This window comes from Amblyomma maculatum, chromosome 3 (assembly GCF_055883805.1).
Source record: "Amblyomma maculatum isolate TAMU_Amacu chromosome 3, ASM5588380v1, whole genome shotgun sequence".
NCBI classification, from domain to species: Eukaryota; Metazoa; Arthropoda; class Arachnida; order Ixodida; family Ixodidae; genus Amblyomma; species Amblyomma maculatum.
The window spans coordinates 116,326,371-116,397,976 of NC_139346.1; the positions used below are offsets into that span (position 1 = coordinate 116,326,371).

The 71,606-nt window shown below is 44.8% G+C and overlaps 1 protein-coding gene across 1 annotated transcript; it reads left to right on the forward strand.

Annotated features, from left to right (window-relative positions):
* Positions 1-18,521: 18,521 nt before the first annotated feature.
* On the forward strand, positions 18,522-60,746 carry P5CDh1 (delta-1-Pyrroline-5-carboxylate dehydrogenase 1). Its single transcript, XM_084597911.1, has 14 exons — positions 18,522-18,717; positions 22,167-22,359; positions 23,569-23,616; positions 24,010-24,165; positions 28,250-28,330; positions 31,043-31,117; positions 35,943-36,017; positions 37,033-37,220; positions 38,379-38,452; positions 40,432-40,580; positions 46,653-46,831; positions 51,339-51,527; positions 55,318-55,436; positions 58,232-60,746. The coding sequence occupies exons 1-14, from the start codon at positions 18,635-18,637 to the stop codon at positions 58,351-58,353; spliced, it is 1,731 nt and encodes a 576-aa protein (XP_084454037.1). The 5' UTR covers positions 18,522-18,634; the 3' UTR covers positions 58,354-60,746.
* Positions 60,747-71,606: the final 10,860 nt, after the last annotated feature.

Here is a 71,606-nt window from a genome sequence, read left to right on the forward strand (position 1 = left end):
CGCTCGCCTGGAGTGCACGCGTGCCGCTTTTCCGAACAATTTTTAGCTTATATGTATGCCCAAGTGCATTGGGAAAATTCACCTGTTACGTTACTGGATGCCATAACAATAGCACAAGGGAAAAGCGGCTCTGCTTTTAAATGTAGCTAGTTCAGCTCATTCGGTCGAAAAGCCGTCGGCGCCGTCATGTCGGAATAGTAGTAGTAGTCGATAACGGGTGTCGAAAATATTCAGGGGCTGCGGAAAAAACTTGTATCGGGCTGATTTTTGGTTGTAGTGATTGATCACATATTGGTGTGTGATAGACGATGACGAGTTAATAAAATTATTGCAATTAATTAGTGAATTGGAGATAGAAAAAATTGAAAAAAGGAGGGTTTAAAGTTGTCAAAATACTCAGAATGAAAAACCAATGCTTGCTGTTTCTATCTAAAATATTAAGAAAATTCAATTGATCAATTATACAATTGAAATATATGAAAAAATGCTAAATACTAAAAACTGCTTGATAGGTGTAAAAGTGCTCGGTAAGAATGACGCTATTTAAGAAAATATGTAGTGTGCAGTTGATCAATTAATTAACTTTATTATCATGGTGGTACGTCAAGATCTTATTGTTTTTATCAACGTAACGTGCTACACGGGACACTTGCAGCAACTTACCCAGGACACTTATCTGACACTTAGACACTTAGAACTTATCAGGGGGGAGACGAGCCGTACGTGAAAGTGCTGGAAGATATATATAGTGGCTGCACAGCAACCATAGTTCTGCATAAAGAAAGTAACAAAATTCCCATAAAGAAAGGTGTTAGGCAAGGAGACACAATCTCCCCAGTACTATTCACAGCTTGCTTAGAGGAAGTATTCAGAGACTTGGAATGGGAGCAGTTAGGGATAAGGGTAGATGGAGAATACCTTAGTAATCTGCGATTTGCTGATGATATTGCCTTGCTAAGCAACTCGGGGGATTAACTGCAAATAATGATTGATGACCTAGACAGGAAAAGTAGAAAGGTAGGCTTGAAAATCAATATGCAGAAGACTAAGGTAATGTTCAACAGCCTCGGGAAGGAACAGCAGTTTACATTAGGTGGCGAAGTACTGGAAGTACTTCGCCACCTAATGTAAACGTATGTAATGTATGTAGGCGAATATGTCTACTTAGGACAAGTAGTAACCGCAGATCCGGACCATGAAAAGGAAATAACAAGAAGAATAAGATTGGGATGGAGCACATTTGGCAAGCACTCGCAGATTATGACTAGCAGCTTACCGGTATCGCTAAAGAGGAAAGTAGTAACAGTTGCATCTTACCTGTACTCACCTATGGCGCTGAAACGTGGAGGCTAACCAAGAGAGCTCTACTTAAGTTGAGGACAACCCAGAGGGCTATGGAACGAAAAATGGTAGGGGTAACATTAAGAGATAGGAAGCGTGCAGAATGGGTCAGAGAAATAACTCAAGTTACCGACATTCTAGTGGAAATTAAGAAGAAGAAATGGACATGGGCAGGACATGTAGTGCGAAGAGAGGATAACCGATGGTCGCTTAGGGTAACAAACTGGATTCCAAGGGAAGGAAAGCGTAGCAGGGGGCGGCAGAAATTTAGGTGGGCGGATGAGATAAGGAAGTTCGCAGAGGTCAAGTGGATGCAGCTGGCACAGAACCTAGTTAAGTGGAGAAATATGGGAGAGGCTTTCGCCCTGCAGTGGGTATAGCCAGGGTGATGATGATGATGACGATGACCCAGGACACTCAGGCCAAAACTCAGGTAAACTTTCACAATTGCACTGTGTCAGCGGTATCTCTGAAATCTCACTATTTTCGCGCGGACACAGACACATCACATAGTCTACTAGAAGTCAGTAGATATCACTGTTACAAAGATCTGTTATCAAATATCGCCTTTGTGCAAAATCCAGACGACAATTAAGACACGAAGGACTGGCGCCACAATTCAAAACTGTCGCCAACCTCCATTGCATCCCTATGGCGTTCATCACTAAGCTAAAATAACGCAACACGCATCGCAAAGCACGCGCGTCCTAAAACAAAACCTCCAAACAATCGTTTTCCATCAAACTATTCATAAATGGCTCAAAGATAGGATGGCACTTCGTAATAACTCGGTAACAACAGAACCAAAATTAAGGCATCACTTCAGCTCCGCCGCTACGGATATGACTCGATAGCGTTTCAAACACACAGATGTTTTTCGCTTTCATTTTTTATGTTGTGTTAAATATTTATTGTTTCTGCTTTTTTTTTCCCTTATGTTTTTATTTCTCTTTATACATTAATGCTTGGTATTAGCAAAAATTGATTTTCCATTCTAAGCAGTTTGGTACGTTTGAAAGCATTTTTCATTTTGTTCAGCTATATCAAATAATAAATTCATAACACACACTCTCAAATTTCTTCATTAGCATCTTGACGCATTGACATTTCATTCTCAGCATTTTAAAACCTTTGAACCTCTTACCTTTTTCATTTTTTTCAATTTGTTTAATTCATTATTTGATCAATTACACGCACTAACTTTCCATATCAGCATAATCAAGCAATGGATTCTGATTCCTAGCATTCTGACACCTATAGGCCTCCTTTTCTCATTTTAATTTTTTCGATTATTTCAATTAATTGATTCATCAATTACACAGTCTAATTTTTCTTAATAGCATCCTCAAGCATTGACTTTTCTTTCCGAGCAGTTTGACATCTTTGAAGCCCCTTTGTTGCAATTTTTTAATTTTCCGACCATTTTAATTAATTGATCAATTACGCATCTAAATTTCCTTTATTAACATCATAAAGCATTGACTTTTCATTCTCAGAATTTTAACACCTTCGATAACGTTTCTCCAATTTCTCTTTTTTTTTTTTCAATTCCTTCAAGGAAATAATTGATATATTGCACGCTCTATATTTTCTTGTTTACAATAATCAAGAACCGTCTTTTAATTCTAAGAACATCCCCTCGCTTGTCTCTCAATAAAGTTTTTCCGTCAGCCAGTCACCATTCCGAGCATTTTGACATTTCTGAACCCCCTTTCTCCAATTTTTATTTTTAAATTCCTTAAATTTTTTATGAATTACACACTCTGGATTTTCTTAATGAGCATCACCAAGATGGCTCATTATGGCTTTTCATTGTGATAATTTAACACTTTTGAATGCCCTGATTTCAAATACTTTTGTTCATTTCTAATTTCTTTATTCGTCAAATAATCAGTTAATTACAATTATTTCTTTAACCTGTCATCGCCTATCACACACCAATCGGTTATCAATAACTAGAACCACAAATTGCCATGATAAGATATTTTTTGCTCAGCCCCCCATTGTTTCCCACATGTGGTGCCGACTATGCTGACGCCTTTTCGACCATACAAAGCATTTATGCCATTGCTAAAAGAACAAAAGGATAGTTAGAATGTTTGCCTTGCATAAAACAGCCCCCCCCCCCCCCCCCCCCCCCAGCGTAATTTTCTAAAATAATAACTTGACAAATTTTTCTCGGCATCGAAAGTCAGAGATCTGTGATAAGTTCGTGTGAAGCGGTGATTCCAGGAGTGCAATGGCATGTGCACGCGCCGACCAGCGAACTACAACTAACATGCCGGCGGACAAACTTCCGGAAAACCGGCGCATGCCCAGATAGGTCGGTGGGATCGGTCTCCGGGAGGAAGCTGAGAGTGAACGAGAGGGAGATAGAGGTGCCGTAGTGGAGGGCTACGATCCACCGCGCTTATAATGGCTGTCGCCTCATCGCACTTTAGGAGTCCAAAGTGCCCTCTAGAATTTTTACATCCAGTTATTGAATTTCGGCCTTCGGTACTTATTGATTGACTGATTGATTAAAACTTTAATTTCCACTGATTTAGCAGGCCCCCCTACTCACCGCTCCTGGCACGCAGGCCTGAGGAACGGGGGCTGGAACCTGCGCGACTAAGGACTGGTGAATATACATTGGTTATTCGCGGCCTCAGCCGCCAGGCGGACGGTTTTTTGCTGGTCAGCGGGGACGTCGCTTCGGAGCAGGGCTACCCAGGCTTCTCTACTTTTAATGTTGTCCCTAGCACCCGGAGACTTAGGCATTCCTAAAGTATATGGTCGAAGGTCCCCCTCTCTTCGTAGGCTTTACATTTATCGTTTTTTCTCTCATCTATCTGGGTGTGAAACAACCAGACAGGGTTTGACAAATTTGCGGCTTGTAATCGCCGCCAGCCTATGGCCTCTTTATTATTTAAGCTAGGATCCGGTGGCGGCATCAGACGTCTTCCTAATCTATAATTTTCGATTATTTCTTTATAGGTTTGCAAACGTTCGTCCATCGCCTGGCAGTCGGGCGGCTCCGCGTTAGCCCTCTCCTTTTTTTTTGTTTTTTTGTTGTTGTTTTTTTTCAGTTCGAGAGACCGAATAAAATGGTAAAAATGGCTCCGCGTTAGTCCGGAAGTAGAGATCTCGGGATAAATTATGGGCCGCCTCGTTGCCGGGGACGGACGTGTGTGCTGGGACCCAAATTAGGGTGAATTTGCGATCCATTTTAGCTACAGCTGTTAGAATTCGGGCGGCTTCTTGCGACACCCTGCCTTTTCCGATATTCCAGAGAGCAGTTTTACTGTCGCTAAAGATCAATCTAGCCTTCGTTCCGACGCAAGCGAGCGCTATTGCGACCTCTTCAGCCGTGTCTATGTTTCTGCTTCGGATGGTGGCGGAGACGACTGGTGCGCCGCTACCATCGACTACCGCGGCGACTGCCGCCCCTGATCGGCCCTTGCAGCGTCTACGTAGGCAACTTCTTTTACTCTCTGAATTCTTTTGCTCTTTTAAACAGTGCTTCTGCTCTCTTATCTCGTCTTTCCTTGTGGTATTCTGAGTGCATGTTGCGGGGGAGAGGACGGACAATGATATTCTCGCGACATTGTGGCGGTAGGGCAACCTTGTCGGCTGTGCCCCTATCTGTTTTTCGACCCACCCATTCTAAGATAGTTCGACCCGTGCTCGACATACTTAATCTCTCATGTTAGGCGATTCTCACCGCTTCAGCAAGTTCCGTCCAGCTATTATGCACTCCCATTTCTATCAGGCGTTCCGTAGAGGAGGAGATGGGTATCTTATCTTTTTCATTACACCTCAACATCAGGACCAATGAAAACGATAACATAGACGCATTCATCAGGCGTTGCGCCAAGAGGGCATTCGGTACTTAGGTGTGTGCGTGACGGCATCCCACGTCAATCGCTACGCCTCCCCGCTGCACGTGCGCCGCGTGGAGCCGGCTGCTCTCTCATCTTGCAGTACCACAGATGCGCGAGAAAATTTACACCGAGCCCCAAGAAACGTTCTAAACATGCTTAACCGAACCGAGCTTTCTTTGTGCGTAACTAGGTTCAGGCGAGTTTAAACAAAGATAATTTTTTTTTTATTTCAAACACTTGTCATAAAGCATAACTTTTGTTGACTTGCAGAAAATGCATGGAGAGGTTTTGAGTATCCGCAGCGTCTTCTCGTTTCCAAGAGCACCTGAGTGCGTTTCTTTATTTGCTTCATGAATGCATAAATCTCCTCAGTTAAACATAGTGCCACGTCTCCATTTTCACTTGTTTTATGGCGGCTAAAGGGTCTGTATAGATGTTCATTTATTCACTCCGTAGTGTCCTGGGTTGCATAGAGCGCCATGACAAGCGCATCCTAGTGCATGAGTGGGGCGTGTATAGCTACCCTTCTGCCACCCTTTTCTATGGTCGACGCGCCCTTATATGCTTGCTACACATGTTCCTTTTGACATACGTCGACAGGAGTTCGAGTATTCAGTTTCTCTTTGTTTCGAGGTTCATTCATCTTGTTCGTCGTAATAGTCGTGAATTTCCATGGAGGAGGGCCTGTCTTTATCGAGGTTTCCAGTTGTCCACAATAACCTCTCTGTAGACGGATGCTATGGGCATTACATACTTTCGCTTCACATTTCTTGTCGCCTGTCTATCAATGTATTCAACTGTACAAATATCTGGAGAATAGGATTGAGGCTAAGTTTCGTTAATCCCGTGAGAGTGCGCATCGCGTTCCATTTTATTGTTTCAACTTTCCCCACTGCGCCTCATCATGCGTTGGAACAAAGCTCTCGGGCTGAAGCACCGATCATACAAGATCTGGCCATCTCCGTCCGGGCTCCCCCTCCCCTATTAAAAGGCGTTTTATCAAGTTTAAACAAGTCCCTGCTGCTTTCTTTTTTCATCACAGAGCATTGAGTTGCTTTATCGGGAATATGAATGTCTGTCCCAAGGACTCTATCATCTACCTCTCCTGACGCCTGATTTCAAATCTTTTGCCCGGCTCTTATAGTTGTTAGTCGCTTTCTTCCATTCCTGTTTGCCGAATAAGTGTAGTCGAACTATAGTAAGCATACTCGTCCAGTGTGTTTAATACCTCTTCCAGGGGATCGTTCTGTGCTTCAAGCTGCTTAGGGCCAGGCGAATTAATCAAGTCATACGCGTAAATAATTAACTGCAGCTGCGTTATTCACGCTAATTTTTACGCCAATGGTAAAAGTGGGATGATGAAAAGTAAAGACACTAAAACTAGACCTTGCGACACAGCTCTTTTGGAATTATAATTCAAAATTTGTTGTCAATTTAGTCGGATAAAAAACGTTCTCTCCTTAAGCTGATCATGAGCCGGTTTCCAAACCTGCAGGGATATGCCCATACGTTCCATGTTCACAAGAACCTCTGCATGTAACAAATCGTCGTACGCCTTCGCCACATCGGTAGCCACTGCAGTGCGTACTAGGTGGCTATGAAGCCACGCGTGTGTCCCCTCTTGAGCATGTTTAGGAAATCCAATTTAATGTCAAGGCCTGAAGAGAACCAAGTTTATTGTGCATGGTATTTTTGTTCATTTTCCAACTATCCCGGTAGGCATGCGGCAATGAACTTTTTCACAAACCTTGCAGATTCAGAGCGTAATGAATGTCGGATTGTGAGAGGTTCCTCGGCCTTTGGTATTTTAACTGCCACCAAGTGTTTCCTGAGTTAATTTCCCTTCCTTGCCATACTTCATTTACATCCAACAGGCTGTCAATAACGTCTCCTTTAAGTTCATGGGTTGTTCGTAAATAAAATAAAAATAAAAAAAAGAGAGCATCCAGACCTGCAAATGAAATAAAAACAGGAACCTTAACCAGAAAAGAAGGGAACAGCAGCAAAACAACAGTCATACAAACTGACAAATAACAATACGGAGAGAGAGGCAGATGTACGTGGACCACCTTGCAACATGGACCTCGTTTTCTTTTTAATACCTTTTTTCGCATTTAAAAAAAAAATTATCTTGAGCTTCTGCTCCCTTTTATTTATGTTTCATTGGTTTTAAGCCTGGCAAAGCTTTTGCTGGTCCGGGCTCCCTCTCTTTTTTTTTTCTTTTTTTTTCAGTTCGAGAGGACAAATAAAATGGAAAAAAAATGGTTGTTCATGCTGAACATCGTCGGGTTCAGGCGTAGATGTGGCCCTTTGCTCCTTCAGTTGCTGCAAATGAATAAAATTTGGTAATTAGTGACGAGATCCCCGTAGATTGTGCATGAATCGGCAAGCAAAGGACTGTGGCCTGATCTGTCAACTTCTTTTTGTGTGAGCTGTAGGATGAGTCAGACTCTAACCATGATATGTCACTCCTCTTCCATACACTGGAGAGTCCTCCAGAGAGCCCTGTTGGTCGTTCCTGAACCCAAACAACCGCACTAGTCGTACCACTTCTAATGAGTCAGATGGTTTTCGTATCAGCGTCCCTGTGCCGTCATTCGGACGGGCTCAATTTTTGATTGCACGCCTTCAACATCCTGAGCAGTTTTTGTCTCCGCCTGTTTTTAGCGTTTCTTGAGTTGTAGAACGTGATGTTGCACAGTTGTTTGATATTCTTTCAAGGTCATTGCTATGGTTTAGAATCGTGTTTAAGGTGGGATCACGAATATTCGGGCTAACTGGATGAGTTATAGTACCCCGCCTTACGCCGTCCTAATATGTTTCAGAAAATTTCCTCCAGTTTTCTTCATCTACTCAGAATTAAAATTTATGCTAATGAAGATATGGTCACTACATATATATATATATATATATATATATATATATATATATATATATATATATATATATATATATATATATATACTCCATGCACTTTATTCTGACTGCCATTAGAGACCTTTAGCTTAACGCTACCGCTGGCCACCACCGCCTACCGCTATCACGCGAGCGTCAGTACGCATGCGCAAATCACCCTGATGACGATAGATGGCGGCACATTTCCGTCAAATTCCGGCGGATTCAACACGCTGGGGTCAATCAGTGCGTGCGCGGCTGACGGGGCGTGGTAGCGGTAAACTGTGGCGCTGAGCGCTGTGACCTGTAAAGCCTCATATTTTTTACTGCCTCGTTGACTTTTAATTGCGATGATTTGAAGCGCGTGTCCCCCTCCGGACTTCGCAGGTGTTCCACAAAGCTCCCGCTACGCCCGCGCGGGTCTCAACTAAAGAGGGGCTTATGCGAATTCATTGGCGCCACTTAAATGGAGGATGAGAAAATGCGCCTGACGGGTAATAAAAGGTGTCGACGGACGATGCGAACAATTGGGTCACGCGAGCGCACTTCGCTATAATTTTAGCTACCATGAATTGAGGTTACTGCAGCCTTTAGAACATCGCGGAAATTCTGCAGATCAATTTCCTTGCCATTTGAGCCGCCAGCATTTGTGGCCTTGTAACGGAACGCCAGTCGAGTTGATCCTTCGAGAGAAAGAGCGAGTTTGAAGAAGGGAATGCTTTCTCATTAAGACCCAGTAAGGCTACTCCCGACAATAAAGTTTTCTCTCTCTCTCTCTTCCTGGATATTTTTGCACTTCCCTATAAAAGGAGACTGCACTTTTGTCGAGTTAATGTAGATGTATAGCTTATCTCTGACCGCGCACGATGCATAACAAGCGGAGGTCATCGGCTGTCGTAATTAAGAGCGCTCATCCCAACGGAATGCATGTAGGCCAGCGCTCTCAGGTACGAACATAAACTGACGGGACGATGGGCTGCCACGAACACTGCAAGTGACGACAATATCTGTCAAGGACAGCAGTCGAGGAATGTGATCTGTTATCCTTGAAACCCTACTTAGAGCTTCGGCGCCGTCGTTTCAGTTGTGAATCGCAGTTGTGAATTTTCCTGTATCACGGTCCAAGGAGAGAAACCATCACGCAGAGATTGTCAGAACCTGCACACAGAGAGGATGTGCCAAGTGTTTTATCTTTAATTTGTTTCTTTTTTATGTCAAGTCCTGGATTCAAGATGGTGCTGAACCCTACAGGAATATGGCGACTTGCAGTTAAAATTTGATAGTTTGATCGAAGTGTATAGATGGTCTTTGAATATCATCGCCCCGACTACTTTGCTTGTAAAACATTTAAAAACGTGACAGAGTCCAGCAGTGCAAGGGGGCTTAGTACCTTCTGCAAGTATCTAGGCTTTAACCTTAGGTCGACAAGTTAGGTTATGTAGTAGTGTTTCTCTGTATGAGATCTTTTTTCTTTAAGCTACAGTTTTATGTAATTTTATATCTGTGACTTTGCTTCTGTAACCTATCTTTTTCCTCTATGTATATCCATGTAAATACAATCCCTCTCTTGATATTCTGCATCTGCTCATCGCGATTCATTACTGTTAAATCATCAACATTTGAAGGGGTCTTAGCCCTCCGAACTTCAACGCACCATTGAGAAATTTCTCGACTCCACAGTAATTTAACAGTGCAACCGCCATTTTCATGAAGATAGTCTCAACTACATCATCCTTTTGGAATCATAATTACATCCCAAAACAGTGTTCAGAGTGTTCAAATCACCATCAATTAGTATAGCGGTTCCAGAGTGCAAATAATAACTAATTCAATATTGATTACCGCCTTTCTGGATAGAGCGTACACAATCAGGGGTGATTGTTTGGGCGCGTGTGTACCGTAACTATTTGCCCTGCTGACTTTAACGCCACTATAGCTGAAGTCAAGGGGCATTTGCGAAGTGATGGCCCTGATATAAATACAGCTTGTCCTGGCGTTTCCGTCTCCCAGCTTGCTCTTCTATAACGGAAGAAAGGAAGCTGGAACCCGATATGTCCATATGACTGTACGCAAGTTCCTGTATCAGGAATGCAGCTCGCGTTATAATTATGCCTTGATTTCACCGGCCTTTATTAGAGAGCCAACATTATTAGAGAGATGCACTGTTTAATCATTCAGGTGCCGATTTACGCAGCCATTTCTATTCAGGACATATATACTGCTCTGAGGAAGTCGTGCCAGTTGCGTAAGGAGTCTAATACCACCTGTACCGACATTGTGCCAAAGGCAGGTTTATATTTCCTAACATCCCCGCCACTTACTGGCTGCAAGCGTACTTTTCTGTTTATCTCAACCTTTCTTGCGCCGTTCGGCTAGACGCGCTTTCTTATGTCGCAGTTGGTTTGGCAAACTTCGTGACCTCAATCTCTCAACATGCCTCTACAGCCTTGATAAACTGTATTATTGCGTTTCCGGGCAAATTTGGTTAAACATAGGTTAGGTTAATTAATCCAGTTGAGAAGTTTTGTTTAAAAATTTTTATTTTTGCTGCCTGAACCGTCAAGACTGGGTTCTTTAAGGGAATGTTAAATGTGGTAAAGAAAAAGAAAGAAATTTCGCCTTTTCATTGCCCTGGCGAGATGCGGTGTTAATATTCCGTACAATAAATCCAAAGCATCTAAGTAAAATATCGAGGCTTATTACGATACACTGCGCTGAGCCAGAGTGCAGAAAATAACTCACTGACACAATCAAAAGCGAGTTTAACAACAACAAAGAGAATGGGCAACTTAAGCTAAAACTTCACATCTAATATTGTTTTTGGTGTCAGGGATCATTATAAAAATTGAAACAATTCCCGGTATGCATATTTAACCGATTTTTATGCAGTAGGTTATGAGTGCACGAAGAAGAAGTAAAGAAATCACGAATCAAGAAATTAGGTCTTGGTGTCTTCTTATGGAACACTATACACAAACCACCAAATTGCAATGGCCGCATGGCAGACGTACCACTCATCGTGGGCTTATAAAATAAGCAAGCAATTCGATCCACGAGCATGATGGAACAATTAAGGTAGCTTTACCAGCCTATCTCAAGATGGCAGCTGAGGAGAAAATTCACCTGGTGCGCGAGCCCGCACTTTTGCACAGCAGATTATGACAAGGAGTTCATAGGCTGTTCCCTGCCCCTCATTTGTTTATTCAACGCTGGCACGTTGTTACAACGGACGAACATGGAAAGAAATGATCCGGTACAGACAACTCCATCGTAAGCCGAAGTAGAGCCCAACGTACCACAAATATTTTTTTTTAAATAACCAGGCGACGTTGTTTCTTTCTCGGAAGGTTACGCTTTAGAACACTGTAATTACGTCTCACCTTTTGCATGCATTACGCAGTTTTGGGTATGTGTTCCACTACGACTAAGTCGGGGTCTGCCCCGACCGCTTAGTTACTGTCGGCGAAGACGGCATATAAGAATAGCCTCAGTCGCATGCTCATCTTGAAGTCCCTGTGGCCTTCCGCGACACAACGATGAAACACAGGCCAAAAACAGCAGGGAGGCGGAACATGTAGCACCACTCTCGAGTTGCACACAATCGCCCCTTCCACCCCCAGTCACGGCTTCAAGTGCTTTCGATGAGATAAAGGAGGGGTGCCTCTCTGTAGCAAGCAGCGAAAAGGGAGCATCGCCGATAGCCGATAGGCTCACACTCGACACTTGTTTACCCCGAGATTAGAGTTGAAGACGCCCCCTGACCGCGAATACACGGCGCGTCGTCGTCCGAGCAGCTCGCGACAGATACACACACACGAGGCTCTTGATGTGCCCACACCACTGGTGATGGTGGTAGAAACATTTGCTGCCAATATTACAGAGGGTGGGGGCGTAGTCCCCTACATGGCATTTGAGAGCCCCTCCATGTACGGAGGGCCCTCTTACAAAGGAAAGGAAAGCCCTTGGAGGGCTATCCGAGCGAGAGCGCTAGCAATAATCTTGCACTAGTTCTGATCGGAGGTACTGGTGAATAGGTGCTCCCAGTAATCTAGGGCCACCTCTGGTGAAGGAGGATGATGGAATGAGGGGCGGGTGAGCAGTGTGCGCAGAAAGTCACCAGGTTTGCCAACAAGCTTGCAGGAAGAAGAAAACTGGTCAGGAAAGCGGGCGTGGAGAAGGATTGGGTATGGGGCTGTGTGCGTTGTGTTATTGTGAGATTCGGTGCAGGAGGTGCGTAAGTCCTCCTGTTTTCGCGGTGGTAGGTAAGGATGCCACGAAAGAACAGCTGTGTACACGCGCCGTTCTTGCGTCAGGACAGCGTGAATAAGGAAGAAAGCACGCACGCAGCGTTGAAGGGGGAATACCGTCCCGATTGCTATCGAAGCGTGTCGAGCACGTAGGCGCGTATTTACGATTGGACTGAAGTGCGCACTTGACGCGGAGACTGGGCGCTGTTTTTGATGCTGATCTGGCTTGTTTGCATAGCGATTGTGCTTGCGAAAGAACGCGGAATTGTCGCGCGAAGAATTGTGCCCAATCGCCTTATGCGATGGGATCTTCTTAATGTTCTTTTTTTTTTTTTTCGGTCAACGTCCGTGCTGCACACTATAACTCCTATCATTTTAAGTCATTTCTTGCGAATGGAATGCAGATAAAAGTTCATTCTCGCTGCTCACTTCTCACTCTTTTTTTGTGTGTTTTTGTAGCGAGAAGTTCCATCATCTACACATGTGTTTTCTAAGGCTGTAAAAATCCTTTAGTGCTATGCAGTTAGAAAACTGTGAATTAAGTGCTCTAGCACTCCGTTCAGACACAATATCCAGAAAGTAATCTTAAATGTAGTATCACAGCTGCGTGCATTTTGTGCCACAAATATTCACGAGACGGGGATGTATATACGTGGAAAAAGAACTAAACATTTTATTGCTTCACAAAAACTAACGTTGTAACTAACCATCAGTTGAAGTTCAGCGTTCGTCCTGCGTCTCTCCTACCTCCGTTATGTGTATTTTGCACTGCAAAACAAAGAAAGCGTATTACTACCATTTTGGAATGTCTACAAGTATAAGGGCACTTCTTCCGCTTGTACTGACTGGGTCAGGAAGCTGTTCAGCAGCAAATATGTTCGTAAATATACAAATATGGTTGTAAGCCTTTATTGACGATGACCAGCCCCGTCATTTAGGGTACCTGCAACGTTTTTTGGGTTTCAGTGCGGGTCTGCGTTGGATTGATGAGAGCTCGGAAGAGCCTCCATGTATTACGGTTAGACGTATGTCGGGCCGCTGTATTGCAACGAACCCTCAGTTCGAGACCATGAGCTGGGCCGCGTACTCGGCGGCTCGGTGGGTGATATCGGCAATACGTTCTTTAAGTTTGCGGTTGTGTTTTTGGCGACGCCAGTGGCGTGTAAGGCTGCGGCGAGCTTCCCAGCGGTGAAGGAGGTGGTTATCCACGTCCGTTATCGCCTCTGTGAGCTGAATGTGCGTTTTATATGTGCGAAGGTGCGACATCAGTGACCGGGAGCAGTTGGTGTACCCTTCTTCTGCTATGGGCGTGTTGGTAGTGGCGGGAAAAAATTGAGAAGGCAGTGGTTGCTGCCGAGAGTTTCCTCGGTGTTAACCCAGTCTGCGTGATGTTGTATGTTGCGAGTGAAGGTAACAAGACGAGACGCAGTCAAATGGCGCAAACTACAAACTGGCAGCTTTCCAGGATCTGCAGGATCTTCCCGCAACAGATAGCTCCCATGCGCAAACACTTCTCAACTGCGGCCACTCTCATACAGCGTGGACTAGTACACACTACAACACATGCAGAAAACTATTACACCCCAGACACGTGGGAGCCTCTCCTGCGTACCTCCCGAGCCAGAAGACCAACGCCGGCTTATCCAGCGCGCGGTGGAGGCCGCGATATCCCAAGGGATCCCCACCGACCTCCTATAAGCGAGCGCAACTGGTCTTGTACTGGACCCCTGGTTTCGGGTTAACTTAGAGTCATTTATTTAACCAACACCAGCTAAACTCGTGGCAGCCGAGCAGGGAGAGGTCCGCAGAGGTGCCACTCTTTCGAGAGCGAGAGTTAAAAAAAAAATTAGAGTGCAGAATCTGCATTGGAGTAATGCGAAAGCACGGATGCTGCTGTTGGTTGCTTCTGATTGCTTCTGGTTGCTTCTGGTTGCTTCTAGTTGCTTAATTCACTTCGTTTACCCATTTCAGTCTGGTACTTTCAAACTGCGCGCCAATCCCTTTCTATGCCCTTTTTCGGCTCTAATTCCCGTTTCGTGACGTCACATTCTCTTCGTCACATACGCTTCTGTGAGCGAGTGAGTGAGTGAGTGAGTGAGTGAGTGAGTGAGTGAGTGAGTGAGTGAGTGAGTGAGTGAGTGAGTGAGTGAGTGAGTGAGTGAGTGAGTGAGTGAGTGAGTGAGTGAGTGAGTGAGTGAGTGAGTGAGTGAGTGAGAAGACTATATACACCGACCACCGACATAGACCTCGGGGCAGGGGCTAAGCCAGGGGGAGGGTCTCCTTGACGGCTCTCCTGCGCCATGGCAGCAGAGAAGTTCTTGGAGTAAGCCTCCTCCGCCAGGCGTAGGACGATCTTTTGTTCATCCGCATTTGGGCTGCGGATGTAGGACTCCCAGGTAATTTGATCAAGGGGATCAGTTTCTTTAGCTGCCGGAGAATCGGGGCATTGCCAGATTAGATGATTTTGACTCAGAGGTACGTTGCAGAGATTGCAAGCCTCTGGGTCCCCTGTCTACTCATTATGCAGAGTAACATGCAGTAACACGATTACCTGAATTTTTCGCCAAACCCTGCACGTTGAGGCTATTAGGGACCTACCTGGTGGTGAATTGATCCTTCTGTTTAGTCTGGGAGTCTCAGAGAGCTCCTTGTAGGTGATGAGGGGTCTTTGCATGTCTCCGGGTAGCAGGGTCTCTATGGCCGCTCGGGTATATACATCCCGAGCGAGGCGATGGACAGCCTCATTGCCTGGTAGACCCTCGTGAGCTGGAACCCAGATGACTGAAACCTCCTGGTTTAGCGGGTGCTTTCTCGGTAGACTGGCCGCCTGCTTGGAAATTAGGCCTTTGCCGAAGTTCCTAACAGACGCCTTATTATCTGAAAGGATAGTTTTGGCTTTATTTCCTGTACATGCTAGCGCTATCGCAGCCTCTTCAGCTATTAACTTCTTTTTTACCCATTTAGTCCTTACTAAAGCATTTGCTGGGCGAGTTGGTGTTTTCGATGATCCATAACTACAGCGCAAACGACAGGACATAGATGAAGGAGGGACACCATACAGTGCTGTGTGGTGACCCTCCTTCATCTCTATCCTGTCGTTTGCGCTGTAGTTATGGATAGTCCTTGGTAAGACGCCCGATTGCTGTGCCGGAGCACCCGGGTTCGAACCCGAGCTCGGCGGCTGCGTTTCGATGGAGGCGAAACGAAGAGGCGTCGTGTGCTGTGCGATGTCAGCGCACGTTAAAGATCCCCAGGTGGTCGAAATTACTCCGTAGCCCTCCACTACGGCTCCTCTTTCTTTCCACTTTCCCTCCCACCTTCCTCCCTTCCCTACGGCGCGGTTGCGGTGTCCACAGAAAACAAGTGAGATAGTTACCACGCCTTTCCCTTCCTATAAATAAATCCTTCCTTTCCTTACGGTGCGGTTCAGGTGTCCACAGAACAAGTGTGACAGATACTGCGCCTATCCTTTCATGTGAACCAGTCATTATAATTAATTACCTAATTAACTTATTGGCCTAATTATTTTTGGACACAACATTACGTCACCCTCTATCGATTGACACCACTCATTACCTCTACCACTTCTCAATTACTACTGCTGCGGACACGTTCTGCGGACAGGGCAGACACGGTATGCCGGACACGGTCTGCGGACAGAAATGTGTGAACATAGCGAAGTAGTGCTTTCGCATTAATAAATTAATAAAACATCTCCAGATCCCCAGCCCAGCGCTTTACCAACTGCGCCACGCCCCGGATGGTGAAACGCTTTTCATAATTCCCCTCGTGAGGATAGCGGGATTCCGCGAGTGATAAACACTGCGCCTTTCCTTTCCTGTAAACAAATTATAGATCGCGGGTGAACATTGATGCGTTCGATGAAATGCTGGTTGTGTTCGACAAGGGACGAGCGCTGTACCGTCACGACAGGTCATGACGTCACCAGGCGATTCATGCATATTCGAAGCTGACCCCACTGGGAGCCCGATCCAGGCGTCCGTGCGGCGCCTTTCATTTGCCGCTTCCTCGAACGACACACCGCACAGCAAACAGAATCAGTCTAACGCTGCCTAGACTGATTCGGGCAAAATCATATCATCGTCAGCAGCGGTGTCGTTCACTCGAAGCAGCTTCCCATCGTAGGAAGCAACACCGTCGTTCGCATTGCATTTTCCCCCTATTCCTGCTTGCATTACGCAGTGCCTCAGCTGAATTAAAAGAAGGGTAATTAGCCATGACCTTTAGTTTTTTTTTTTTTTTAATCTTGCGAATTGGATATCAACATTACAAAAAGTACGTTCTTTACGCTAATCCGAGCATCCCAGTCAAATAGAGTAATCGATCTTTCGGTGCGTGCTTTCAGCCTTCGAACTTGCTCATGCGTACCGCGGGGACCTTCGGTATACGACAGCAGTGTAGCTGCCTTGTCACTTGCTCACAGCTGGCGTGCGAGTTTTGCTCGTCGAACACGCACGCACGAAAACGGTGCAATTCAAGTGCACTGCTGCGAAATTGCTTTTTTTTTTTTTCTTTTCTGCAGCTCGTGGCTTTCTCCGCATATAACTGCATGAAGAGTAACCTTCCTGCAGTCACATGAATCGGATGTTTATGCGTGTGCTGCTTATAATAGTTTCAGCAATCTCAAATCATATACTTTTGTGAGATAAACAATTAGCAAATCACATAATGAATTGTAATTAATTATTTAGCAGAGCGAAAATAAAGCAACCTCAAGTTTCTCAGAACTCGAAATCAATGAAGTCGGTTTGATATCTCTGGAGGCGAAACGAAGTGGCGTCCGTGTGCTGTGTGATGTCAGCGCACGTTAAAGATCCCCAGGTGGTCGAAATTACTCCGTAGACCTCCGCTACGGCTCCCCCTTCTCTGTCCACTTTCACTCCCACCCTCTTTCCTTCCCTTACGGCACGGTTCAGGTGTCCACAGAGCAAGTGTGACAGATACTGCGCCTTTCCCTTCCTCTGAACCAACTAATAACTAATAATGGTTTGATATCTCACGATATGTCCCCCCCCCCCCCCCCCTTTTTTTTTTGTTTGCTGGCCGCTTCTGCACGGTTTTTAGGCCCGTACTTGCACCGTGGCCCGTACAGAATGCAGCCAGTAGAATGAACAGCCAGCTAGCAAACCACGACTGAAAGAGTACCGATATCATTTGATTACTTGGACTCTGTTTCCATTAATTGGTGTCGCGCATCAGAATGACAGGTGACGAGTCGGTTGCAGTCAGTCGCAACGGTGGCTCCTAAGCTGTGCTGGTTTGCTAATTATATATCGCGGGCGTGTTCCACCCCCATGAAGATGCAGTGAGGCGAAATTAAATTTTCTGAAATTCCGGTGTAACGTACGTACCTTTAGCATGGCGGAGATGTATCCCGAACTGCCATCCTCTGTATAGCAGCCTGTCCGGGTTTGGTGGTTTCAAATTTTATTTAATTATTTTATTTTTTGCCATTTTACTCAATCCGCGAATTGAGTAAAATCCAGTCCAGTATCGAGTATCCAGTCCGCGAATTCAACTGTTTCGAACGTTGCACGTTGCTCATTTTTAACTCAGAACGAAATTAGAGGGATAGCATGTGGCGGGCGGATATCAATTTAGCTGGCGTGTTGACGCAGTTGTGTTGGTCACAGCTTTTCTTAAACTGCAGTTGTTTGCTTGTGCAACTGTAGTAGCAGCTTCATACAGTAGTAGTACGAGAGAGCTATGGTACCTGATTAGAGCTTATGTAGGGTGCGTTGTACACTTTTTGAACAAGTGCAGTGGATCTAACGCGGTATCACACAAGTCAGCTACATTTATTGCAAAATTGGGGTCACTCTGTGTACACAACCGAAAGCGGATTTTAAAACACGCGGGCCAACGTCCGATAACCGCACGACCACGCGCACGACTGCAAATGCAGCCGGCCAGCAACACACAATAGTCCGTCAAAGAGGCGAAGCGAGACTACGGAAATGACCTTGGCATGGAAAAGTTCACACATTTTATTTCCTGCCGTCCTACACTGCTAACGCTTGGAGCATTCTAGTTAAATAAAATATTGAAAATGTTTAGTTAATAGATTGGCAAAATGTGTACATACAAACCGCGATGCCGTTAGCTTGTGCACTATTTTTTTCCGCGCTTGACAATTGTAAGCCGCGACTAGGCTTGCTCTAAAAGCAGACGAATTTGTGCCTCCTCTCGGCGTGAATCCGTCGGCAAGCGTGGCTTGGGACATTTCTGTGCTTTCTACGCTGGCTCGCCTCGGCTCGCTCCTTTATTATGGCATCCACCGTTCTCCAGCGATGCCGGGTTCACCGGCTAACGAAAGTGCACAAGCGGCTTCAACTAGCCTGCGCAACGAGGTGAGGTGGTATGGAACAGACCACTGTGCGTTAAAGCAGTATTTAAGCCTACGCGCACGATTTTGCAAGTCGAAGCGTGTTGCGGAATCCTGTGTATTACGCTTTTCGCAGCTGGCTGCAGGACCACTCCGTAATTTCTGTATTATCGCTCTAAATTCGGTCTGTGTGCTGAGCGGGTTGTATGGTTAGCTCCGGCAAGCACCACGTTTGCCGATTCATCGGTAGCACGTTCCATGTCATGGTATCTTCAGAGAAAATAGCACCGTATTTTGAGTGCTTGCAGATTACGTAAGACAAGCTGTATCTAATCGCCAGCATATTTGCCCGGCACAAACAGTTGTCAGAATGTATTGTCGCGCTTCTCGCACTCTTCGGACCCCGTCCAGGAATTTCATCCGATGTATAGATCTGTTGGTTCGGTTAGCTGCTACAAATGCGTGCAACCTAGCCGTGTCGCCGATTGCCGCTTTTTTTTTTCGAAGGGCGCCTCAGTGAACGTCGTCTCGCAAGTGCGTGCATGCAGCGAACATCTGCGCGCGTGCGCGAGTACTATCTGCTTATGTTTTCGTCTTTTGCCTGTGAGACGACAGTCTCCCTTTTCCTGCGGTGTCATCCTGTAACTCACACAATGCAAAAAAAAAAAAAAAGCATTTAGCGGCATACCTTCTCGTTCTTTCACCCCCATTTAACCAGCACCGGTTCCAGTTTCAGTAGCTGTAAAATATATTGACTGATTTATTTTCAACAACACTTGGTTGCCGAGGAGGCGACAAAAAACAAACGAAAGTTGCCTGACGAAGCGTCAGCCCCCTTTACACTCTCACTCCAACCAGTGGTCGATTTCACCAAAAAACATATCGCCAAAGTTACATTTCATGTAATGCACAGTATTTAGACTTCAATATCGATATCACCTTTGATTCATTAACTCGGATTGAATAGTGAAGTTGGAAGTGAAGTAGAGCTGAAAGATGACTGAGAAACGATTCACTTGAGAATTCTGTGTTAGACGGTCACTTTGCCATGCTGTCCCTTCTAGCTGGCTGCACTGAGTAACAACTTTTGAAGATATGTGGACCTAAGAACAATTGACGAAGTGCAGAAAATAGATAAAGTGGAAGCTGTGGCTTATTCTGTCATCTTGAGACAACTAATCTGCAGACTGTAACATGCACCTTGAATGAAGCTCATTCCAGCTTTTGTGCTTCTGTGCTACAGTTCAATCCCTAAAATCTTGGATAAGGCACAGGATGCTGCTGCTGGTCCCTTAATTTGTAGGTATTTCAGGCATCAGTAAAGTTCATCACACTGGTAGCCTTGATATCATAGGCAGCATTATGATGCCCTCTTGAGTGTAGATGCCATCAGACATTCAATAGTTAATGGATGTGCCTTGCAAATGTGTGTGGCTTTGAATACTGGGTTCGTATTCCGAGTCTCCGTCCTTATCCGAAGCGTTGCTATCTCCCTGGCCTCGAGTCATCTGATTGTTGAAAACAGCGGAAGACGATGTTGCTAGCACTTTTTAATTCAGTATAGTAGCAACATCCTGTTCCAACATTTCCCCAATTAGATGACTCGAGTTCAGGCAGATAGTGAAGTGACACTTTCAATAACGACGCAAACGCGCAATACGAACCATGGTGAGGGATCCTACTGAAGTTGTATAACTTCAAACTTTTTTTTCTAGCTCATATTTTCTGAGTCACAAAAAGCCTGGAGAAACTTTGAGAATAACACAGTGGGCCACACCTCAAATAAATATGCAGGTAGCGAGCATGAAATCATTTGAATCCCAGGTCGTATACATGGGTAATCTTGCAAGTGAAATGGCAAACTCTCTGCCATGTGGAAGTATTGGCTGTGCTTTAAGTATCCTAGTGAATGGGATCTCTTACACCTGGAAACAGAGTGCAGCTCTCTCAAGTCACGGCAGTCTGAGGAGCACATTTGTTTGCATTTATCTTACCTCAAAAATTCCCGCCAGACAACAAGGATCACTTCTCTAATAAGGACAAAGTACAGCCGTGCACACACCACTCAAGCTGTGCACAATTTACAAGCGCAGTTCCCTGCAATGCCAATCCTCATCATGTAAATTTTGTTATGAACTACCCTTTTCTTTGTACATCTTCTAGGACTGCCCCAAATCTGAAAAAGTTTATCAATTGCCCAAATCAAGAAGAGGAAACCCCTCGTTTCCTTTGGGCCTGTGTGGCTTGACTGTAGGGGAAAGGCAGCTATGGTTTTGATTCAATGCATAAAAAAAAGCAATAAAACTTCACTACAGCTGAAAGCAACAGTACAAGAATCGTGTATGTAGGATCTCTTGTATCACCGTCAATGGAATTCTTTTTTTCCTGAATAATGTTTGGCATCAGGATAACATCTTTGCTGTTTTTTTTTTTTGTTTTTTTTTTTTGCATTAGTAGCGTATTCAATGCCACTGGTTAGCATGTCTCTGAGAGGAGTTTGCGTCAAGTAGTGAAATTACAATCCAGACACTTGGTAAGGCTTCAAAGCTCTGCACCAGATGCAGGCGAGTAAAGAAAAAGCATTGTAGTTAGATGTTAGAAACTGGAAAGTGGTATTGTTGGGGATTTTCTGGATGTCAGGTTGCAACATTCTTGGGAAATGTGTTGGTGCATCTTGTAAAACTGAAATCCTGTAGTCTTGTCTTTTGTTGTTTTGCTATGATGATATGGGCTTGTGAGCTGGTAGAAGGAAGGCAATGAATGTCATCAGTACCGGCAATATATTGCTTTAAGCTTGGCAGGAAGTTCCATAGGCAGAAGATTGTGTGAAGAGAAAAGCATTGAAGTGTTTGTAATATTCGTTACCAGCCTAAGTCCACTGCAATACAGAGCCATCTTCTGGCAATATTCAATCACCCCTGTTTTATACTTGTTGGAGCTAGGTTATCTCTCTAAATTTTCTAAATTCATCACTCCACCTGATTGATTTTTGTTATCCAATACCTCTACAGTGCCCTCTCTTTAAAGTGGCCTGTTTCTCAGAACCAGACTTTCATGTGCTCAGCTTCTAAAGGATACTTGAACAGAAAGGTAAATCTTGACAAAAGTCTTAGAATTTACCTTGCGACAAAATGTACACTTTACTTTAGGCTTACTGGAATAGGGAACACCAATTCCATGCATCCCTATACCTCTCCTTCCCCTTTTCATTTTTGTTTTGTTTTCATTTCACTGTGAGTGGGAGGTCTCAGATTTGCTTAGTTATGTAAGAGTACAAAAAGCACGCATTTATTTCTCTCATTTTCTTAGACAATTTTTATTTTTTCTCCAACATGCATGTTCTGAGTACTTGGATGCTATATACAGATTCTAAGTGTCACTGATTCTCACGGTTAATGCAGCAGAGTTATTTTCTTCGTGTTTCTGTCACGACTGTGTTGCCTGTCAGTAAACACTTGCTGTAAATGCACGCAGGACACTGACGTTTGCTCAGCACGTGGACGAGTTCAAGGTTGCCAATGAGCCTATGCTGTCTTACCTGCCGGGCAGTAAGGAGCGGCAAGCCCTTCAAGATGCCCTCAATGAACTCAAGGACACTTGCACAGAGGTGCCCATCGTTGTCAATGGCAAGGAGATCAGAACCTCAGAACCACGGTACCACACAGCAGTAAGTCAACCACAAGGTCCACCAGTACTGCCTTGCCTTGCGCATTCCTTGTGCATTGTCTTTTAGAGGCAGTTGCTGTGAGGTCATAGCTGGTCTGTCGGCAAACATTTGTGTGATCTGGGCTTCCAGATCCCCTCTCATTTTTGCTGAATTTTTGAAGATGTTTACTTTCCTAATGCTTAGCTGTGCCCAGTGTACTTCATTTTCAGCCTCTTTGGTGCTGAGAGTCATGGTTTATTTGATAAATGCAAAACATAAGGGAGTGGAAACGTTGGTGCCTGTTTCAGAAACTGCACCTTATTGCAGCCAGCTGAAATGAAAGACTGGGTTTAACCAAGTTAGCTGAAACAAAGATAGGAGGGATAGTAAGAGCCGGCACTACGAGCTACATGAACTTTTCATGCCAATGGCTATCATGCTTCTGGTGCTTCTGCATTTATCTGTTCGGTGTAATATAGTGTACAGAGGGGATGTAGCCTTGTGTACGAATTTTCACTCATGGCTGCAGCATGGCTCCAGGTTTTCCGAATTTTCTTCTTCACTCAGGGCAATGGTGCACTTTCTGCTTCTCTCACTTGGAAGTGAGTTCTATAATAAAAACTATTCACTTTCAAAATTAGTATTTGTTTACTTACTCACTCTCCTGCATAGTCAAGGGTAGGGGCTTTTTAACTTATCTGCATTTTAATGGCGAGAGATACGGAACTAAAAATAGTAGGTGTAACATTAAGAGATAGGAAGCGTGCAGAGTGGGTAAAAAAAAATAGCTCGCGTTAGTGACATTCTAGTGGAAATCAAGAAGCAGAAATGGGAATGGGCACGACATGTAGTGTGAAGAGAGGATAACCAATAGTCGCTTAGGGTAGCAAACTGGATTCCAAGGAAAGGAAAGTGTAGCAGGGGGCAGCAGAAAGTTAGGGGGGCGGATGAGGTTAAGAGGTTCACACGGGTAAAGTGGTTGAAACTAGCACAGGACCGGCTTAATTGGGGGAGTATGGGAGGGACCTTCGCCCTGCAGTGGGTATAGTCCAGCTGATGTTGATGATGACAAATGGTGATAGTTCTTGCAACGGTTTGGCAGTGTTTGTAGTCTCGGGCTTAACATTGTTCTTCTGACTGTACGGCTCTAATGTTGAAAGAAAAAAAGTCAAGAAATGCTTATTAACTTTCCTTTGCATTATTTCCCATGTCAATCTTTTTTCCTTGCAGCCTTTTGATCACTCAAGGAAGGTCGCAAAATACTACTGGGCACCAAAGGTGAGCCTTTTGGTTTTTGAATACTGGTAAGATGTGTTATCATAATTTGTTGTCATGTGTGTTTGTTCATAAGCAGAGACAGAATTTAACTGTGAACAGACTCGGTATATACTGTGGTGTTTGCTTATGCCTTTTTGCCTGCAATCATCTATGTAGCTCCTTTCTGTCTGATTAGGAATGCCTCAGAGCACTGCGTATCAAGGCAGATTCTTACAGCATATAATGCAGAGCTTTTACCTTGTCAAGGTGCTTGATTGTAAGGTGTAGGCATTTTCTTCGACGTCTGCTGCGAATCCTAATGGTTGGTAAATACACAGTGTGCATGGATTGTGTTGGTTCTTTTTCTTTTTTCCCCCTTTTTTGTGTGATGCACAACGGTGCACTTGTTAACAGGAGGTGATCCAGGATGCGATAGACGTCAGCCTCAAGGCCCGGGAGGAGTGGGAGGCCAAGCCCCTGAATGACAAAATCAAGCTATTCCTCCGGGCAGCTGACCTTGTCAGCAGCAAATACCGCTACAAGCTCAATGCTGCCACCATGCTGGGGCAGGTAGGTGAAGCATGAATGAAGCATGAGGATGCGACTGTCTTAAATCCGCAGTATTCTTTTTTTACCTTATTATTCAAATTGAGCTAACAATTTAGATGCAATTTTTATGTTACATTTCGTGGCTTCAAATAATATTTGTGTTGAACTAAATATGGATTGTATCTGCATTGGCATCAGTAAAAATGTGGGTGCTACTTACCTCATTACTGCATCAAGTTTATATAACGTAAACATGAGAATGCATGAAAGTGGAAACAGGCAAATCTTGTCATGACACCAAATTATTAGTAAATTAGCTATCCTATCATCCATGAGTCATCGTAGCTAAATTTTCTGCTGTTTTGCTTTGAAAAAAATTCATGGGCTCCTTGTATGATTTGAGCCTTAGTGAGGAGAGAACGAACATGAGGCATGCAGATTTTGACCTCTAGCGACCGGTCTGTGCATTTCTTAAATGTAGGTGTTTGCTGACACTGCTGGCAGGAGAAAAAGCTTACCTGTCCGATGAAGGACCCTTGCTGCACCTCTCGCACCCATTTAATATTGGATGGGTCAGTGAACGGAGCATTTATTTTACGTGGGGATATCTGGAGTTTTATTGCAGTTTAGGCTGCATAGCTGTGGTAACAACGGGTACAGAGATGTGTCTGCTCTTCCCCACAGTCAGCATCATCATTGAAGCTACAGGGGACGATGTTCATATTTCATTTTCACTCCATTTGCGTAGTCTTTGTAGACCACTGCCTCGTGTGGCAACGATGAACAAAGAAAGAGCCAAAGTAGCCCATCTGAATGATTCTGCTTAAATCCAAAGGTGCTGCTTTTCACAGCCATGCAAAAGCGGTTGCTATAGCAGTGCACGCTCATGTCTATACCATGTCGAAAAAAAAAAAAAAAGAGCCTTCGGGCGAAAAATAACCTGTGCAATATTGCTGGTGCCAATTTGAGTCCGAAAAATTTAACATTTGAATTCTACAAAGTCCGAAACGTCGTTCGTGAAAATATGCAAAAATCCTATGAAGTGTCTGATGGTTCCTGAATGATGTCCTAGATATTGCATAAGTCCAAATTATTTGAGTCTGAAAAATCACTCGCCTACTGTACAATTGCAAAGTGCACTCTGAACTTACAAGACAACTGGCAAGGTTAATTGAACAGGGGGCATGATATCTGTGTACGCTGCCTAGTAATCACTGAGGTTAGAAAGGGGGAAAGTTTTACCCTTTTTTTTTAAGCGTTCTGCAATGCGCATTCCCACATAATTTCTATGGCCTGATGATTGAACATGATAATTATAGTGCTAGTTCACAGAGCTGTAATGTCCTAGTTCGTAAGTTGCATTACTAGCCAAGTGCAACACAAAATGTTTAGAATAATTACCTTCAATGACTGCTTTTTCGGACTCGCTAGGGCCTGCGAAAACTTTCAAAAAATCAAACTCTGTAGAAAAATATTTAACTGCCAATTGCTGATGGGATAAAGGAAATATTTTTGTGCCCATTCTGATGCTTTACAGTATCACCGTCCAATGTTTGCACAGACGACAGGCAGCTACTAGCGTTCAATGGTTTTACGGCCGTCGCCGCATTGTGAGCGAACGTGGGGGTTTCAACGAAGTGCAGACGTCAAAGCAAACATGCGGCCGGGAATTTCATTTCATTTATTAATACTGTCAGCCACATTACGGGGCTGTGACAAGAAGGGAAAATAAAAAACGAATCTGAACAGAAAAATGAGCAATACAGAACATGATAAAAACCATTAGTCGATCAAAAATCATCTCTCATAACACGCACAAACAAAATAAAAATGCATCACACAGAAATCGGAACAACAGCCATCTTGCACAACAGCAATATGATCTCACTGCCTTAGCTAGCAACGCTGCATTTTGAGGATGCTTCACTGCATAGGCATCACAGTCTGCAAAGAAACGTCCTCAAAATCTTGCAGGGCAAATAAAGTTAGAAAGCATCGAGCAAACAGTCGTGATGTGTTTGAAATTTCAGGTCCTCATTACATTAATTCTGTTGAGTATGTCATGGTGGCAAGAGAAAGACTGTGAAAGATAAAGTGTCGAAATTTTCGATCAGCGACTGTATAACTTTTTATCTATTAAAAATATGGATAAGCATTTTAACTCTCTTATAACAGAAATTACGGAACTCTTTTTTTTTTTCACAGGCCTTCAGCTGACCATTCATAGAGCTGGATAGTCATTGGAGGGGGTTGTTTATTCTGCTGTTTGAATATGCATGCCTCTTTCTTGTTGTTTTCAAGTCTCAAAAATTTGTCAGCAACTCTGGAATACTCCATATAAGCCTTGCACCCATTCAGCTCATAACTATGGTGTATTGCCACACACTCAATGATGATTTGCTTCTTTGACCACCACGCTAAAGGTGTTAACAACTTTTTCTTGCTCTTGAATGTGAGAGCTTTGAGGAGCAGTGAGACGCAAATGGGGACTGTTTAACTGTGACTGCATTTGTGGCTTTGGCATGCGATATTGAGCTGATAATTGTGTTGGCCACTGTTTGCAGTCAAATCTCGATATAACAAATCCCGTGGGACCGCAAAAAATTATTCATTATTTTGAAATAATATTGTAATAAAAAATCTGCGATTATAAGCCAGTGGTCGAACCTAGGTATGAAAATGACGTACCTTGGCAGTAGGCACATCTATAGACAAGCAGAACCTCAAATGAAAATGTTGCACTAAGTTCATAAATTATTTTCTTCTGCCATGTGCAGCAAACACGACCACGCACTTACATTACATCACTACAGTACATAGACTTTCCACTTTGCGCAACACTTGATCGGGTGTGGAATTGCACTGAGGGATGAGAGTATGTCCATGTGCAAAAAGCATCAGAGTTCGATATGACCTCATCTTCAGTGCTCCCTGAAGTTTGAAAATCTTGTCTTGGTCTTTCAAAATGATCGCGGCGGTCGACGGGACAATGCTAGCTGTCTGCAGATGCTGATTCGCTTTTTCCCTGTGTCGATTTTTTGCAGTGAAAGCTACGTTCCTATCTTCTTGGCACTTCACTGGCGGCGATCATTGCCATATCTCGCAGAAACTTTGCAAAAGATAATCTGTGACAAAAAAAAAAATACTGTCCCGCACACGCAAATGGCACGAACAACCGATCGGCGAATGGCACACAACACAAGAAGAAAAAGAAGGCAGGCGGCTAGGGCAGCTGGCTACTGCGTAATCAACCACAGCTTCGTGGTAGCGCTAGGAGCTGGCACTAGGTTTGCTGATGATGATAGCTACAGCCCACAGGCCATAAACACAGAAACGGCGGTTTCTGTTCACGTGAGAGTTGCGAGCTGCGGCACTGTCAACTTTAGCAGACTTCGTAATACCGATCATCCTACATTATAGAAGAAAAAATAAAATATGTATGTTATTCTGAAATATACGCTATATTGAAATTTGTAATTCTGAAATAGTTATACATTGAAAACATAGGAAATCTACTAGGGATTTATAAAAGATTCGTTAATTTGAAAAATTCGTTAATGTGGTGTTTGTAGTAACGTGATTTCACTGTACACTGGTTATCAGATGCTGTAGTGCCCCTGTTGACAGTCATCACAAAACACTCAGGACCGAAGCCCGTCGCACAGGGGTATCACAGAGGAAAAGAGCGACCAAATTTCAATCTAGAGTGTACACCTGCAGCTGTGCCACTCATAGGCAGTTGTTTGCATGAATTCATTCCCTCGGCATGACAGAATAACGCTGAAGCCTTTCTGCTGATGAAATGCACTGTTGATGCATTTAGGGTCCTTTTGATCTTCTTGTTTAACATGCTGCTGACATTGGTTATGGGCTCGAATAAGTACTTGATATTATACGTTGGGTTGAATATGAAGTGTTCAATATATCCACGAATGCATGCGCATGTTTCTAAATTTAGTGGCACTTTGTGTGTAGGAAGAGAGTGCCTCTTTTAATAGGATGCACTCAAACACGATGGCTTCATTTTTGTGGGGCCTGTTTTTGTGCAGTTGCTTTGTATGTAATTCCATTCCTTTCTTTGTGTGTGTTTCTGTGTGCTTTCTAGGGCAAGACTGTCTTCCAGGCAGAGATTGACTCAGCAGCAGAGCTGGCAGATTTTCTGAGGTTCAACGCCTATTTTGCCAAAGTGAGTTTGCTTACCTAGGAGGGATGTGTGGCATGTACTGCAACATGATGTAATGTGAGATACAGTCAAATCTCGGTAGAATGAATCATTCGGGACCACCGAAAATTGTTCGTAACTTTAAATGCTGTTGTAATTAAAAACTTGCCTTTATAAGGCAGTGGTCAAACCTTGGTACGGAAACGACATACCTTGGCAATTGACAAGTGGGAAAACGAGCACTGCTTCAAATGAAAATGCTGAACTAACTTCAAAGCTGCTTTATTTAGAGAAATCGGTCGTTTTCTGCTGCTTGTAGCACACATCACCTATTAAAAACACAGCACCTCATTGGTTACGTCTTCATGCCAAGCGATGAAGTGTGCACTTGGTTCAATATGACGCCATCTTCAGTGTCCAGTGAAGTTTGACAATCTTGTCTCGGTCTTTCAATGTGATTGTGATGGGGCAATGCCAGGCTCTCTGCAGAGGCTGATTTGCTTTTTCTCTGGGTAAATTTCTTCACTATGGCCACTTTGCTCTGCAGCGAAGACTGCTTCTGCTTCTTCGTGGCGCCATTTCTAGCTACATTCAACGTCGGATCTCGCATGAGCTCCGCAGCAATATCCTCCGCGACAAAAAGTACCTGCCCGCACTTGCGGATGGCACAAACCACCACCGACAAATAACACGCAACACCAAGAAAAAAGGCGGGCAGCTAGGCCTGCTTGCTACTGCATATTAAACCGAGTCTCTGGGGTGGCGCTGGGAGTTGGCATTAAATACGAGGGTTGTTTGACAAGTGTGGTAAAAAGCAATTAAAGATAGCAAGTTTTCTCAAAACAATATTATATTTTTCAACATAGTCACCTCCAGCTCCGCACACTTCTTCCAGCGGGGCTCCAATTTTTTCATACCCTCATGAAGAAAGGATGGCTCAAGGTCGTTGTAGTCATTCACGACTGAGATGACCTCTTCATCAGAAAAAAAAAATTATTTCCACACAGCCATTGCTTTAGGTTTGGGAAGAGGAAAAAATCGCATGGGGCCAAATCTACAGAATAGGGTAAATGAGACACAACTTCGAAGCCTAACTCGTGCAATTTCGCCATTGCAACAAGCGATCTGAGAGGGGGGGGCCATTGTCTTGGTGAAACAGGAGTTTTTTCAGTGCTAACACAGGTCGTTTAGTGCGCACTTCTGTTTTCAGTTGCTCCAGGAGTGTTGCATAGTAATGCCCTGTTATCATTTTGCTATTTTGTAAGTAGTCAACAATGATTATTCTTCTTGAATCCCGAAAGACAGTTGTCATCATCTTCTGGCTAAACAAACAGTTTTTGCCTTTTTTGGAGCCCCTTCACCTGGCCCAGTCCATTGCTTTGACGGTTGTTTGGACTCGGGAGTGTAATGATGCACCCAAGTCTCGTCAACTCTTGCAAAGCGACGCCAAAAGTCCTGAGGATTGCAATCAGCCATCGATAAACATTGCTTCGAGATGTCGATCCTCATGCGTATTTGGTCAACTGTCAGCAGTCGCAGCACCCAACGTGCACAAACCTTCTCCATATCCAATTTCTCGTGCAGAATGTTGTGAACTCTCTTTGCTGAAATGCCTACAACTTCAGCTATCTCGCGTACTTTCACTCAGAGGTTTTCCACCATGATTCCATGAATTTTCGATACCGTTTCTGACGTGGTGATTTCCACTGGACGCCAAGGACATGCTTCATTTTGCGTTGAAGTACTGCCACGAATAAATTCATTTATCCAGTAGTATATAGTCTTCAGTGATGGTGCAGACTCTCCACGAACTTCGTTCAACTCGGCTTTAATTTACGCAGCCGTTCACTATTTTAACCCTTTGACTGTTTTTGCTGTACAGGTACTACACTAAGCGCATAGCGTTTAAAAAGAATTTGACACTGGGAGTGAATTTTTTTCGGAATATTCGACAGTCAAAGGTTTAAGTTAAAATGTTTAATCACTGCTCGATATTCGCCTTTTTTCATTTTCGTGGGAATCACCGCCCAGCTCAGCGCCAATGGCTCTTGGATGCTTACTAACTGTCAGTACAAGCCTAGACATGTTTTGACGCCCTATGAAGGGTGATTCTTGCGCACCACCTAGAAGGAAACGGAATTGTAGCGTCATCCCTTGTATTTTTACCACACTTATCAAATGACCCTCATATGGTAATGATGATAGCTACTGCTCACCGGGCATACACCCAGAAACAGTGGTTTCCGTTTCATGCAGTGCTGTTAATTTTAGCTGAATTCGTAATGCTGATGTTCCTAGATTTTAGAGGAAAAATATATTTGCATACGTTTTTCGGAAATATGGTCTATATTGAAATTCATAGTTCTTCAATGTTTTTGCATAATTATATTGGAAATCTGTGAAGGATTTAAAAAAATTTATTAATGTGTTCATAGTAACGAGATTTGACTGTACTCTCAGTCTTAAATTCTTCATTTTGCCTACCAGCCCGCACCAAAATGCCAGTGAAAAGTACAGGGAAATGTTTTAACCCGACGTTTCAAAATAGAGCAGCAGCTGTTCTAATGCTGCTTCAATTTTGCTTCATATTTTTGTTGTTGTTTTTTTTTTCAATTTTCAATTTCAATGTTGCTTGAGTTTATTGAATGCATTTTGTCTCCTGCAAGCACAGGCAACTTGTTTAGTATCCTAATTTTTTCTTCTTTTTTTCTTGATGTTTTTTTTCATGCACTCTAGGAGTTGACAAAGTACAAGCCCATCTCTACCGACCCCAAAGTCACGGAAAATCACTACCGGCAACGAGGGCTTGAGGTGAGAGGGCATTCATGCTTGCTTTCGTGTGAAGAATTCAGCAATGTTGCAGTTGCATGCGCTGCTGTTTGGTTTAGTTGAACTACCCGCTCCTTCTGGGTGGACGGTCACTGTCCTATGTACGATCACACCGGGTTCCTAGGGGTTATACAGTCGACGACTGATTTTTCGGACTCTCAACGGACCACGAAAATGTCCGAAAAATCGGGCAGTCCGAAAAAACAAATGTGCACCAAAAAAGCTAAATTTATTGCCTATTATTCACTTTGAGGCCGGAAAAAGTCATGAATGCTTCTCTGCACCACGCTGCGCTTCTGTGCTAACAGGTCCACCTGAATTTCGCTTACATCAGCTCAGCTTGCGTTGGCTGCGCTGCTGCAGGTGAGTCATCATCGTCCTCACTCTCAGACTCCACAAGCACTTGGCGAATAATTCCTGTATCTATGAGCCCAGAGCACAGTTCCAACTGGTGGTCCACATCTGTGAGCTTTGAAAATGAGACTGCCGATGGAATTTCGACACCAGCAGTGCGAAGGTCGTGAATGAACTGCTCACTGCTTGACAACTGCTCGACGACGCTCTCCTTGTCCAAGGCAGCCGACTCATCATTCAGCACAAATCCCGCGTCACGGAAGCGATTGCGCATCGTTGTGGGTGCTACAGACTTTCGCATCGGCGAGGGTACTAAGTGCTCCAAGCAAATCAACAGAGTAGGTTTTCCCACTGTCGAGGCACACCACAACCACCAAACACTGAATCATAACACCGACTCCGTTGAGCGCCTTCTCGCTGTCGCGTTGCACGAAAAAAAAAAAAAATCTTATAAAATCCGGAAACAGAACAAGGATTCAATAAAATGCGAGCCACAGTAGCGAAAGAACGTAGTTCTCGCATCAGCATGACCACAGCTAGGCCTACACGGCAAACACACAGAGGAACAGGCAGTAGAAGCGATCACGCTAAAAGGAAAAAAAAGCACTCCGGCAGCGGCGTTGTCCCGGAAACGGAGGCTGCTAGGCAAATATTATAGCCTCGATCCAGCGTGTTTAGCTAAGGAGCGGCGCGCAAGGCCGGCACTGGTTTCGAGGCTATCAAAGGAAAAAAGTAAACAAACAAGATGGCGGCGACACCGCTCAAAATGTGTGGCAGTTTGCCCGGCTGACGCTTGGAATGTCCGAAAAATTGAATAGCCCTCCTTAAAGTGTCAGAAATTTTTAGCAGCATAATACATTGACTTTATAAGGTATGTCCTGGGGCCGGGAAAAAGTCTGAATAATCAAGCATGTCCGAAAATTGGGTGTCCGAAAAATCGGTCGTCGACTGTAGTTTACAGTAACCTCTCTCGGGCCCCTCAGATTAAAAAACTCCATGAGATAATCACTGCAGCATCACAGGTTTTCAGATTCATGGCGGGAACACGAAGGGGCAGCAACTGCCGATCGATGATTCTGCTTGAAAAGTCCTACGTTGAAGGAGTGCTACGCTACTTATTTACCGGTGCATCAAAGATTATCTCCAACAAGCAAGAAGATTCTTGAAGCTGCACGGAACTGCTTGCGGATATGCCTTGGACTCCCAAAGGGATCCTCTGCATCAGGAACACTTGCAGAAGCAGGATGCCTCCTGCTAGATGTGATTGCCGCCCAAGAAACTATGCGCACCCATCTCCGACATGTCCTCCAAGGGAAGAAGCATTTCTTGCATAGTGTCCGCCAAACTCACAGCAACTCTGGCTTTGGTCAAGCAGTACAGTCTCTGCCCCTCCCTACTATTATTCAGCCACGCAGTTTACTTCCAGTCACCTTTCCTCCATGGACACTATCATCTTTAAAGGTGAATATGTCTGTTCCTGGAGTGGATGCGAAGAGCCGCATGCCACAGGCAGCACTTCTGCAAGCCGCTCTTGCCTACATAGTCAAGGAATATACGCGGCACACCCACATATTCACCGACGGTTTATCTACTCAAGACACTTCATCCTGTGGCCTTTATGTACCCTCAACAAACCATGTCCTGTCTTACCGGCTGCGGCGGAAGACATCATCTACGACAGCTGAGCTCCATGGCATTAAAGAAGCTCTCTCCTATATCCTGCACCAAACTCCCGAAAGATGGGTTATCTTCACTGATTCCAAAGCATCTCCGCAAATCCTGAATAACCTGCTGAAGAAAACCAATCATCATCCTGTCTCCTTTGACATTGGGTATCTTCATCATTTGGCTATTGCCGCAGGCCACTGCATAACATTTCAGTGGATACCAACTCACTGTGGCATTAAAGCCAATGAAAAAGCAGATGAAGCGGCTCGCAAAGGCCACCAACATCAAAAATACATTAGGACCTTCTTCACGAAATCTGATGCATCCCAACTGGCTAAAAAATTTGCTTCCGAAATAAAGTATCGACTTTGGAGCTTGCCGACGCATCACTACCAATTTCTTTATTCAATTGACCCACATCTAAAATCAAGACTTCCTCCGAAATATTCTCCCCAACTAGAAACTCTTTACCGCCGACTTCGTCTAAACTGTGCATATACAAATGGCTTGCGCTACCGTTTCGGTGCAATGAACAGCCCGTATTGTGACAACTGTGGCTCGATTGAAACTGTGGAACATATCCTACTTGAGTGCACTGCGTACGCTGACGAGCGTGCAAACTATGAACATAGCATGGAGAAACTCTCCCCAGTGCCTTTAACAATTAACTGTGTTTTAGGTCCCTTAGCTTGCCGTAGGCAACAGAGACTTGTGATGAACTTTTTATTTACATATTTGAAAGACATTGGACTCCTTGACAAACTCTAAATTCACCTCGCATGTTTCCCTCGGACATTTTGCAAGCTGTGAGCTCTGTAAGCACATTTGTCGGATCATGCATTTCATTATTTGATTTTATATCATTACTCCGCAAAGTACCTTAACACATATTTAATGGCCGTGTTTTATCTCCCCCTTCAATTCTATTATTTCTCTCACCATTCTTTTTCAATCTTTCTCTCCCGAATTTCCCTTCCTACACAGAGTAGCATGCCGGCAAAATTCTGTTTTTCCATTAAAGAGTCTCTCTCTCTCTCTAGTTGAACTCATCCACCCCTGATCTTATCATTTTGCATGTTTTGGCTGACTGTGTAGTGATAGCCTCGTGTTTGGATCAGATCTAGCGTCCTAACTATGTGGCATTGGGTGTATGACATGGCCATCTTCAAGCTATTGAATTCAAACAGTTGTTGCATGCTTCATTCAGGGTTGCAGGATGTTGCATGTACATTTTCATATTAAGAAGATACTGTTGGCTAGTGCGAGAACACTCAACCTTTTTATCCTGGGGGCATCCCAATGTCTTTCAGGGAGGCCTGCATGTAGTGGCTTTCACGCCTTCCCGCCGTGTATGGCCATATTCAATTAGTGGTCACTAGCTGATTTTTCCTCTCAAATTGTGGGAAAGGAAATTATTTTGAATAATGGTAGAAGGATGCTTGATGTCTTGTATGTTTTATGTTGCTAAACGATTCTGCTTGAGGAAACTTCGTGAGAAGCTGCTTATTTGAGAAGACTTTTTACATGGACTGACTCATTGAGTAAGCTCACAAAACCAGCCCTCAGTCCCACCATAGCTTCTTTTTTTAACTCCATATCTCCACCTTCAGTGGGAATTTAACGAAACGTTTATAAACACTGAAGTGCCAGTCAAAGATTAGGGAAATGAAGACCTGTCCTCCCAAGCAGTACTGTTCAAATATTTTTACTCTCTACATTTGGAGTCTCGGTAAATTGTCTTTCCTCCCGCAATGTCGGTAAAGATCCTCGCTTTCCCACGTGTTGATTACAGGCTTGAAAAGCACACTTAATATAAAAAGTTCAAAAAAAGCTGTCTTTGAGGCTGACCTATTACCTGCATATGCAGGAGGCAATGGTTCAGTTTCTCCTGGTTTTGGCGAAGCCTCCACTCTTGAGTGGTCACTGATATTGCCAAGCCAACAGATAACTACTAGTTTCCTCATGATCAGTGCCGAAATTTTGTGAGGGAAAGGGGAGGTAAGGGTGATGAATGCATGGATTTCAATGTTTTGGAAAACGCCAAAAAGCACTTTGAGGAATCCAGCGGTTTTGCAGTAGTGCACAGTTTGAGAAACTAGGGCTGGTCCTTTCGAAGCTAGGCCACTTTGATATTCACTCATACACGCTTGGAAGTTGGGGTTGTAAGGCAGCGCCTGTTATCGTATTCGTTTGTTGAGCATTGCTCATGATATGCAGATGAAAATTGGTAGTTTTTCTTTGCTTTTCTTCATTTAGACAATCAATCATTGAACTCATGAGGCAAATGAGGTATTTCTCTCACTTGAATGTGGGGTACTTCTGAAGTGCTGTTTTTCACGACAAGCCATGCTGCACCACCAGGGCTGTCAGGGCGCCACCAGGGCTGGATTCCATGTTTGAATGTGGCAGCGTAATCAGGTGAAGGGTCACCCTTCTGTGCAGACTGCTCATTTCTGCATTCACTTATGTGGTAAACATCTTGCCAGCCATGGACATTACACAACTCTGTGTAGTCATCTTGAGTATATTTTATTCTTTCTGCATTGGAGGGGTTATGGAGTTCTGCTTAGGAGAGTTAGGGCTTCATTTATCTGAGAAAATAAGGAGTGTGTATTTCATGCAGCGCACTCAGGCATTGAAGATCTTTTGTCATAAAAGCCACTTTTTAATCACTTTGGAGCACGAATGTACCACTGTAAAATTTGGGCTCAAAGTTTGGTGCTGGGACATATTTTGCATTGGGAGTGGGGACCTAGATGAACAGTTGTTTTGTGTTTTTTTGCAGGGTTTTACAACAGCTATTTCTCCTTTCAACTTCTCAGCCATCGGGGGCAACCTGGCATCAGCACCGACGCTGATGGTGAGCGCACATTCCCCTTCTCTTGTTTTGTTTGGCTTTCATGCTACTGTTGTGGAGTGTTTCTCTTCCTTGTGTTGCCATTGTTGTGGCCTGGTTTCCAGACTCAGAAAGGAGTTCGATGAAGGAGGGCAAACTGGTCGTTCTGGTACTGTACTCGCAGACATCTTTTTATGGCTCTAACAAAGGCTAGGCTTGTCTAGGAAGGTGAAGACTTGGAAAGGAGACTGGCTTTTAGCCCCGTTCCTTGGGGGAATGAATGGGCTGTTGCATCCCTACCGACCCTGCATCATTCCTCCAACTTCCCCTCACCCCATGCACCCCTACTCCGAACAGTACACGCCTTGGCATAGTGACAAGAGCCCGTCTTCCTCTTTCTTCCCAGCCTTTGCTGTATAGTAGTTGCAGAAAGCTATCCTCAAGTATAGTTGATTAACCACGGTAACTAAAAGGAGTAGAAATGTGTATTTTGCAGATTCAAGTCCAGCATTATAGAGTGATTGACGCTGCACATTCTTTAAGAGTTGTATAGCATTTGTCAAACATGTAGAGCATGTTGTTTGTGCCTCTGGGCCGTGCTGTTCAACATTTTATGCATTGGCAGTACTTTGCCTTCCTTGAAGCTCGTGGTAAATCTCCCTCACCCCTCTTACAATGGGGGTTTCTTCATATTCTAGGAGAGCCCCACTGCATGAACAGTTTAGGAGAAAACCCATCCATTTCATTGCAACAAAGGCTGTGCATTTGTTTGCTATGGAATAGCTAGTACCTCTAAATGCAAGCCAGTTATTCTGGATTGAGATCTTATAGTCTGGTGGACTATCTTCAAGGCTACCTGCAACATTTTTCAAACACTTTCTAGCATAATAAAATATTTTGAGATATGTTTCATGTGCAGTTTAAGGAGAAAATGTAAAACTGAGGGAGTAGATTAGGCTCCAGCTTTGTACTGCCAATGAGTGTGTTCTGCTTTCTGTAGACCTCTCCTGTTCAACCTTTTCTTTCTTTGCCACCGTAGGGTAACGTGGTGCTGTGGAAGCCCTCCGACACTGCCGTCCTGTCCAACTACCTCATCTTCAAGATCTTTGAGGAAGCTGGCTTCCCTCCCGGGATCATCAATTTCCTTCCCTCGGAGGGGCGCCTCTTTGGAGATGTCACCTCTGCATCACCCCACCTGGCCTGCGTCAACTTCACAGGCAGCGTAGCGTAAGCGTTCTTTTGTAGCTACACGTGGACCCATCTTGTTGAACTGCATACTTCCCTTCACTTCCCTTCACTTCAGAGTACAGCCTGGTCTTGATGCAAGTTATGCATGCTGTCTGCAGGGCTTTTCTTGTGAAAGTTATGGGGTTGAAAATTCTTGCACTTTTCAAGACACTTCCCCTGAGGTACTTTATATGAAAAGGCATCATGCCAGGAGATGTCATTATGAAGGAATCAGTTCATTGGAAAGAATCTTCTGGCGAGTCACGGGCATTACTTATTTAATCCACCAGGCAGCATGCAGTGAGTAATGTATGACAGTTTACTCAAAATTTGTCATCACCATTAATATACTTTACACTACTCTGCCACTATAGTTTGAAGACTGGGCTTCTTTGCCTTAACTTGTAAAACTGCCGGTTATAGATCACAACCCTCGCAGAATTGTTGCAACAAGCAGCATGCTTAGACACGGAGGCATAAAGGGTACGTCATGTTGCAGGTGCCTAAAGGGCCCGTGGAAAGCTATTTACTTAAATTATAAAATGCGCATGGGCAGGAGGTATCCCATCAATCCTCTCCACAACGCAAAAGTTTTCAAGCTGGCTTCACAAGCATCAATTACATGGGCGATCAGAAATGATGAGTCTCCTATGCCCCCTCAACTGAGCCCACGCTGGCGCTCAAGGAAAAAATTGAAGAAAAGAAGTTGTCACCCTAATTGGTTTGAACTGATCGCCAGGAGCAATTTATAAAAATTGCAAAATATAGGCTCTGTGCAAAGCCTTTAAAATTTGCCTTGCGTACCCACAAGGACCATCTCTCTGGATTTCTTGCGTTTGAAGATTACCGCAAGTACCATTTTAGGAAACACTTCAAAGGAAAGGCTAAATGTCCATGGAGTTATAGAGTTGGTGCCATTAATTTTATTTGGCAGCGTGCGTGGGTGTCTCTTGCGTGGCAAAGCAACCTGTTGTGTTGCCTGTAATATTTTACAATAATTTTCAAGAACAGGGGAGGCAGCTGCTAAGTGGAAAGTCCTTTTAGTATAATGTCATGGTCCTAATCTAGCTTCTTTTTCTCTTAACGTTTTTCTTTTTTTCTTTTTGTATTTCGTAGAAGTGGGCTAATCAGTAACTTCACAAAATTTGTGTTTTGCAGGACATTCCGGACAATATGGAAGCAGGTCTCTCAGAACCTGGACATTTACACCAACTTTCCAAGGCTAGTAGGAGGTGAGCACAAATCCTTAGTGTCAGATATTGCAGTGCTTGTACTCTTCTGAAGTAGATTGTAGGCTTTGGGAACTATCATATTTACTCGATCCTAACGTGCCCTCGAATATAAGATGCGCCACTTATTCGTGGTAAAAAAACAAAACAAAAAACGTTTAATGCCTTCAAAGGTAACGTGCACCAAATGTTCTTTCTTCAATAAAGAAAGCAATCTGCTTCTTACTTGAACAGCCAAACTTTGTTGAGACCACTCTGATCTTTTGACGAAGCAAATGACATTGCCACCTGCGCTGTGCCTTTCTGTCAGACGCTTGTTGACTAAACCAAAGTCCGTGTCTTTGCACAAAGTTATAATCCAGCATCTGCTGGCTTTGAACTCGGTTTGCATTAGATCGTTCTTCCTTGTGAGACGCATAGACTTAACTTTCAATACTTCTGTAATCACTGCACCATGGTTTGCTCGTTATTGTAGCAGGGAGACGACGAGATCATCTTATATTTCCAGAAACTGGCTCTGTGGGTTGGTAGAACTCTTCAAAGTTGACTTAATGATAAAAGTTTTGTGTGTTTGTTTCCACTAAGTGCGCTGACGGGATTGAGAAACATTGGGACCACGAAATTGTCAGTTGCCTCCGCACGCAAGATCACCTTTTTTTCCCTGACCCTGGCGCTGTAGTGAACTTGGTGCATTTTCACGATTGACGCTTCCACGCTGGCTTAAGTTCAGGTTGAAACCTTGCTGATGGCACACTTTGAGGCCTTGGCATCCGTGACTGCAGTAGGCAATATCAACTCGTGGGAAACGAGAGGCTGCTGTTTTAATACAACAGTGTTAAACGTGCCGCTCTCGAAAAAATGTGGCATTGGCATTGCGAGCGAAAAACAACTCCTTTGAGATGGTGCGTGAGATGGAATGGAACCATGCATCCATGCAATGAAACCAGAGCTATGCATCCACGTTCATGTAGCATGTTTGTGCAGCTTGGTTAAAAGGGGCCTTGTATCCAAGTCGGATGCTAACGGGCATGTCCGAGATATCATAGGAACATATCAAGGGATTACTGCTTACGCAAGTGCATGTAAACAGACAAGGATCCGCATTGGGAGCCTGCAGACGAGATCAAATTGACGCTGTAGCATTCTGCCTTCAAAAATGCACGCTTAAATGACCGTCTGATTTTTGTGACACCAATTTCATTTCGGTTTCAGTTTCATGTTCTTAATTCTGCCGGGTTCATTTTTGAGAGATTTCTTTTTTTTTTTTTCAAATAAAGGTTCACGTTAGAATCAAGTTTACGCTGTGGATTTGTCCAATATAAGACCTAATCCTGTGAAGTGGGGGCCAGAGGCTGTTTTCCTTTTTGCTGTTCATTAAAAATTCAAGAACTTGTTAATCGTTGAAGGTGGGCATTAGTTGCAGAGACATGTGCCTTTTATGCATCGTTGTCAGTAATTTTTTTTCTTTCGCTTTTATGGACTATGTTTGTGGTTGAAGACAAGCTATGTATTGATAACTGACCCCCTGTATCATAACTAAGGATAAAAGCATGATTAAATAATTAATTGGCCAAGTAATTTATTACCTCGTGTGTAGAGAGTCAGAACCCTTACTGGGGTGAAGGGAAGCCGAATCATTCCCTAGCTAGTGGTGCACTGTGAAGTTACTAGTCTTCAGATGACATCACATACAACGTTTTGTACCCTGAGTATCTACGTGCATATGCACCTGTTTTCTTCCTTCCTGGCTGTATTCGATAATTCTTCCACCTGCACATCACATGCACATTTATATTGTTGTGCAATCTTCCATCCTATTTGCTGCTGGGCCATAAACTTGGTGTTACACTCAGAAGCACCCAAGTGTTGTCCAAAATGTTATTGCTTTTTAGTAGCCAGTAACTTTTATTGATAATGTTACTAAGTTGTGTTAGCCTGTGTGTATACTAAGCCTTTCCATTTCTTTTTGTCGTGGCTCGCAGAATGTGGTGGCAAGAACTTCCACTTTGTGCACCCATCAGCCGATCTGCCGACCGTGGTGGCACAGACAACGCGGTCTGGCTTTGAGTACAGTGGTCAGAAGTGTTCAGCTGTGGAGAGGCTGTACGTTCCCAACAGCTTGTGGTCCAAGGCAAGTACCCTCATTGGGGTGGCTTCATGATCCTACTGCAACACATTCGAAAATTTTGAATATGAATAGAATATGTTAGTTAAGTTTATATTAACAAATCTGATGTTTGAAATTTCCGAATATACAAAAATTATTGAATACACAAAAGTTTTTGAGTTCACCGCACTGTGCACTTCGCCACAATGTTTGACTGCATGAATGTGCAGGAAGTATCCTTAGAATGTCCAGGAGGCTTATTGCAAAGAGGGCCATAATGGCAATATGTGCGAAGCGAAGCGCATGCCGAATCTGGGGAAAAAAAACACCGTTCTGACTTTGGTTTTACAGTTGAATCCCGCTATAACGAAATTCACGGTGCACGAAAAAAAATTCGTTCTCGCGGAACTTCGTTATCGCAAAAATTTGACGTGAAACGCAGAAAGAATTGCCCAAGCAGCAGCAAAGGCGTTTAATGCCAAAAATCTGTAAGCTTGGTTTGCTTACGCTTCACGGCGAGCAACGCCGTCACGCGATTTTCGCACTCGGTCAGCAAACCCATTGCAACATCGTCGTCTCGGACAGCAACGAAATTCCTGATGACATCAAAAGCGTCCATCACCTGTACGGCGGTTGCCGCAGCCGGCGCTTCCTGTACGTCATCGTCTTCTTCATCGGAAGAGTCCTTATCATTCCGGGCAGCTTTTATGATCTGCTCATCACTCACATCTTCGTGAACAACAACACAAGCGTCAGCGCCGATGTATTCGTCGAGCTCGAGATTAGGCGGCACGGTTCCTATTTCTCCCAGCGTTTTCCAGGCGGCCGCGATCCCCGGAGCCGGTGACGCCTCTTCGTCGTCGTCTGTAACGCCTGGTGTTAGGCCAGCAGAGTGTACGGGTCGACCTTCGGCAAATCCGGCGTGCCTGAAACAGTTCACAATTACTGAGCGCCCCAGTGTGCTCCAGGCAGCAGACATAATCTGCAGTGCCACGTACAAGTCCACCTTCGTGTCTCGGCCGGTTTCAGTGTTAAAAAGCAGCCGCTGAATTAACCTCCCGCGGTAAGCGCGCTTCAGGCTAAGAATCACGCCCTGATCGAGAGGCTGTAAGACAGACGTGCAATTGGGAGGGAAAAACCTCAGCTCCGTGTTAGTGAGCTTGACTTCGTCGGAGTGATGCGCTGAACAATTGTCCAAAAGCAAGCAAACTTTACGGCCCTGCCGCTTCATGTCGCGGTCGAATGCCATCATCCACTCGGTGAAAATAGCGCGGGTCATCCATGACTTGTTGTTCGCCTTGTACTGCACAGGTAGGCTACGAGTTCCCTTAAAACAGCGCGGCTTGGCACTTTTGCCTATGACTAACGGCGGACGCTTGTCCGAGCCATCCATGTTTGTGCAAAGCAGCACTGTGATGCGTTTTTTGCTGTGTTTGCAGCCGTGACAGCGCTGCCCCTTGAAGTCGAGCGTCCTAGCCGGCAACATCTCGTAGAATAGCCCGGTCTCGTCGGCGTTGTAAATGTCTGCAGGCGCGAAGTTGCTTAAAATTCCGGCCATGTTACTCGCCTTCCAAGCAGCTGCTCCGTCCACGTCTGCTGACATTGACTCGCCGCACAACACTTTTCCAACGATGTTATGGCGGGCCTTGAAACGGTTTAGCCAGCCAATGCTGGCTTTAAAATCATCAATGCCAAGTAGGCATGCATAGTTCAAGGCTTTCTGCTGGACGATGCTTCCGGACAGGGGGACGTTGCTGGCTCGTGCTTCCACAAACCACGCATGCACTGCTTTGTCCAACTCTTCATGGAGGGGCCGCGTCACCTTTTTGTGCTTCGAGGATGTGCCTGAAGCAAGTGCCATTCTCACGCTGTCCTTATTGCCTAGAATCGTTGACAGCGAACTTGCAGGAATTCCGAAGTCTTCAGCAATTGCCGCTTTCTTCCTTCCGCTTTCTGCTTGGGCGATTATTTGAGCTTTTTGCTCAAGGGAAAGAGTTTTGCGTTTTTTCACTTGCGTTGCCATCGTGTCCTGCGGATGAAAACTCGTCGTTGTCGAAGAGAAAGGCAGCGAGTGAACAACGCGACCACGACACAAAGCCAAAATGGCGGAACTGCAATCACGTGATTTCATGCTTAATGTGGCTTTGGATTTGACTTGGACTTCTCGCCAATAAAACTAGTTTCGGTTTCGATTTTGAACGCGAAAATTTCGTTGAAGCGGAAACGCTCTGCAAAAATGGTTCGTTGTGCAGAGAAATTTAGGCCATTAATTCTTATAGGATACTCGCGGGGAATAAAAAATTATTTGTTGTCGCGGAAATTTCGTTGTGGCGGTATTCGTTGTGGCGGGATTCAACTGTATCTCAAATGGAGACAGTCATCGGGCAGGTGTTCATAAGGTAAAATTATTGGGATGCAAACGGTTTTTGCCAGTTTTCTTTCGGTCCATTCAATTAATCGGGCTCTTGCTTCAATTGGAAATTTTTTTCAGGTCCTTTGAAGGCCGAATTAACAAGACGTTACTGTATTCAGCAGCGATGTGACAGCTCCACCCTATTTAATGCAGGCCCCTCCTGTACAAAGCACTAGTATACAGAATCCTGTATAAATGTTATACTGCATTTTTTAGTAGGGTGGACACTTCAGTGCAATTGTAGTGTAATGTTATTTGCAAATACAGTTGCCGACCCATATATTGGGCGCCCAATTTTCCAGACCTGCCTGAAAATTCGGACCTTGCCATTGCACTGCCACGCGCTCCATAGAGTTAATGTATAACATCGACCAAAATTTCGGACGTTTGAAATCCTTTTCGTTTGATTTTCTGGACTTTTTCTTTCGATTCGCAACTCAAAAGCTACCAAAAACGCAAACAACGCCGGTGCCATTTTGCTTTTCTGCAACCTCGAACCCACGTGTCATATCGTTCACTGATCGCGCCATCGGAACCTCGCATGCCCGGTATAGCCTTGATAGCAGGCACCGCTTGCTGCACCGTCCCGCCAGCTCCGCCGTGCTGCCGTCATGCACAGTCGTCAATTGCCGCGGTAGCCATTCACGTGTGGTGTGTTGTGCTGTATGACGTCCCTACTACAATCTGTGGACCAAGACATTATCCAGACACTCAAGCACCTCTATCGGTCACGCATCGAAAAAACCTACACTGTTGACTTGTCTGCACTCAGCATGCTTTTCGATGCATGGAAGGTGGTAACCGAGGAGACATTGCGGAATTGCTTCCACCACGCAAGTTTCATGATCAGAGATGAAGTGCCATCATCATTTGATGATAGTGCCAGTGAATCCCATCAGCTGTCTTTATGTGCTGACCTCATCAAGCACTTGTGCGCTGCGGGAGCTGTTTCCATGAAAGTGACGCTGGAGCAATTTGCTAACGCTGACAGCGAGCTATGTGCTGAACTCACCGACGACGAAATTGTTCGCCAGGTGCTGGAAAGTGATGACTCTGGCTCTGACAGTGAGGAGCCAGAGGCTGTGCTGCCAACTAGCAGTGAACTAACCCGAGCTCTGATGGTGCTTTTGGCTGTGTAAAGCGATAATGTCACCCTTGCCGACGTGCAAGCCGACTTACTCGTATGGCAACATAGCGCCCCTTAGGTACATATTGACCACTTTTTCAAGCCACTCGCTAAATAAAGTGACCTTTTTTTGCGTAAATTCGTTTTTTCGGACTGCCTGAATTTCCGGATGCTATCTCGGCCCTTTGAGGGTCCGAAAAATCGGTCGGCGACTACAGTAAAAGCTTGTTAATTCGAACTTCATGGGGGCGAATGTTCAAATTATCCAATGTTCAAATTATCGAATGGCCTCGAAAAAACTGACAAGAACCATTTGTATTAGGGTAAATGTACCCTATTTAGTCGGTAATTAAATCACTCCTATAATGAACCCACCTAGCCCTGATTTGCGCCTACGAATCAGAAAAAAAAAAAAAAAGCCGTTAGTCGTTAGCACGTCCCTTCTTTTTCTGCCACAACACATTTCTTGGCAGTACGCAAAGATGCTGTGGGGCGATGATGACGTATTTACCTTTGGACTTTAGCTCGAGCAGGGGGGAGGGAAGGTGGGGTGCGAACTTGGCACAGTGCCAGCGCTTGTCCCATTGTGCAAGCCTCCTTTTCAGAAAAGTATGTTCGCTTTGTCATGCTATGAGCAACTGGGGCAGGCGCCTTCAATCATTGGACCGCATGATAGCAAGAAGCGGCTTTTGAAGCGAATGACATCAGGATCACAGCTGACTCTATGCTTTCGTTGACTACTGCTGGGTGGAAGGATTGATGACTGTCGCAAAAAAAAAAAAAATCATAGCCTTTTATGAGCGTTAGCTGAGACCGTGCCCTGTGACTCGCATGCTTTCATTGACGACTGATGGGTGGAAAGATGGATGGCTGTTGCAAAAAAAAATTATCATAGCTTTTCATGGGTATTGGCTGGTACCGTGCCGACAGTACTTATCCATTTTTCAAATTAACGAGTATTTAGTTGCGAGCTATGGAGGTTGCACAGAAGAGAGAGCAGGCAGGCGCCACCGGGGCCATGCGTTGACCTTGCCGCGGCCGCCGTCCCCTCCCTCCAATACCGCCGGCCGCCGCGCCGGTCATGGCGCCATTTAAGTTTTACCCACTCTTCCATGGTTTTTCCTGGTTCCATCTTATGTCTCCGTTTTGGACGTGCACAGCCTCTAATTATGCCTTTCTATCGCGGTGATGTTTCTTCAATTTTTTTTGTGCTGCGTGATGTGTGCCAAGCCGCCCAAACACTGCAGCACATAGTTCGAATTATTCGTAGCAGAACCAACTCACGTTCAAATTAACGGGCTTTTTTTTACACAGATCTCTATGGAGCTTGGCTGGACCAAGTAGTGTAGTTCGAATTATTGAGGTTTGAATTAATGAGCTTTCACTGTAATGCAAATAATACCAGGAGAATTCTGAAATAAACAAGATAAACTATTCTGTTTTTAATTTTCCTTTCTGTTTTCACTGATCAGATATTCAATATTCAAAGGGATCTTTTCCCCCATTGGTTTGTTTGATTCAAATTCGAAAATTTTAATATTTGCACATCCCTAGTTGTTGGACTCTCAAAATACGCTCATATTATAAGGTGTGTCCTGGTGTGCGATTTGCGTTTTGTGTATTGTTCTTGCTGCCTGTTCATGATGGCAAAGCTCTGTACAAGACGGTGGAGCTTGGCCAAGCATTGCTTGCTAGCAGTACAATACTCCTTTATTATTGGTATACAATCTTCGATATAACGAAACTCGATTTAGCGAAGTTTGCAATGCATCAAACTTTTTCATTCCATTTTTGTTTGCTTTTATTGGAACGCATGTATATTTTTTCTGAATTTGACGAAGTAGTATTGGGCCGTTATTTCAGTACAACGTTTTTGTTAGCATAGAAAGCAAATTTGGGTGAACTCTGTGACCTGAAAATTAAAAAAAAAAAACATATTACTTGTTGCAGAAGCATGAAGGGTATTCGCAGCATCCCGTGGTGTATGAATGTTCACATAGCTCATATAAGGTTTAATTGTTTGGAGTGACATTCTAACCTTTAGATAAACAGTCGTAAAGCATCCAGTCTATTTGCTAGTATGCAAACGCATGCCGAGACAGTCATTGTTTTCTCTTGTTATCATGGTGCTAATACTTTTGTGCTTAAGGTAACCCTATCACATCCCTCACAGTCATTATCACTGTAGGAGGTTAGACCGCATAAGTGAAACTAAACCATCACGCCTATCTTGTCTTATCGTGATTGGTTCACATACCATGCTGAAATAGTAATTCCTTCTCTCACAGTCATGGTGCTCATACTTTTGTGGTTAAGATAACCCTGTCGCATCCCTCACAGCCATATTACTTTAGGAGGTTAAACCGCATAAGTAAAGCTAAACCATCACGCCTATCCCATCTCTGTGTGATTGGTCCTGTTAAGTGCAGACACAGTTGACGGTTGATTGCGTCCAGTATGCATGCACCCGTGGTCAACAAACTTAATTATGTAATTATATTGACTTGTTATTGTATTAATGAACTAAAACTAACAGTATGGGATGTGTGTTGCACAGCTAAAGGAACAGTTGGTGGAGGCCCAGAAGGGGCTCAAGCTGGGCTCGCCGCTCGAATTCGACACCTTCACCTCTGCAGTGATTGACAGGGCAGCCTTCTCGAAAATCACCGGCTACCTGCAGTACGCCAAGGGCAGCTCCAACCTCAAGGTGCTCGCTGGGGGCGGCTCCGACGACAGGTGAGCCGTCTCAGTCTCTCTGCACCGTACAGTGCTAAGCAACTCGCTCAAGTGCATTTCATGCTTCTTACTCATTGCTTGTTTGTTTTTTCTACAAGTTAGGGCAGTTTTTTTAGTAATATAAGCATCAGAACTGGTAGACAGTGAGGTAGGTGATTGACACTGTGGGTGCAGTTGACATGGAAACTTTTGATAATAGTACTCACTTGGGATTCACTCGTGAGTTAAGTTTGCTTCATTCGGTTGGTGCATATATTTTAGGATTGTGCTAGTTGCTGAAAATGAGACCATGAAGCAGTTCTGAAGTACTACGGTCATTAGCCCTTTATCTGTAAGAATCTGCAAGAGCTGTGCATATAGCACCTTTTCATATGATCGACTCTCAGTTTCGTGACATTTGTGGGGATGTTTATTTATTTACTTTATTATGTAACCATCAGGGCCTGTGGGCATTGCAGAAGGGTGGACACTGTATTTCACATCAAAAAAGATTCAAACAGTGCACAAAGGAATAACAAAGGTAACTGGCAAGTAAAAAACACAACAGACATATCAAAAGGTGAGATGCTTACCATGCTCAGGAACAGAAATTTTAAAACAGTAACATGAAATGATTACTAACAATGGATTGAAATAACAATGTACCCTCAATGAATGGGGTAAGGTGGTTCCACTCTGCTGTTGCCTTGGTATAAAGAAATACAAAAGTATATTTGTTTGATAACAAGTAATGAAAGCTTTATGATGGTGACCTATGCTGGACAATAGTTACATGAGTTAAGCAATAATTTTGCATTTCAGGGATGAATTAGGAAAGAATATGTATCGTTTATGAATGAGACAAGGACATGAAATTTTTCTATGAATTTTTACAGTGGTTAAATTAAGGTTATATTTGATGCATGAAACACTGGCTGTAGATAAATAATTGGAGGCGATAAAGTGTGCAGATTTGTTTTGAATCAAAGAAGGGTCTGTTGAGCTGGGTCCCAAATCGCTGTGGTGTATTGCTGCTTTGGATGTACAAGAGAATAATATAATTTTAGTTGAAGATGCAACTGTGATTGAGAAAGATTGTGGCATAAGTAGCCAAGAGTTCGGTTTATATTATGTATTACAAGAGTTTACATGCTCTAGAAGACAAAGAATAATTTTGTATTCTGATGTAGAGGACTATGGAACGAAAAATGGTAGGGGTAACATTAAGAGATAGAAAGCGTGCAGAGTGGGTCAAAGAAATAACTCAAGATGCCGACATTCTAATGGAAATTAAGAAGAAGAAATGGACATGGGCAAGACATGTGGTGCGAAGAGAGGATAACCGATGGTCACTGAGGGTAGCAAACTGGATTCCAAGGGAAGGAAAGCGTAGCAGGGGGCGGCAGAAAGTTAGGTGGGCGGATGAGATTAAGAAGTTCGCAGGGGTCAAGTGGATGCAGCTAGCACAGAACCGGGTTAAGTGAAGAAATATGGGAGAGGCCTTCGCCCTGCAGTGGGTATAATCAGGCTGATGATGATGATGATGTATGGATGCAACAATGCTTAAAATATGTTTGAATTCAACTCCAAAGAGCCATGAACTGGGCCGGTATTCCGAGTTTGCGTCGTTATCGTGAGTGTCGCTATCTCCCTGACCTTGAGTCACCTGATTGGTGGAAATGCTTGAAAATGATGTTGTCCCCTCTTCCGGTTCCACAGTGGCAACACCCAGTTCTGGCGTTTCGACCAATCAGATAACTCGAGGTCACATGAGATAGCGACACTTCGATAATGACGCAAACTCGGAATACGGGCCCTGCTTTCCATCACAGTCGATACCCATTGCTAGCTCAGTAAATAAAGAAGTATGGAGCTGTGAACGATGTCATTGAATATTGGGGGTGTCACAGCACAGTAGTGGGCTGTACTATGAACGGAGCCACGACGCATGATGGTTAGTGGGCAGGCAACATCGCTGATGCACCTGCGTCGGCATCGTGAGTAAAACCTTAATACTCATGAGACTGTGACGTGATTAACTTCTCTCTGTACTTTATCCAAATTACAAATACAGTCAAACCCGGATATATCAAACTCAAAGGGGATCCCAAAATAGTTCGATATATCGATAATTTGATACACAGAAATCGGCTTGAGGTGCTGCTTACGATCATAAAAATGATACCGTATTTGTCACGTAATCAACCCACTCGCATAACGAACGCACCCTCCACTATTGCTGCCAAGAATTAAAAACAAAAGTCAGTCGGTGGCGAGTCCTTTCGTTTCAGTCGTCACAGCCCACACCTGAATTTATTGCCAGCGCGCCAAGATGCTGCCTAGCGATGTCACATATTTCTCTTTTGACCATACTTTTGTCGTTGGCTCCTGCAGTGGTGGGGAGCAAACTTGGCAGAGTGCCCGTGGTGGCTTGATTGCATAAACATGTGCCACCAAGGACTTCTCGCCCTCTTCAACGCTTCATATGACCGCCAACTTTGTTACGAGAGCTGAATTCTCCCGCTTCTTAACGTCCGTCACGTGATCCCGCACTATCGTCTGCGACAACACTAAGAACGAGCGTCGTGCACAATAGATTCATCGCTACGCACCGTGTCACATGACCACACACCGTCGCCCATAGAAGAGAGCGCACTGGGGTAAGTGGAGTGTAGAGGAGGAGGAGAAAGAGTGGGCAAGAGGGTAGAGGAAGAGGAGAAATAAGGGGAAAAAAGGAGGAGGAGGCGGCGGAGCCGGAGCAGCGAGGAGAATTATGCAATGCCAACTAAGAAATTGACCACAGAGGGTTCACAACACACACTGAAGAAAACGCCTGACTTTGTCTTCCGCGTGCTGAGCTGGCTTGTTGGCGCTTGCGTAGTGTGTGCTGCTGCGAACGAAGACTGGAAAAGGGAGTGAAAGGGGAAAGAGAAAGCTCAGCAGTTTTTCCTTCCTCCACACTCGCATACACCCATGGAGGAAGGAAAAGAATGGGCACACCCTTGTGCTCGCTCTATCGCGTTGTTTCCCCTCTCCCCAGCACCACGGCTGCATTGGTTTTGTCTGCTCTGTACCGGTGGTTGCCACACCGATTCCCTCTCATTCCTTCATGCACAAGGCTTGCAAACATCATGCGCTGCTACGTGGTCAACGATCACATCAGATGTGCCCGCCTTTGGGGAAAGGGCGCGGCGCTGCTCTAGACCGGCAACCACCATACCGGTTCCCTCTCATTTCTTCTGCACATGGCTTCAAAACGGCACGTGGCAAATGGCCGAGGGTGATGCAATCGTTTTTGGGAAAGGTGCATCTTCAGTGCGCAGTGCGAAGTTCGATTATAAAATCACCGGTGAATTAGAGTTCGATATGCGATGCAGCTTTCCTGTATTTTTACATGGGATCTTCAAGGGGATATTTTGTGAGTTCAATATAACCAAAATTCAAATTATCTAGGTTCGATATAGCTGGGTTCGACTAGGTGATACGACGCTACATTTCATATGTTCACATTTCAACACTCGGTGGTAAACACCGATCAGATTTCTAGCGACAACAGCCCCCCTCCTGAGATGAGTAGGCCTAGTGAATCTGTGGGGTTCGTGCGCACAATATCGGGATTGTGCAGAGTTTGCACGAGTTTTAGCTAATGCAGACGGTCATTGAGTATGGTCCTGAAAGCAGTGATCTAAAATTGTCATTTCTTCATATCCTAGGATGCACAGAATGAGCGGCAAGTGCAACTGCTAGGCGCTCAGCAGTAGTCATTAGCTCTGCAATGTCGTTTGCGCACAAATTAGGCCATTTGAATTCCTAAAACTGAGCGCCAAACTTCTGGGTATACTTAGGTATAAATTTGGATATAAAATAAGGTATACTGGTCACATTGGAGAAAGCACATAGTGTGAATGAGAAACACCAGTCCTAGCTGGAAGCATTGCCCAGGTTGGAGCTCGCATTTGTCGGCGCTTGTTGCAGAGTTGTCGCGCTGCATAAACAGGTAAATGTGCATTTGGTGCGAAATATAGAATACTGTTAAACCCTCGATGCGCTTTTAGTCTTGGTATAACGAAGTAAATTTTGTCGCACTTTCAATGTAGCGAAATTTCGTCACTGCCTTGAAACGAACCAACGGAAAAACTGTGCCGTCAGCATGAAAGGTTGAGCGGAACACATAACAAACCGCAGGTCTGCATGCCAGGTGACCAATTTCGATGCAGCAGATTTTTAGTTTAACGAAATAAACTGCAAATTTTACCGACTCTGTGAATATTGAGGTTTAACTGTATCTACAATTGTTTCAAGGACTGTTTCTTTGCTTCTATGGTATTTTCCAGTATGTCTTGTCTATTTTGAGATAGTATTTGCCATTGAGAAATCCCTTCTTCATTGTGTCAAGCGAGCCGAGAAATAGTGCCTGCCATCCTCGTCTGCAGCACATTGTCCCGTTTCACAAAGTCTGGTTGCTCCTGCAGCTCATTTTACCATAGGTTGCACGTGTTGAGTGCATTGCTTCTCTCTGTCCTTGCAGCCAGGGCTTCTTTGTACAGCCAACTATCTTAGAGACCTCTGACCCCCAGGACAAGATTATGAAGGAGGAGATCTTTGGACCTGTCTACACGGTCTATGTCTACCCAGACGGAGAGGTCAACAAGTGCCTGGAGCTCGCACGCAGCACGGCCCCCTTCGGCCTCACTGCATCCGTCTTCGCCAGGGACGAGTAAGCAGCGCGACAATTTCTTCTTATTAGCTTTGTTATGAGGACAGGAATACTTCAGCCTTTCCTTATTGTCTGTCTTTTAATGTATACCGTATTTACTTGCATAATGCTCGCACCCCCAGCATTGGGCATCAAAAATTGGAATTTGTTTTTTTTCTCGCATAGTCATTGCACCTCCAATTTTACCACCGCAAGAGTCATCTGCTAGTAGTAACAAGCACCATCTTTGGAGCGCCACTGAACCTAGTTGGCCTCGCTGTGTGCACGTGCTACCAGGCGGCGATAGCGTGCTCTGGTAGATCATCATCATCGGTTATGCTCGTCTTTTTTTTTTTTTATTTTGCCTCCATGATGCTCGTAGTCGCTGCCATTTTGCGAGTTGTCTCCGCGTCTCGTCATTGTTCCTTCGTTCCCTCCGTGTTACTTGCTTCGTTCCACCGTCTACCGTGTTCTTGGTGCCGCATCGCGGTGGGGTGGTACGCAAGTTATACAGCTGCTTTTAAGCTGAAAGCTTTCGGGCTACAGCATGGCAACCACTCTGCCAGCAGGCACTTCGTTGTCAACGAGTTCTGCGTAGTACGCAGACAGCAATTGCAGTGTCGACACGGACTCGGATCACGTCTCTGATCAAGAGTAAAACTGTATGGTCTGCTGTGAGCATTATACCATGAAACGGTTGAGAAGTGGTGATGAGGCTGCGTGCGGTAAATAAAGTGCTTTAGCAATTTGTGCTTTTGGCGACCCTGTACTTTTATAACAAGGGTAAGTTCTGCTTGAAAGTAATGTTTTGGTTAAATTTACAAAAGCTGACCTACGAACCGCAATCTGCACCTATTTAAATTTGCTTTTAGCGCTCCAAAACATTTGCTTGAACATTATCCCCGCATAATTATCGCACCCCCCCAACTTAGCGTCAATTTTCTGCGAAAAAAAGTGCGAGCATTATACGAGTAAATACGGTAAGTTGTAACTTAATCAGTCTTAAATTGTTTTTGACGTATCAAAAAAATTTACTATTTAATATCTATATATTACCTACTAATTTATTTCCTAATAAATTCCTTTAAGGCAGTCAAAGTTCATTAAAGGCTGCAGGTGTTGTTGACGGCTGTTTCTGGCTGAGGTCCAAGGTAGGAACAAAGGAGGAAAGATTACATGTAGAGCACAGTAATTGCCAACAGCCTGGTCAAGAGGAACGCATATTGGTGAAGTGGGGGGAATGGAGCAGTGTTGTCAAAATCAATGTGTAGTGCAGATAATCGAAAGCTAGGTAGGATATGAGTGGACTGAATTCTGCGCCTGGGAAGTGCGCACACTGAATTTGAATTCTTCAAGCAGACGATCGAACCATCTTCTATTTAAGGTCTCTTTGAGCAGCTATAACGAAATTCACGGTGCACGAAAAAAAATTCGTTCTCGCGGAACTTCGTTATCGCAAAAATTTGACGTGAAACGCAGAAAGAATTGCCCAAGCAGCAGCAAAGGCGTTTAATGCCAAAAATCTGTAAGCTTGGTTTGCTTACGCTTCACGGCGAGCAACGCCGTCACGCGATTTTCGCACTCGGTCAGCAAACCCATTGCAACATCGTCGTCTCGGACAGCAACGAAATTCCTGATGACATCAAAAGCGTCCATCACCTGTACGGCGGTTGCCGCAGCCGGCGCTTCCTGTACGTCGTCGTCTTCTTCATCGGAAGAGTCCTTATCATTCCGGGCAGCTTTTATGATCTGCTCATCACTCACATCTTCGTGAACAACAACACAAGCGTCAGCGCCGATGTATTCGTCGAGCTCGAGATTAGGCGGCACGGTTCCTATTTCTCCCAGCGTTTTCCAGGCGGCCGCGATCCCCGGAGCCGGTGACGCCTCTTCGTCGTCGTCTGTAACGCCTGGTGTTAGGCCAGCAGAGTGTACGGGTCGACCTTCGGCAAATCCGGCGTGCCTGAAACAGTTCACAATTACTGAGCGCCCCAGTGTGCTCCAGGCAGCAGACATAATCTGCAGTGCCACGTACAAGTCCACCTTCGTGTCTCGGCCGGTTTCAGTGTTAAAAAGCAGCCGCTGAATTAACCTCCCGCGGTAAGCGCGCTTCAGGCTAAGAATCACGCCCTGATCGAGAGGCTGTAAGACAGACGTGCAATTGGGAGGGAAAAACCTCAGCTCCGTGTTAGTGAGCTTGACTTCGTCGGAGTGATGCGCTGAACAATTGTCCAAAAGCAAGCAAACTTTACGGCCCTGCCGCTTCATGTCGCGGTCGAATGCCATCATCCACTCGGTGAAAATAGCGCGGGTCATCCATGACTTGTTGTTCGCCTTGTACTGCACAGGTAGGCTACGAGTTCCCTTAAAACAGCGCGGCTTGGCACTTTTGCCTATGACTAACGGCGGACGCTTGTCCGAGCCATCCATGTTTGTGCAAAGCAGCACTGTGATGCGTTTTTTGCTGTGTTTGCAGCCGTGACAGCGCTGCCCCTTGAAGTCGAGCGTCCTAGCCGGCAACATCTCGTAGAATAGCCCGGTCTCGTCGGCGTTGTAAATGTCTGCAGGCGCGAAGTTGCTTAAAATTCCGGCCATGTTACTCGCCTTCCAAGCAGCTGCTCCGTCCACGTCTGCTGACATTGACTCGCCGCACAACACTTTTCCAACGATGTTATGGCGGGCCTTGAAACGGTTTAGCCAGCCAATGCTGGCTTTAAAATCATCAATGCCAAGTAGGCATGCATAGTTCAAGGCTTTCTGCTGGACGATGCTTCCGGACAGGGGGACGTTGCTGGCTCGTGCTTCCACAAACCACGCATGCACTGCTTTGTCCAACTCTTCATGGAGGGGCCGCGTCACCTTTTTGTGCTTCGAGGATGTGCCTGAAGCAAGTGCCATTCTCACGCTGTCCTTATTGCCTAGAATCGTTGACAGCGAACTTGCAGGAATTCCGAAGTCTTCAGCAATTGCCGCTTTCTTCCTTCCGCTTTCTGCTTGGGCGATTATTTGAGCTTTTTGCTCAAGGGAAAGAGTTTTGCGTTTTTTCACTTGCGTTGCCATCGTGTCCTGCGGATGAAAACTCGTCGTTGTCGAAGAGAAAGGCAGCGAGTGAACAACGCGACCACGACACAAAGCCAAAATGGCGGAACTGCAATCACGTGATTTCATGCTTAATGTGGCTTTGGATTTGACTTGGACTTCTCGCCAATAAAACTAGTTTCGGTTTCGATTTTGAACGCGAAAATTTCGTTGAAGCGGAAACGCTCTGCAAAAATGGTTCGTTGTGCAGAGAAATTTAGGCCATTAATTCTTATAGGATACTCGCGGGGAATAAAAAATTATTCGTTGTCGCGGAAATTTTGTTGTGGCGGTATTCGTTGTGGCGGGATTCAACTGTAAACCCTCTGAGTCATAAACTATGGTAGTCATGAAATGAACCAAAAAAGCCAGAGCACAACATCACTGCTTCACTTCAACAGAAAAGGGTCGCAGGAGGGTTCTCTGCTGGGATGTGTCACCCAGTGTCACTTTCAATATGGACAGAAAAGTCGAGCCGTTGAAAATTCGGTTGTATTTCTCTCAGTGCCTGCAAATGCAAAATGCTGTAAGGCTAGAAATGATGTCCAGTTTTTTAAATTTTACGCCTTCTCAAAATTGTGCAGTGGAATTCTTGCAATTTTGACGCGTACTTGCTTAACTTGATGTCAAGAGAATTTTTTATCATAGGGTAAGAGCATTTTGATTATTTGCTTCGCGTGAAATTGGGGCCTTGTTTGAAGTTTCTGTAACGTGGTCGTTTCGCTGCTTGCAGGAACTTCCTGAAGTCCGCATGTGAGTACCTGAAGATGACCGGCGGCAATTTCTACGTCAACGACAAGTCGACCGGCGCCATTGTCGGGCAGCAGCCGTTTGGGGGAGCACGCATTTCTGGTGGGTATTTGGTGCCGGTTTAGTTTAGTTTAGGAGGTTTAATGTCCCGAAGCAAGTAGGGCTGGTTTAAACCTATAGGTTGTAATCACATTGTGGTTCGTTTGGAAGGAATTTCATTACAGCTCAAGTTCATTGATTTACACAGTTTGAGAATCCATTTCTTTTTTTTCTACTCAACTGACGCAGAAAAATCTAGCGCGTATTAACTGTCAAACTTGCATATAATTGTTAGTTTGATCCCTTGCTGTGCCGTCCTACAAGATTCCACAGTGACCAGTGGCTGATTGATTTTTGTCAATATGTTACACAGTGTCAATAAGAATGCTGAAAAAGGTGACACAGTAGATCACTGTTCGTACATTTGAAAAGAAGCTGAAAAAAAATTTATGCAGGAAAGCTCATGATTCAAACTGCTTAAGCTTGTAAAATGTGATTGTTAATGGGAAGTATACAGACATTACTCACGAATTTCAATTCTAAAGTGTTTGTTTACCGTGGGAATTTCAATTCTAAAGTGTTTGTTTACCGTGGGAAAACTATCAGTTTCAGGCTGGTGGACATAAATTTTTTTTTTTCACATAAATTTCAAAATCTTTTATTACAATTTACCAGAGGGTAGTCAACAGAATTTTCTATTTAAGATAAAGACAAAAATGGGTATATATTTCTTATGAAGCAAAAAAAAAATCTTGGTTAGTGAAGCTTGGGAAGCTAAAGTACTCATATATAGGTTATTCTTTAAGCTAAACTTTTTGTTCAAAAAGAAAATCTGCTAATGCACTGTTCTTTGAGCACCTTCAGAGCAGTGTGCTTGAGGCAGTCACTCCATGTTTACAGCTTTCATGCGAAATTTAAAAAACTACTTCCTCGTGCAGCCAACAGAAAGCAGATTCTGAAACTGAAGTGCAGTCTTTCTACAACATAATGAATGGTGCTACTTGTCTGAAAGCTGCCCAAATTACTCAGAATTGGCCGTATTGTGCCAGCATTCAAACAGACCAATTTTAATGGGTGCAGTAAGTAAATTGTTAAAATTGGCAATTATGATGTCTTGGTGCTTTTCTAGAGCTTACAAAATTCAGTCCGCATTTTTGCCCTCGATCTTGAACATATGAACTGGGAAATGGTGTGGGCTGGGAATATAGCTATGAGATTCTGGCCGAACAGCCATAAAAGTAATTAGAATAATATGCCCTTGTCCATGTATGAAACAGCACGAGAGGTAAAAAACATAAACACTAAGGACTCTTTGTTCTAATGAGATGCCATCGTTTGCCTACCTGTGTGTCAAGGAAAATACATTTGCCACTCAGTTTCAGTTTAGTCGTTCAGTCGTGTCCGACTCTTCGTGACCCTATGGGCCATGTCACGCCACTGCAGAGGCCTAAATCCCCAGTAGTTTAAGTCTAGCTGCAGGCACTGTTTGGAATGCTTGCAGACACATTTTAAGGTCAAAGTTCATGGGCTCAAGGCTCACGGGCTGCGAAAATCTCCGCAGTAAATGTTTGCACGAAGTGGCATTTAATATGAAAAAAAATCTGTCTCCACCGGGCGACAGATTTTGCCGAGTGCACAGGCCTCACGGCCACGCTGGTCTGATGAGAAACCGATTGTAATTCTTCTTAAATGTGACAGTGATAGTAGTGATGATGACAACACTGCAGTCAGTGATAATGATAATAGTAGCGGTGACGATGACAGAGCATTTGGTTGATAATTATGATAGTAGCGATGACAATGACGGTGAGCTTAGTTGGTAATACTGAGAGGAAGAGTGACATTGATGGTGCAGTTAGTGAAAACGGTCCTGTAAAGTGGCTTTCGCCATTTCCGCTCGTAAGCAGACTTAAACGCAGTTGTGCACTATTTTTTTGTTTTTTTGTAGAGTGCCTAATAAGTCAAGTCTTGTGAACTGTTTTTTGCTAATGGTTGCCTGACTACTGGTTTACTAAGGTATCCTATGAATGCCTTTGTACAACATTGTTCGGGTTAGCTGCGCTTCCTGTGCAGCTAAATTAATGATTTTGCACCTGTTCTTGAGCTCAACCATCTTGTGTACGGAATATGCCATCCGTATTCGGCAGGTTTCAACGGTCGAATTCAACAACACCCAAGCATACATCAGAAGCATTTTTATGTGCTGAGCGCAGGTATCGGGGCACCGGCATTTAGAGGCAGTTTAGTTATTTTAAATTTTTTTTCTCGAAGCAAGTGCCAACAAGCGAAGCAAAGCCAGGGATTGCTAACGTATTGGGGCAACGCCAGAAAAAAAGAAATGTGTTGCTGCAACGCTGTGTGATGGAGCATTTGTGAAAGGAAAGGTGCTTGTACACTGTCTACTAAAACTCTACAGTTGAGCACTATGGTTCTAGCTGGACAGAAGTAAACACTACCGGTCTGTCGCTGGTGATAGAAATGCTCTCATGATAGTGCTTCACAGAATGTCACGCGATGCCCCTCACGGATGTATTTATGTTCCCAGTGGCGGCTTCGATACGAACAAACATTCTCATGGAAGCAGACCACCGGAGCCACTTATATGAAGGCAGATTATAGACAGTCATTATACAGACTTCTCTTTGCAGATATCTTTCAGTAGCTGTAAACTTCGTCGACTGATTGCATGACTATTAACAGGGGGTGAAGCGAAAGTGTTGTTGAGGAGGAGTTTTCTTCTTCGTTTTAGGTGCTAGCAAAATACAAAAGCAGCTTCAATGGAGTGTGAAAAATGAGATGTTTGTTTGCTTGAAGGTATTTTCTTTTCCTGAAATTTTCTGCTTCAACCTCTCTTTCAGGTACCAATGACAAGGCTGGCGGTCCCCACTACTTGCTGAGGTTCAGCTCTGCGCAGACCATTAAAGAGACCAAAGTTCCGCTGACTGACATCAAGTACCCCTACATGACCAGCAGCTCTTAACATCACAACATCAGTCCTGACACAAAGTCACCCATAGGGGAGCCTAATGTTACTTGTGAATGCTCTGTGTTTTTTTATGACCAGGTTTTATATGCATAATTCACTGCTAACAGTGCTGAGGCCGTCATTTCTGTCATCCATCACCATTTGCCGGAGCCATCTGTTTGCTTGCACCATTTGGGGCACACGTTCACTGTCAAAGCTAGTGTGACTTTATGTGCCAGATAATCTTAAAAAACTCACTTTGCCAGAGGGAGTTGCGAGAAGAAGCCTATGAAAATGGTCCCCTAGTTGAATATTTCATTTTGAGACTTTCTTGATATCTTGATCCACTTAAGGTGATCTGGATAGATGAAGAGTACTTGTGCTCTTTTGTGAAGTTCATGCAAATCTCTTGCAAGCAGTGAAGCCTGGTCATCATTTTTTAACCAACTCAAAGAATGTTGAGTCTAAATTAAATATCAAGGGTTCGCTTTAAGAGGGGGCATGTTGAAATTTGGACGAAATTTCTGGGTCTTCTGCCTCAGCATAGCCCATGTACTTGATACAAACCTCCAATGTGTAGTATACTTTATATAATTCAAGTTAGTTCTAAAATTACTAATGCAGCAGCTCAAGTTTCTTTGAAACGTTCTTTGCAGCCAAGCCTTTGATCTTTATAGTTTTGGTTTCAGTCATTGTATTGGCAGGGCGATTGGGTTAGGTTGAAAAGGTAACCAAGAAGCTTAGGCTTCTGTGGATAGATTGTTAAATGGCTCTCCACCAAACCTTTCTTTCTTTGTTCCCTTTTGCTGATTGTCCTGTGGCAGAACTAGAGGATTCAATTTAAATTGGATTCTCTACACCACTGGATGTTGTTCTTGGCATAAAGGAGTCAGTTTTGTGTTAAACACGTGCAACTGCATTGTTCTGTTGATAAGGATACTTTTCCTAGGAACCATATTCATTTCTCATGCGGAAAGTGTCTATATCGCTACGAAATCCAGATGCCTGTTGTGACGGATTTATTGTCAAGTTGCACAGAGATATGCATTTGGGCTGCCGGCGAAGGTATTTCTATAGATTTCAAATATAGTTTGTAACATCACGTGTTGAGTAGCTCATGTGCGCGACCGAAAACGTGCGCGCTCCATAAACGTTACCTTTTTCAAGGACTTCTAAATTGTTGTTTTGGCATTGGTTATATTAAGATTTTTTTTTTATTCTGCTCTTATTACTTCCTCGATGCTTATTACCTGGAGGTCATGTTCATTTTAGATGAGTCTAAACCTGAGTTTATTGCAGGCTTGTTATTTTCACTGGCATTAGCTCTGAATAATGTTTGTTGCAGACTCTTAGCTTTAATAGTAGCATGTCACTGGGCTATCACAATAATTAAACTTATATGATTAGTGGTTTTGCTTGAAGTTTTCAAAAGGTTATTTATAAAAAGGGCATGAGACTCAATTGGTTAGTCTTTCTGACCTGTGTCCATCATATTTAGAAACAAACTATTTCAGTCAGAACCAATACATATCTTGGGATCTGGAGGTTGTCTAGGTTGTAGACTTTTAATGCTTGGTTTTCTTATCAACACTGGCTTAAGGTGCACATTAAGAGGCTTCTGAAAGCACAGATGCTCCAGCATCTGCCTTTCATGTGTCGCAGATGACGCTTTTGGCCTCGCAGAGGGTGCTTGTCTTGTTAGCCGAGAGCTTGAAGAATTTTAGCTGTACATTTGGCAGAACTGAATGGTTCACGTTACCTGGGATGCCTTATGCATTTTATATTTGCGTGGTTCTTTTTAGGTTCTTCTTTTTTTAATTTTTACCTACACTCGCCCACCTAATGCTGCATTTTCCCCATGCAGTTAGCATGTTTCCAAACCAATACTTCTGGAGGCATAACTTTAACCTTACCAAAACTGTATACTCTTCGAGCTTTTCACAAAGTGTGTGATCTAGTTCAGCAGTTATGTGCTTAAAAGCAGCATTGCTGGAGATGGAAAGAGTGATGTCGTTGTGGCAATGTGGTATGCTGTTTATGTGGAGCATATTTCATAAAGGTTATATATATGTAGGTCTGCAATACGTATGTAGTGCTTGCTGCACCTTGCTTGTTTTATTTTGTGTTTGTTTAGAATGTTATGAACACACTTTAGCTTTGTCGTCTCAAGTGTTACGATGACCATTGCCTGAGTCTTCCACGTTCTGTCCTGTATACCCGATTAGAAAAAGCAATCTTTTCATCATTGTTATATATTACAAATTTTATTTTCATCCAAATTAATGCTGACTTGTTTACATTCTTTGTATTCCGATGGTTACATGACATTTTTTTTTAATGCACCATAATGTGTGTTTTTGTTGTGTGTTATGACCATGAGAATTAAACTCTTGCATGAATGCTGTTCATTTTGGCAGTCTACAATCTCTCAGGCCAAAAAATGTGCTGTATGCAAACTGGCTTTGTTCCACGACCAGAGTTTGCTTAGCAGCTGAGTGTTTCAGTATTATGGTAGCATTCTCTGAACTCACGATAAAGTTCACATTTGCTGCGGTTGACTAGGATTAGCAAGCAGATTCCTATAAGTAAAAGCTCGTTAGGTCGAACTTCGTTAATTCGAATTTTCGGATAATTCGAACTACACCACTTGCTCCGGCCAAGCCCCATAAAGATCTGTATATGAAAAAGCCCATTAATTCGAACGCGAGTCTGTTTCACTACGGATAATTCGAACTACACGCTGCCGCATCTGGGCGGCCTGGCACACAGCACGTGATAAAAAAAAATGGACACCTATGCGAAAGAGCAGCATAGTTAGAGGCTGCACACGACCGAAACAGGAACAGGAGGTGGAACCAGGTGAAACCATGAAAGAGTGGGTAAAGCCTAAATGGCACCATGACCGGCGCTGCAGCCGGCAGCACGAGAGGGTAGGGGTTGGCCATGGTGGCGGCTGCCTACCCACTCTTCCGTCACGGCCAACACCCATGAAAGACTATGGCTTCAGACAGGCGCTACAAATTATGTGGGTAAACTTTTATTTTTTGCGAGAGTCGTCCATCCTGCACCCATCACGCGTTAACGAAAGCACGCAGCCAGCCGCGATCATGACACAGGAGTTAAGCACCGGCTGTTATCACCCGTTCCAGTGATTCAGTGGCAGTCCACAACCCTCACCCCGATCACCCATGGCATGATAAGGTGAACATATTTAAAACGAGGCTTGCGCAACGAGACAAGCGCTGGCACTCTGCCAATTTCACTTCCTCCTTGCTATAGCTTAAGTTAAACACACTGACGTTATCGCTATCGCTGTGCAGCATCTTGGTGCACAGCCAAGAAATGCATTGTGGACTGTGATGGTGCGCAATGTAGGGAAGTGCTGACGACTGATGACTTATTTTTTCTTTTCAAATTCTTAGACAAACATTGTGGAGTACACTACGCGAGTAAAAACGGCAAATTTACCGTAGTGCAAATGGTTCTTGTAAGTTTTTTCGAGGCCATTCGATAATTCGAACTTTTTCCCTGGTCCCATGAAGTTCGAATTAACAAGCTTTTACTGTACTTCTCATGGCTCAATGTGGGCAGTACCGTACCACAAGGCAGTAAACACCCAAAATGTGTTTCACCAGTGGTGCCCAGTCACCGAAACATTGTTTCACCAAACCTGAAGGGCCATCACGTTTTTTTACTGTGATGCTGATATAATGTGGACATGCACTGCTCTCCAGATGATGTGCCTTTGTAACTGCTCATTAAAGTATAACTATTCCAGCACTGTCTGCGGATACTTTATTTTCTGTGCTCTAGGATGAATTAATAGCGAAACAAAACATCTGGGAACCTTAAAATCTGAGGCTGGGAAATTTCACTACATTTGAGTGGATGCTGTACTGTACTGTATTGTACTACTGGCTCCTGGTTAAAGTGGGACAGTGCTCTTAAATCGTTTTTCTGTATCTTTAACTCTACGCTGATTTTAGATATGCAATCACTTTTCTGATATGTCAGTTTGTTTTCAATATATGCATCTCGTTTTCACCACTTTGTTTATAGCAACAATAGAGAAAAAACCAGTCATCAGAAAACTTATATTAACTTACGGCGATACACTATAAGGAATACAACGTAGGAACTAGACAAAACGGAGCAGCATCCATGTGTTGTGTGATGTTGACGCACTTTAAAGAACCCTAGGGTGGTCGAAATTTCCGCAGAACTTCACTGCGGCAAACTTTTTGACCGTGGTAGTATTTATCTGTTCCCAACACTGTAGTTTAATTATAACAGCTGCTGTGATAAAAATTATTCCGTTATCTGCTCTAGATGCAAAGATGTCCTTTTAAAATTAAAAAAAAATTTGAAAAGTTTGTGTTTTGGGAAACTAAAAAACGAACGGAGATGGCACTTATCTGGCTCGTTTGCACCCTATCAAGTGGAATGACTGACCCAGGGAGTGAATAAATTATTAGGTATGTAGGAGATGGGCTGTAGACTTCCAAAGTATAATTTTCAAAAGGTTCTCTTTTTTTTTGCAATATTCAACCCCTCGATAGCCCTGTCATACTAAAAATTAACATGGTTAAGATGTACTTTCAAAGAAGTCGAGTAAGGCCTTTTAGATAGAAAGTGAAAAATGCAGAGGACTAGTCGCAAGTTTCCTTCTAAAAAAATTCCTCTTTCTCGAATAATCAACTTGGCCCGTATGCTGTCGAGTTCATGTGTACAGATCAGGCATTTTACACTATTTCTGGGGACTAAACTTCTTCAATGTATTTGCACTTAGTTAAGCAGCTTAACAGCCAACTGAGTCATGAAGCAGAAGCTAGCGGAATGTGGACAGCTGTAATAACTGAATGTTGTCATTTGTTCAGTAGATATCATAAAACATCTATTAGACTAAACACTTCAAGTTACTTTTCAAGTTGCACTATTTCAAGCTCGAAGGTGACCAGGATAATGGAAATGTTTAGTTTCAACTTACTTGGCTACCACTGTCAACAAAAGCTGACTGTAATGTTGCTTGTTTCTTTTTTTTTTAATAATTTTTTTTTTGCGATCTGTTAATATGGACGACTCGCTTATGGACAGTTTTGATCAGGAACCAAAGTGTCCATGTTGACGAAGAATGAATATATAGGCTTCCACTGTGTGCAACCAGCCTGCGATGGAGAAACCTGACGACAAAAAAAAAAAAAACAGGGTTCAGCTTTTGCTGTCGTAGAGTGTGGTGAAGGAAAAAAATGCGTAATAGAATGAGAAGAGCTACTGGGGATTACATCCGTGATCGCGTCGTCATGGCAGCGCTGTCACGTGCCCACTACCTCGTCTTATATGCCGTTGCGTACGTTGCCTTGAAGAGCACATTGTTTCGTTTCACGCTTTATATCCTGCGGCGTGAATATGGTCGGTTGGCTAAGCACTCTTAAAAAGCCACGCGAGCTTCATCTGAAACCCCAAGTGTTGGCCGAAGTTCGCGCCGGCCGGCTTTCGAAGATGGATATAGCTTGCAAGTTCGGCATCGCGCGATGTATCGTGGCAGCTATTTCAAAGCCGGAGCGCAAGTTATTGGTGTTAAATCTTTAGCACCGCTCTTCTTTCCGCACCAACGAGGAGGCAGAAGATACCGAGCCAGCGGGAGGAAAAAGAGGAAGCGTGAGCGAGGACATGGTTGAGTTGCCATCTTGAGAATGTGAACACATTAAATGCAGTCTTTCTAGACACCGTCCCCGACCTCAGTCTTTGGGAGCGTGCTCATGGCTAGAACGGCTTCAGTCCTGCACAGAGCTTGCCGAAGCTAACATGAGTTCGGCCCAGCACAAAGCTAAACTCTACTACGACCGAGGCGCGCGGCAGCGATCGTATTCGGTAGGAGACGACCGGGGTATTGCTGCTGGCCGCATCTAAAGCAAACAAACTGGATGTGCAGTGGGAGGGACCAGCAGAGGTTATGAATAAAATTTTGGAAACCAACTATGCGGTAAGGATGCTCGGTAGACAAAAGAGGTAAAAATTTACCACTGCAACCTCGTGAAACCCTATCGACAAAGGGGGCGTTCGCACAGCTAGCTCTGAATGCACCCGAAGAGGTAGAGACCGATTTTGTATTTCCCGGTAGGGGTACAACCTCTTTCACTGGAGTTCTCGAGAGGATACGTGGTGATTCAGATCTCGGCGAGCCACAAAAGAAGGACCTCCAGCGGCTACTTACAGACTTCGAGGACATATTCACGGATACGCCGGGAAAAACACCCTTAATGAAGCATGACATTCAGCTTACTTCTGAGGAGCCTATTCGCTCCAGACCGTATCGCATCTCGCCCAGGCAGAAAGAGATTCTTAATAGCGGGATAAGACGCATATGCTTGATTTCGGCGTTATTGTACCGGCAGAAAGCGAACACATCTCCCCCATCATGCTAGTAGAAGTGCTCGGAAAAGAGCCACGGCCCTCCATTGACTACCGAAGGTTAAATGCCGTCACGCGAGACCAGCTTTACCCTATTCCTAACCTGGAGGAGCGGGTGGAAACGGTCAGCATAGCCCAGTATGTATCGACTCTCGACTTGACCCGTGGCTACTGGCAGGTCTCCTTAACGGAAAGGGCAAGTCGGTACGCGGCCTTTATATCACCCCTCGGCACTTTTCTACCGCTCGTAATGAGCTTCGTGCTGAAAAACGCGCCGTTTTGCTTCTCGCGGCTGATGGTTAGAGTGTTGTCAGGAACGGAAGCATACGCGCTACCTTACCTCGACATGCATTGCCGTATTTTTCGATAGCTGGAAGGATCACCTGCGTCACTTGCGTGGTATTTTAACCTGACTACGAGAGGCAGGGTTGACCGTCCGCACAGAGAAGTATCAGCTTGGAAAGGCCGAGGTTGAGTACCTTGGTCACGTTATCGGGAGGGGCTACCGCAGGCAACTGAGCGTGAAGATCGCTGCCATACGCGATTATCCCAGGACCGCAACAAAGACCGACATACACGTCTTTCTCGTGTTAGCTGGATACTATCAGCACTATATACCGGGATATTCGGAGATGGCGAATCCGCTCACGGGCAGTTTGAGAAACGGCGAACCTGTTAAGGTGAACTGGAATGCCAGCAATTGGGGACAAGCTTTCCTCGCGTTAAAGAAAGCGCTGACCAGCCGCCCAGTGATGAAGACTCCTTCCTATGACCGCGGCTTCATTGTTCAGTGCGACGCGAGTGAGAGGGGCATGGGAGCTGTTCTAAGCCAGCACGACGAGAATGGGGAGGAACACCCCGTATTATTCGTAAGCCGGAAGCTCACGGCGCGAGAAGCTTACAGTGCCTCGGAGAAGGAGTGCGCTTGTTTAGTGTGGGCTACGCAATACCTTCAGTCCTTCAGTGCTATTTGGCCTGCTCCCGATTCATAATTGAGACTGACTGTCCACTGACATGGCTTCAAACATGTCTCCGAAAAACGGCCGTTTGCTGCGCTGGAGTCTTGCCCTACAGGAGCATAATTTTGAAGAGCGCTACCGTAAGGAAAAGGACAATGGAAATGCTGACTACCTCAGCCGAGGCTTTTTCCGCTATGCAAGTGATAGCTTCTAGGCGCTTCTCTGGGCGAACCCTTATGCTCAGGGGGGTCGAATTTTCTCGTCCATATCACTGTCATAATTTTTTTTCTTTCGATAATTCGCGTTTAAGGCGAAAGCCTTTAACGGCTCATCGTTGTGCACCCGGCGGCAATACCTGTAACACTGTAGCTGTCAATCACCCAGCAAAACAAATAACAAATTCTGGAGGGCACTCTGGACCACTAAAGTGTGATGACGCGAAAGCCATTATATATATATATATATATATATATATATATATATATATATATATATATATATATATATTTAAGCCATTATAACTCGGTGGATCGTAGCCCACTACGGCACCTCTGTCTCCTTCTCTTCGTTCACTCCCACCTTCCTTCCCTCCTTTACAGCGTGGTACATGTATCTGCCGTAGCCCTCCACTACGGCTCCTCTTTCTCTCTTTCCACTTTCACTCCCATCTTCCTCCCTTCCCTTACGGCGTGGTTGCGGTGTCCACAGAAAACAAGTGAGACAGTTACCGCGCCTTTCCTTTCCTATAAATAAATCAGTTTTTTTTTAATCAGAATTGTCACAGATACTGCCTTGTCTATCCTGTAAATCAATTTCGAACGCCGCTGATGCCTGCTGTACTAATGCCTCCCAGACGTCTGGGTCTGTTTCTGTTTGCTGTTTGGTGCGGCGTTAGAGGAACCGCCAAATGAAAGGCATCGCACGGACGTCTGGATCGGACGCCCGTCGGGGTCAGCTTCGTCTGTGCATATGTTGTTGCTGTTAAGAACTTTATTTTTCCCCCGATGTAGGAGGCCCGCTACTCCCCGCCCCCGGTACGCAGGCATATGGGACGGAGGAGCATACTCAGACACCCACTTGATCCTGACCATTCGAAAACCCCATCGGACATAAGACTGACGAAAGTCAGATGCACATTCGAGGGCACGGACGAGGAACTCATGGCGACACTAATTATGTACGTAGGCGACACGCACACCATCCCCCTGCCGGATTACGAAGGACCCTCAATCGAGGCCCTAGACGCGCCGATCATGGAGGCGGAGGTTCACGCTAAAATATTAGGCCTAAAAACAAAATCGTCTCTACATGATGATGATGATGATAACTTTATTATTCCACCAGATAAGAAGGCCCCCAGCACCGCCGGGGTGGTGCAGTGGTAAGACGGCCGACTACTGTGCCGAAGTACCCGGGTTCGAACCCGACCTCGGCGGCTGCGTTTCGATGGAGGCGAAACGAAGAGGCGTCCGTGTGCTGTGCGATGTCAGCGCACGTTAAAGATCCCCAGGTGGTCGAAATTACTCCGTAGCCCTCCACTACGGCTCCTCTTTCTCTCTTCCCACTTTCATTCCCACCTTCCTCCCTTTCCTTACGGCGCGGTTGAGGTGTCCACAGAAAAGTGAGACAGTTACCGCGCCGTTCCCTTCCTATAAATCAATCAATCAGGCAGGAGGCCCCCAGTGAAGAATGATCTTAAAACAAGTGAGACAGTTACCGCGCCTTTCCCTTCCTATAAATCAATCAAAGCAGCAGGCCCCTAATCCCCGTAACCGGCACACAGGCCTAAGGGACGGGAGACGAGAGCTCCTCGATCACAAGCAGGCAAATAGGTCTTGGCTCTTCGTGGCTTCTTCCGCCAGGCGGATGGCTTGTTGCTGTGAAGCAGGGACCTCGCTCCGCAGCAGGGTTTCCCAAGCTTCTCATATTTTCTTTAGCCCCTGCGGAGCTAGCACATTCCCAGATATTGGTTGGTTGTACAACTTTTAATTCCATCGGAAACGGGGAGTCGTACGCCCGCGGATTAGAGGCTGGCAGGTAGCCCTTGGCTTGTTGCGGCCTTTTCCGCCAGATGGACGGTGCGGTGCTGGATCGCAGGGTCCGCGCTTCGCAGCAGGGTACACCAGGCTTCTCTACTTGTAATATTTTGCCCTATCCCTGGAGATTGTGGGCACTCCCAAATTATGTGGTCGAGGGTCCCTCTCGCCCCACAGTGTTTGCAGAGATCATTGTCCCTAAAGTCTGGTTGCGCGTGAAACGCCCAGACCGAGTTCATGAACGTATTAGTTTGTAGCCGCCTCCACGCGACAGCTTCTCTGTTATTTAGTCTAACATCCGGGTACCAGTCTACGTCCCAATTTATAATGGTCGATGATTTTCCCGTAATTTTGCAGACGCTCGTCGTATGCCGTGTTCTGGGGGCTCGACGGCTACCCGGAAGTAGAGAGCTCGGGCTAGCTCGTGAGCCGCCTCGTTATCAGGGACGGCAGCGTGAGCGGGTGTCCAAATTAACTGAATTTTCCTATTTATCGTTCTTTGGGTGAGCATTTTGGCCGCCTCCGGCGATATCCTCCCCTTCCCAAAAGTCTGAATGGCAGTTTTGCTGTCGCTAATTATGAACTTGGCTTCTGTTCCTACGCAAGCTATCGCTATCGCATCTTCCTCCGCAGTCTCTATGTTGCAGCCTCTGATGGCTGCTGCGGATACCGGTGCCTCTCGGCCATCGACTACCGAAGCTACCGCTGCACCTGTTCTGCCACTTGCCGCATCAACATAGACTACTTCCTTTACTCCCATGTTCTTGAACCGTCGCTCTAGAGCTTCGGCTCGTTTGGCCCTTCTTTTGACATTAAATTCTGGCTGCATATTCCTAGGAAAGGGGGGGACTACCAAGGCATTCCTGATTTCACTATTAATTGTGACTTTTTTTTAACTCCCCTGTCTGGGTTGAGGCCTACTTTTGCAAGGATTACCCTGCCCGTCTCGGTGGTGCTTAGTCTCTCTAATTGGGAGACGCACTGCCTCCGCCAATTCTGCCCACGTGTTATGCACCCCGAGTTCGAGCAGTCTTTCGCTCGAGGTACCCATGGGCAGTCCTAGCGCCTTCTTAACGCATCTTCGAATCAGTCTCGTTTTCGAGCCGGCCTTGATGTCCAGGTAGGGCGTGGCGTAACTGATTCTGCTTATTACGTATGCCAGCTGGATTAGTTTTAGTAAATTTCTCTCCTTGGGGCCTCTTCCTTTAGTGGCGACCCTCCTCAAGAGCCCGATGGTTTGCATCGCGTAACTTTCTAATTTTTTCAGGACCTCTCCGTTTGGCCGTGGGATTGAATGACTATCCCCAAAATCCTGATCTGATCTACTTTTGGCACCGGTTTGCCCTCCACCTGAATGTGAAACTCCCCGCTATTCTTGCAGTGGAGGTAATTTGGGTTATAAACGAACAACTCAGATTTATGCGGGGAGCACGAAAGTTCCCTTTTAGCCGCGTAATCGACAATGATGTCGGTCGCTGCTTGCAGGCGCTCCTCCGTACTCGCATCGCTCCCATGGTTAATCCAGAGGTTAATATCGTCCGCATACATGCTAAAATTTAGCCCCTTGATTTGGTTAAGTTTACCCGGGAGGCCTCTCAATGCCACGTTGAATAGGAAAGGCGATAGCACTGAGCCCTGCGGTGTGCCTTTGCTTCCTAACTCTATCGTAGGAGATTCTAAATTTTGAAATATCGTGCAGGCTTTTCTGCCCGATAAGAAGTCTTTTTATGTAGTTGTACGTTCTCTCCCCTACTCCGAGCCCTTCGAGGGTAGCCTCGTGCCTGACATTGTCGAAGGCCTTGGTGAGGTCTAGGCCCAGGATCACTTTGGCGTCTCTCGATCGCGAGTCTACGATATCATGCTTTAGTCGGAGCATTACGTCCTGCGTGCACAAGTGTGGTCGGAAACCGACCATTTCGTGCGGCCACAGGTTGTTTTGCTCCATGAAGCACGTTAATCTCGTCTGTATTACGTGCTCCAGCAACTTCCCTACGCATGAGATTAGGGAAATCGGTCAAATTTTCCAATTGCGGGGGTTTTCCCGGTTTGGGTATTAGTACTATGTTTGCCGTTTTCCACTGATCTGGCAAGTGGCTCGTTTCCCAAACTTTTCCAAAGAATTCCGTTAGTAGGCTAATAGAGTCATCGTCCAGATTCCTTAGCATTTTATTGGTGATCCCATCGGGGCCCGGGGCTGATTTAGTTTTTAGTCTTATAATTTCCGCCCTTACCTCTGCTTCAGTGATGGGGGCGTCAAGCGCCTCATTGGGCGTGCCACCGTAGCTCGGGAGTGGGGAACGCTGGTTGTCTGCAACATACGTTATTACTAACTTATTCATAAATGCCGCATCGTCTCCTTCAAAGGCGTGCCTGACTTTTGCCAATCTTATTCCCGATTGAGATTTTGAATTTGTTGGGTCCAGCAGATGCCGGAGCATGCCCCACATTTTGGAGAGATTCATGCCTCCCTCCATTTCGTCGCAGATAGACTCGCCTGGTGACGTCATGACCTGTCGTGACGGTGCATGGCGCGCTCCTTGTCGAAGACAACCAGCATTCCATTGAACGCATCAAAGTTCACCGGGTTCTATAATTCGTCAACAGAAAATTACAGGCGCAATATCTGTCACTCTGAATTCCTCTGTTCTCACGGTAGAGAGGGGAATTATGACGACTGCCCCGCCGGGGTGGTGCAGTGGTAAGACGCCCGACTACTGTGCCGGAATACCCGGGTTCGAACCCGACCTCGGCGGCTGCATTTCGATGGAGGCGAAACGAAGAGGCGCCCATGGGCTGTGCGATGCCAGTGCACGTTAAACCCAAGGTGGTCGAAATTTCCGGAGTCCTTCATTATGGCGTCTCTAATAGCCTTAGTCGCTTTGGGACCTTAAACCTTGAAACCAAACCATTATGATATTAATAATAAAAATTGGTTCATAGGAAGGGAAAGGCGCAGTGTCTGTCACACTTGTTTCTGTGGACACCTGAACCGCGCTTAAGGGAAGGGAGGAAGGGAGGAGTTAAAGTGGAAAGAGAGAAAGGGGAACCGTAGTGGAGTACTTTCGGCTACGGAGTAATTTCAACCCCTTGGGGATCTTTTAACCTGCGCTGACATCGCACAGCACACGGACGCCTCTTCGTTTCGCCTCCATCGAAACGAAGCCGCCGAGGTCGGTTTCGAACTCGGGTACTTCAGCACGGGGTAAACCTTGCTGAAGTCGGTTTCGAACGGTCGGTTTACCCGGCGGGGTAAACCGACCGTTTCACGATCCGGGGCGTGGCGCAGTTCATAAATTTGCGCTCGGCTGGGGATCCAAGGGTTGGAGGTTGGATTCCCGATGGAGACAAGGTTTATTAAGGCAAAAGTCTTTAATGACATGCTGTCGTGGACAGTGTGTCCCGCTTTTGCGGCGTTCTGATTGGCCGAGACAGAAGGCGTACCTGCCATCTGCAAAACTACACTTGAACGCGCGCCCAGAAACGCCACGCGACAGAAGCGATGGTGTACCATCCAAACTCACGCTTGTATCTATCACACTTGTGAAAGTGTGATAGATACTGCGTCTTTCCTTTTCTGTAAACCAATTACTATATCAAGGCGAAAGCTTTTAATAGCGCATACTGTCATGGACAAAGTGTGTCCCGCTTTTGCGGCGGCTGTCGCGTGGCGTTCCTTGGCGCGCGTTCAAGTGGGGGATTGCAGATGACAGGAACGCTAGACAAGATGAGACGTCTGGGGGAAAGATGCAGTATCTGTCACACTATCTCCGACAAGTGTGCGTTTGGATGGTACGCCAACGCTCCTGTCGCGTGGCGTTCCTTGGCGCGCGTTCAAGTGTGGGATTGCAAATGGCAGGAACGC

Excerpts from the sequence above, each read along its gene's own strand:
- P5CDh1 (XM_084597911.1), top strand. The coding sequence starts at position 18,635 with ATGGCATCCACCGTTCTCCAGCGATGCCGGGTTCACCGGCTAACGAAA. Across the intron at positions 36,018-37,032 it reads CATCAGCACCGACGCTGATG|GGTAACGTGGTGCTGTGGAA; the intron begins GTGAGCGCACAT and ends TTGCCACCGTAG. Across the intron at positions 38,453-40,431 it reads CTTTCCAAGGCTAGTAGGAG|AATGTGGTGGCAAGAACTTC; the intron begins GTGAGCACAAAT and ends CGTGGCTCGCAG.